This window comes from Vidua macroura, chromosome 5, assembly GCF_024509145.1.
Source record: "Vidua macroura isolate BioBank_ID:100142 chromosome 5, ASM2450914v1, whole genome shotgun sequence".
NCBI lineage: Eukaryota > Metazoa > Chordata > Aves > Passeriformes > Viduidae > Vidua > Vidua macroura.
The window spans coordinates 62,869,894-62,941,982 of record NC_071575.1 but is presented as its reverse complement, the minus strand read 5'-3'; the positions used below and the strand labels follow the sequence as shown (position 1 = coordinate 62,941,982).

The window sequence follows — 72,089 nt, the reverse complement described above, 5'->3', positions numbered from 1 at the left end:
GCTGCTCAGGGGACACTGAAAGGATCAAGGTGTTGATGGTTTTTTCCTATCTGATTCACCAGGCACGGCTTCACCTTATATCTAAGCAGCTTTCTGTATGTTCACTGACAGCCTGTGTGTCTGTTTAGAGAAGCCAGGATAGCCTGGGTTACCATGAGTGTGAGCACTGACTGTCCATGTATAGCACTTCACAGTTCCTTCATCATTTTGAACCACTCCAACTCTGGCACTGTGGATATAGGAGAATCAGTGCCGCTCAGCCTCAGCATTCCTCACTTGGTTATTGTAGCTTTTTATTCTCCTGCATCAACAGAGTCCTAGAATTAGGTGAATGGCATTTTTTAGGATGCTTGCAATGTCTAAATAGTGGTTAAAGGTACCCAAAGTATCTCTAGCTTAGCTAAATTTATCTCCCTCTTTGCTCTTTGAAGAAAGTCAGGAGAAACAATTCAGATCTTTGAAAATTAGTCCTCTTCTGCTTTCTATATATTCCAGTGGGAAGCTGAACTGACTACCCTCCTAATCTCACTGAATCTACTAAATAACTGGATTTGTTCCCCAAATCCTCCTGGGTGCAATTTTCTAGCTCACGCTAGCACTGAGGATAAATGTATATGTAGCTATAACAAGCAGAGTGACTGGGACCAGAGCAAAGATTGAGTGCTCTGTGTGTAGGTAAGGATGAGATATTGTAACTGCTGGCAGTGAGGCCAGGGCTCTTACTCTGTACCTTCACTGAGGTGAAAAGCCACTGGGATCTTCTTGTGGGGGCCTCATCATAATACTTCTTTTTAGAATCTTCAATTTCATTTATTTCAATGCTGAAACCATCTCTTTCCCTTCACAGAGCTGGAACACAAGATCCTCTTTTTTCTCTTAAAGCATGCATGACCTAAATGGTTCTTGCAACATATAATAATAATAGTTAAAAACAAAAAAAAAATAAAAAGCACTGTAATCCTTCTAATTAAAAATAAGTACTTACTATAATTATTCCTTAAGAACAAACCCTTAAATGTTCCCAGTTTGCACTAATGTTGGTTGCACCATGTTTGCACAAAATATTCTTTAATTAGCACAATGCTCCCTAATCCAGAATTGCAGGGTGTGGACCAAAAATTCCACACTGCCCAGGCTGCACGTTCTGGATCTTCACCACCTTCAAAGCACCATCTTGGCAAATCTTGGCAAATGGTGCAGAATCTGCAATCCTGATTCAGCTCTTTGGAGGATTGTGATGAATATCTACACTGCTTTGTTGAGGGTTTTTGGTTTTGTTTCAATTTCTGAGATTTTTTCTTTGCATGTTTTATAAACTGCACCAATGCCTACAGCTAAAGACACAAATGGCAACGTTGCAGCCTGGTACTTTTTAAGGCAATGCTTAAGCCTTGGAAGTCTTGGAAGAACACAGTAATCACCCTTGTCATGATTTCCAAGGAGGTGGCATCCTTAAGACCTCTTGTATGGAATGACTTTTTTACGAAGCTTCATTAATTTTGTCATTCTAACACAGAGTTTTAAAACAGAAAGTTACATAAACTAAGGTCCACTATTTAACTACTGAGGCTGAAAATCTTCTACCTCCAGCAAAAGTGCCAATTATTCTAATTTGTCTTGACTTTTGAGAGTCAAAAGTATTTCTGCCTAAATTTGACTGATACTTATGATTGACCATCATATTTTCAGGAGGGTCAGAAAAGTTCACTAGCTTGACATAGACACTATGTAAATTGTTTTGTTTCATAATTAGTTATCTGTTATTACCCATATACATAAACTATAATATTTGTGATCCCCCAAAATACTTCAAATCATAACCAATATAAATTATTTTGCTCTGCCTGTTTTAAAATATACTTTGAGCGGATCATCCCAGAGTTTCTGCTAGATTAAACAGATAAAACATTAAAACCCTTGCACTGCTGACATGACTGTTTCACCTGTGCTGTTAGCAAATATGGGACTTAAGTTCCAAAGCTAAAAAATAGTAATTCCAATATTGAGAGCACAGCAAGCATACAGCATGGCTTAAGCTTAAGCTACATTCAAATCCTGTTTTCAGGACACATGGACTTTCTCCTAAGTCACCACAACAGCTTGTGAATTTCCAAATTTGATTTAAAATATCACAAAGACTTGACGCACAGGAGAGAAGCTGTACCAACCACATAATGGGGATCCTCACGAGACAGATTTGAGGTTAGTCTTTAGAAGCACATATAAGGAAAACTGGTCCAATTAAACAGTCTTAGTGTAAACGAACAAAGAACTATTTGCAAGAGGAAGTATCAGAAAAGACACAAAAATAGCTTGTGCATTATGAGTAGGAGTAATGACAGGAAAGCCACAAGTGTAGAGTCACATGAAAAATCTACTTACATAAAAGTCAAGGAAATCCTTCTCCCAGAGATGATAATTTAGATGTCCTGGCTTAACCACTGAAAGAATATAAGCTTAAACGAAGCAAAAATTGCTTTTAGGAGTCAAGATATACCTAGTGTTGGCTTTCAGTCAGATGGGCCATGGCAGAAAGTACCCAAATGGCCACAGTGGTGGTTTAGTTGTATATCACATTTCTAGAACCAGGAAAGAGCAAACCCCCTCTGGTACTTGTGCATGACAGCTAATTAAACCAAAGAAAAGTCTTCTTACTTCAGGAGTCCTTTAAGTGTTAGCAGGACCAGAAATCTTGTTCTACAGTACATTCCTGACAGCAGAGAAGGTCAAATTTTTCTAAACTCCTAAATTCACATTTGTAGATCACATTGCAGCCAGCATCTTCTCATGAGGAACTTGTTCTCTGTATATTGTTAGACTCACTCAAAATTCACTTGATGGAAGAACCACCCTAAACAGGATTATAATTTTTGACTTTGCATAATTCTACAGCTTTGTGTATTGCACAGTTCTACAGCTATCTGTACTAAAAGAGCAAGACTCTGGCCTACAGAGAAAGACTTGAATGCATCTTTCCAATTCTTTATCTAGTTTTCTGAAAAGTTATGGTCAACAGCTACACTATGTTTACTGAACTCATCCAACTAAATTAATTTCTATTGATATGAGCACCAAATGGTTAAGATCATTGAGTCTGGTTGAACTCCAAAACTGTAGTCAGCCAAAATTTGTTGCTGGACCCTAGGCAACGGGTTGATTCTAAAAACTTGATATTTTTTATTTAAAAAAACATAGATCTTCCCTCAGTCACAGTGATGTTCTAAGGATAAATTTCTTAAAAGCTCTTGTAACCTTCTGTGAGATCTTTAGAAAAGGCATGCTTAATTAATTGCTGTTATCATCACATATTGTCCCGAAGGCTCAGTGGAGAATTTGTGCTTTTCAAATCAACCAGTTTCTTTGAAGGGAATAAAATAAGAATGTTAACTTCTAAATATGAAGTCTGAGGGCTGATAGATGTAAAGAGGCCACAGCACAAAGTATTAGTCTAAGCAGCGAGTGGTAATATGTATTACATAATTGTGTGTTACAAGCATTTAGATGGTGATGGTCACACATTTTTTAATTAAGTGGTGAGACAATTTACATCAGATGGTCAGCTTGGACACCATTCCTGCCTGATGAGAGTGTCCCTTCAGCAGATGTACAGCTTACTGACTGCTACAAGTCAGAACTGAAAAATGAGCTCCTGGGAAGGAAAGGCTTTCTGCACAGGAAGGAGAACCTTGAGCTGCCTCTTTTGTAACAGAAGATGTCCTAGAAAAGCAGTTCAGCCCTACAAAAGACTTGAACATTCATTTCTTCTTTTGCTGTGTTATTTTAAGCATACCTCATCAAACACCAGGTTGTTGACCTCAGCCCTTGATCTGTCCTTCTTCTTGATCATTACAACCAAGCCCCTTTTTATTCCTTGATTACTTTCCAGCTGGATATGTTCCCTAATACAGCAAACCTGAAGCAATACAAACAGAGGGATTAAATAGAATGGTAAAAGTGTAGGAGTTGCCTAATTATTTTAAATGCATATTTATGCCAAATATCTAAACATGGCATGTGGCAGCTGGAGGGCATAACCCCCTCCTCATAGTTAACATAATCCAAACAATAGTGGGGCTTCTTTAGCATCAAACAGAATCAATAAGGAGTTCGTAGAAATCTGGAAGGAAACCCATGTTCTAAAAATGCATGTTTAATGACTTCATCACTCACTGTTGATTAAATTATAGTTTTTATCACAGCTCGAATAAAGGTCAGCATTTTATTGCTGTGCTAGGGAACAGATCTAGAAAGAGATTTGAATCCAAAGTATCCCACCCAGGGAACAAAAACCCAAACAAAACAAACAATCAAACAAACAATTCATACCTGTATATGTTGTAGATGGTTGTCTGAAGGATCATTTTCACAAGGCCAAACTCCTGCTCATGGTGCCATGGTTAATCTCCCAGCTCAAATTTCTCAGTCCAAGTATGCCGGAATTGAGGATTCAACTAACTCAGCAATAATTAGTCAGGTGAAATACAGCTGCATAATGGAGACAAAGTTTGATTTAGTAAAAATGAGAGTCCCCAAGACTCTTAAAACTTTTACCTGAAAGTAAGAGCATTCATATGAAAAAAAAAAAAAAAAAAAAAAAGAAAGAAAAAAAGAAACCCCCAAACCTAAAGTGAAATAAGTAAAAATATATAAAAAAGCAATTCATACTGATGCACTTAGTTTCTTCTACACAAGCATTAGGCATGTGAAACTGTCTTAGGTTTGAACAGGGAGAGGTTGCCACTGTGAATTTGTAGTACCTTCTCACTACAGTTGGAGCCTTACATGTGCATGTACAAGTGCAAGTATGTTCTTGGGTCACATTGCAAAGTGTGTAAAACAGTGGCAAGCTGAAGTCAGACACAAGTCATAGGACAATCTCATAATACTTGAAATGAATTCCTGCTCCTTTTCTTTAGTGTAACATCTTTAGATAAACCAAGTAAATAGACATTCATTTGAACTTGAGCTGAATGAATTTCTACTAGAGAAACTATTCACGGAAGGGTCAGCTGAAAATGGTATGTACAGAGGTCTCAGATCCAACTTCCTGCTTAAACCAAGTTTCACCAGCTGCAGCTCTCATTAGCTATACTTTTAAAGTATCAAAGGACAGATTCTCCATAGTCTTCCAATGCTGCATTATCCTGCACCCACTAAATAAAGAAGCTTTTTCTATTGTTCAAAACTGTTTAGCCTCTGGCTCTCTTCTCATAGATCTGCCACTATTGAGATGATTTTGGTTTTCACTTTACAGTTTCCCCTCAAGTAGTTTTAGATTGCAGTTACATTTCCTCTTAGTCTCTAAAAACACACTTACCAGCAATTTTTTGTAGTCAGAAAGTCAAAGCTAATACAATTTCATACTATCAAGGAAGTTCATGCAATTTTATAGTATAAAAACTAATTGATTCTACGTTTAGGGAATGAGATTTTCTTTACATAGACTTGTCTGGATTCTTTAATTTTTCAAAGAAAACAGTGCACTGGAACTAGAACATTTTGACCAACAGAATCTAAAGATTTTTTAGATTGTGTGCACAAACTAACTTCTCCTCCTACTAAAAACCTCCTACGGGAGCATGAGATTGTGATCGGGATTTCTGCAATAATTTTGATGCTGTTTGCCCACATTTCATTGAAGCTTATGGGCCTCTCAACTTAGGAGCATCTAATTCTGTCAGAATTATGTTAGAAAGGGCATAGATCATACAGACAGACTAAAAACTTTCAGGTTGGTGTTGTCTCAACAGAAGTTCTTGCTAGGGAGCACCCAGCATACCAAGACTGTCAACTGTACAACTGTGCTATGACAGTGAGTGCAGGGGAGCCATGAAAACCAGTCAGAGCTTTATGGAACCAGATCTGTTTCTAACTCTCTCCCTTTCTTGTAGGGTTTTGAGAAAAATTCCTTTGTCTTACAGCGTGTTTGCCACTTTGTGGGTAGTGAAGTGTGACTACACATTTGTTTCAGTTCACATGAGTGGCACATAGCTGCTGGCTAAATTTGTCTCCCTGTGTTGTCATAATCTCATCACCCTTCATTCCTTTCTGTTTCATGTATCACTTCAGCCCTCTGCTGTGAATTTCTCCTATCTTAGAGCAACTCTGCAAAAAGTGATTATCCTTCACTGGTGCCCTTGCACTTCAAAACTGGCATCTAGCCAAGACCATCTCACCTCCAAATGCCACTGGACTTTCACTTCTGTGCTAATCCAGCAGCCCACATTTGAAGATGCATTTTAATGAAAACCAAGTATGTTTTAGTGAAGCCCAAATTATTGTTCTGTCCCCGAGAATAGTCACATTGAATTCTGCATCTTGCAGTGTGCTGAGGGTCAGGTGGTTGGTTAGTTAATCACAGCCCAGCCTCACCGGGGTGTTCACAGCTCCAACCAGGATTTCCTAGTCCAGAGGCCAAACTTCTGGTGCCAGAACTGACAGCAAATCTCCAAACTCCCTCCCTTTGTTGCGTGACCAGTGGTCCCCCACCTTTTCAAGTGGGATGACACTAAACATGAAGAAAAAGTAGGTATTGTTAAATTTTACAGAGGCGCAGAGAACATGCTGTCTGTTCCTTTCTTTTATCTCAGGTCAGAAGAAACTAACCTAGCAAGGAGAATCTAAAATAAATATTTATTAATATTTAACTAAGATTATCAAGAATAGTGGATCTGGTAAGCAATAAGGTGCACATCTAATATTGCCTGTTTTTATTACATAATTCCTATTACTTGGTCATATAAATGGTAAAGATAAATGGAAAATATAAAGCTATACATAAATATAAAATATATTTTGATTATATAAAATAAAAATAAACACATTAAAGTTGTATATAAATGTAAAACATATTTTTATTACATAAATATAATATAAAAATCAATATTAAATATAAGTAAAAATAATAAAAATCTAATTGGAATATGCAAGTGAGAGCATTTATGAGGAAAAAAGCTATTTGCATTCCACTATTGCATATTTTCTAAAAATCTCATTTTATATGTATTCGCCGTGTAAGGAGTGTGAATTCTGGTTCATGTTCATCAAAAACCAAAATAGAAAGATAATTGTTTCTTATTCTTGGTCAATAACTGCACATGTGGCAGGGAATTCTGAGATTTTTTTGACAGGCTACTATAAGAAATGTGTATGCACAACTTTTGGTCAAAATCATGTGTTTACAAATACTTATAATATATTTTTCATTATTGAAATGAATTATTAAATATATATAGAATTCAATTTTATATATATAATTCAACTATCTATATAGTAAAATTCTGAAAAATTTCATATGGCAAAAAAGAGCACAAAGTGCTGCCAGAAAAAGTCAGGCTGAGAGCAGGACACCATCAGGATGAGCAGCCTGGAGCTGTTCTCCTACTTGACAGCAAACTGGAGAGCTTTTCATTTTTTAGCATCAGCACTTTCCCAGTTTTCTGCTATAGCAGAAAATTATCAGCTGCTCTAACAGGTCCTTTAAATTATTAATCCAGTGTACTGTTTTCTTTGCAAAGTGACACAGTTAGAGTACACAAAGGTTTGATTTTAGATATCTTGTTTGCCATAGTGGAACATGAAAAGATCCCTTTGCATTAGGGAGGGCAGAGATGATTATGTTCTGCTACATATGCTGAAATACTCTAAACCAAAGTTTAAGTGAATTATTTAATATCAAATACATGAGGCAAAGGAACTCAATTCTTCAGTTCCCCAAGCATGATGAATTTCCTTCTGCTCATTGGCGAAGGTTTTTCACCGATCCAGAGATATGTCCATGAATTTTTCAGTGGCTGTGGAGGGTCACTGCAGTAAGCATTCTTTGCAGGGAACTGAGGGGGATGTAACACGAGTTTACTGCCGAGTCAGACATTTTGAAATGTGTAACACAGCAATTGCACAAGTAGTCTTTATTCTAAAATTAGGTTTTTTTAAAGGAACGCTGACTGAAATTCTCAACAAAATGGAACTGCAGTTATTAGTTTCAAGAAAACATGATAGATGACTGCAGTGACCTTTAAAGCAGCAGGCTGTCTGTGAAGTTCTTGGTGGAAACAGGTTTACTAAGTCTCTAGCTGTGCCTCTGGCAGTGGCACAGAACTGCCAGTGACCAGCTGCATTTTGTTTAGTGCTGCTGAGAACAACATGTCAATACTTGTACAAACAGTTTGTCCTTGTTTTACTGAGGGGAAAAAAAAATGTGCCATTTCCAGCTGTGTCTAAATTTGAGCCTTCCTGCATCTTGAAGAGTAATCACATTTTTGAGTTAAGTAAGCAGGAAGCGGCTTCTAATCACTGAGCGATCAGGGGAAGGACCTGTGCTCTAGTAATGTGCCTCGGGTTTGTTGAACCATAGCTGTGGGAAATGCAGGGATATCAGGATAACTGCTCCTCTGAAGCACTATCTATGAGACTATGTGATAGCAAGAATTAACTACAAAGAACTTAAACCCCCTTATATCCAACTATAATGTAATAAATTTATCAGATTCGTTGTTGCATTTAGTTACAGAGAATGAGGGAGAAAACAGAAACAATCGAGTGTTCTGTGGCTATGTATGTTCTGTTCATTACATACACATGAGCATGTTAAGTATAATTAAATACCTTCTGCTACTCTTGCAGTTCCATCATGGAAGCAACCCCACTGATATTCTTGCTCCTTAACAGTTAACGGGCATAGAAGGTTATTCCACACTGATACAGAACAGATTTGGAAGAAATTCCCTGGAGTGAGTAGAATAATATTGTGTGGCAGGCTCCCATTTTTTTATTTTAGAAAAGTGCTGATATGTTTTCCTTTTGTATCTTTTCAGACTTCACTTTTCTGACTTGGATTTTTTTGTTTTTGTTACAGGTCACAGGAATTCTTTTTTTTTTGTTTGTTTTGTTTTGTTGTTTTTTTGGCTTTTTTTTTTGGTTTTTTTGGGGTTTTTTTGTATTAGACTTTGAAAGATCACAATGAAATGATGAAGCATAAGAACCACAGCAGCCTCTGTCTCAGTCTTGAGAAAGCATCTAAAAAACCCAAAACAATAATATATCCCCTTCCCCAAGCTTTGTATTCCCATGGAAAAGTTCCATATTCCCTCCTTTTACAGAGAAAACCAAATTTTTTAATGTCTTTTTGATCCATTTGGTTTGGGTCTTCAGTAGGGAATGTTGTGCAAATGACAAAAAAACAGTGAGAACAGAGAAGCTGCTGGTTATGCTGGACAGAAGACTGTGGAGAGCAAAAGGCTGAGTCAGAGGAACTGAGTGTAAGGAGGCATAACCACATGCATCTTGTCACATTTACAGAGAGCAGCAGCTCCACTAAGCAGCATTCTGCAAACTGAAAGGTCAACATCCCATACAGGTACCAGCAAACCAAAACTGGGAAGTCCCTTTACAGCTAGAAATGGGTTGAGGGGTTTGTTGTTTTGAAGTGGATTTTTTGGGGCTTTCTTTCTTTTTTCACCAAATCATAGCATCTACATTGCTGATACAATGCAGCAGAAGAAAAATTCACAGGCACAGTAATGAAAAGTCATTCAATTTAAATTGGTAACTTAAAGGAGTAAAAAAGTATAACCTTACACTCTCCAATATCTGTTACTCCTAAAGAAGGTTTCAAAACTTCAGTCCTGTGAGAATTAAAAGACTAAATACAGGAATTGTTACCTGAAATATGAAAATTAAAATGTTCCTAAACAATCTATTCAAAAGAAGACAGTTTAACAAGCCTGCCTGTCAATAGCTACAATATCATCCAAGTTACAGAATTATTTTGAAGATAAACACAAATATACATTTTTCATTCAAAAAAGCATATTGATAAGAAATTGAATTCTCACAGAAAGTATCTATGTTTTCCAGGATCTTCTCATTACTTCACTGGTTTTCATGGTACAAATCTATGCAAATAAATCAGAAGTGAGCTGATACTAAGTATTTGTCTGTATTAGTTAAAATCTAGTTTCTATACAACTAGAACATTAAAGCTTGCTAGAAATTATATATATACATCATTTAAACAGAGTTCATTAATTTCTTTTGTCATTTTTATGGTGTTTGTAGTAACATAATACAGCAGTTCCTCAAAATAAAAACATCAGGGCAACTGTGTTTCTCTAAAAGCCATGTAGCCTCTCTTAAAAATACTTAAAGACCTAAACATGAAATTATATTGTTAGCAGAAGCTGTAGCCACTGCTTAGGTGAAGCAGTAGTATGAAAAATTAAGACAAGTAGCATTTGAAATTATGACTTTCACAAAGCATCTCAGGAAGTAGATAAAAATATTCACTATGTCAACTAGAAAATATTAGTAAGAAAAAATAGCCAGAGATACTGTTTAGTCTATTAAAGGAAATTCCCCCAGTACATTCCTTTTTAGAGAGCAATCTCTAACAGTTGTGCAAAATGGGTAAAATAATTTTATAAGCAGCATTCACTGATAAAGAGAATCACTACCAAGGCAGCAGATAATCATCTGTGGGAAGTAGAAGTTCTTGTCTTTATTTACAGCCTCCAAGAATCAAGGTCAGTATGTATATATGTATTATAAAGACTTGTAAACATTTCTGAAAATGTGAGTGGATGCCAGCCATGAAAGAATGGCTATGGGCACCAGCCATGTCTGTGACTACATTACTCAGACTTACTAAAATCCACTTAAGTTTTAAAAGAGTGGGGTGGAGGTGTATCCTGACTGAAAAATATGCAGTGGTGTTTTATTTCAGTGACAGCAATGAACCATCAACACAGGACATAAATTTGTCTATGAAATAGGGCCCTTCTGACCATTCCTGGGTACCAACTTCTGCAGTCAGAGGCAGAGGCATGTGCCTGTGCTCAAGGGCAAACACCAATAAACTTTTTATCTTATCTCTGTTAATCTTTGCACCCCTTTCTTATAACATAAACAAATCTCAGACTCAGGTACTGGACCTGAAGGTCCAATAAGACAAAAAGAGTAAAAAAAAAAAAAAAAAAAAAAAAAAAAAAAAAAAAAATAGGAGAAAAATGGGAAAAATGAAAAAAAATATAATTTGCACAGCCAAGAAAGGAGAAGGTGTCTTAACACTTTGGGAGACAGTTGCTAAGAGGTATAGCAGGGACAAGTTCTAGGCAGGATTTCCACAGTACAAAATGTTCCAAATGGAACAAGACAATGGCTTGCAGTTTTTATAAAAATACCTGATAAGTTTCCCAAAAGGAAACTCTCAAAAGATTGGACTATTACCAATAAACTTTGACATAAAGAAGGCTAAATGAGCTCAAATATAGACTTGTCTTGCCAGAAATATATTTTACTGGAGATAAATCGATGATAGTTTGAGAGGCTGCCCACAGCCATTTCTGTCAATGTTGTTCTGAGAAACCAGATTGCCTTGTTCTACTCTCTAACAGGCAGTCAGGAATCACACTTCAGCTGTACAGGATATTAACTCGCTCCTATTGGTGATTGATTTGCCCATGGGAAATGTGGGCATCTGCTTAGAAAAGCAGACAGAGGAAAAAAAAACCCAAACATCTGTACTTCTCCCCTGCCATGGTTTCTGACAACTGCAGCTTTACAAAGGTGTTTTGTCTCTCTCTGGTGAGTGGGCTGGTGCATAGTGCTGGGGAGAGGGGGAAGAGCAGCTCCCTCCAGCACCAGGCATCAGACACCATCCTTTATTTCTCTGTCTCCTGGGAGTGGGTGGCAGCAGCAAGTCCAGCTTGACACATTTTCCCACCACCTTCCTCTTCCCTCCTTGTAGGGGGAGATGTTCAGCACCAGCCAACCTCTCCTCCCAGTTCTATTTCTCGGAGTAGCAAAATTCAGTATTAGTTCCAAGGCTTGCTCTGTCTGGTACATATGTTCAAGGGAGGAGGAATTGCTGCGCCAGGTAAGGCTAGAGTCTAGGAATACATTGAGAGAAACCATGAAGGAAAATTGTGACTCCAGAACAAATAAAGATTAATCTTATGATCCCATTTCATTTCCTATGAAATGCTTTATAGAACATACAAAAGGGAAGACGCAGCACAGCATGAGATGAGGACAGTGTAATCTTATTTTCTCTGAAATCTCCTCTAGAGGATTGCAGTACACTTACCTGTCTAATGGTAGCTTCCGACTTTTCATTTAATTTCAGGTTTCCATTAGAGGACATTACTCTTTTCTTCTTTGGAATACTACTTCGAAAATTCACTCTAACATAAAACTTTGTTTATAAAGGTATTTATTATAGAAGTGTTTTTGTATGTCTTTTTCAGTACTTTCCCAGAGTGAAAAAACTTGGAGATTTCTCTAGTTCCTTCCCAGTCTGCATACAGAATTTACTTTCTATCCATCTCTTTCTATCTTTTTATGAATGGTGTGTTTTTATTTTAGCAGTATTTTTATTTTAGAGCTTCAGTCATATATGTTATAAAGTCCAGTAAAATTCTGAATTCAGCTTTAAAAAATACTAATAAACACCTTTTTCAGTTTTGCTTCAAATCTCACATCTAAGGCAAAAAACCCTAAGAGGCAAAATGGGGAAAGAAAAAGGGTTTGTAGGAGAAAGGGAAAGAGACAAACTTGATCAGTTTAGGGATGGGGTCTGTAATGGTGGGCTGTGGCTTGAGGTGTGGTCGTATATTCACGTCATATTATTCAAACATAAACCCTGGGAGTCCTTAAGAGGACCTGAATGATGTATTCTGACAAGAATTTAGCCACCTTTGTCCTCATCATTGTCCCTGACTGGGAGGGGCCCACACTGATTACATCTGAACAAACCATTAGGGAGGATGTGGAAAATCCAGAACCAGAATGATCATATAATCCCAAATTCTGCTGCTGCTGCTGCATTGGAGCTCTCTAGTGGAATACATGTTGCAGAGCTGGCTTCTCCTGTTTTGGCTGCCTAACAAACCTCACCGAAATATTGGACTTGATTGTTATTCTGAGGTCCGTGAAGTGGTGTACAAAAAAAAAGAAGTTAAGAAATTTCCTAGTATTCTTTTTTTCCAATACCTAGTATGATTCTAAACTCCATGAATTCCTCAACAGCATCATCGGGCAGAGGAGTAATTCTTCTGTGATTGAAGGTAGGGTTTCTAGACTGCCAGCACATCATGTAATTTGACTTACATTTTTAGAATTGTCTCTGAACACTGATAAACATCAAAACCACAAGATCAGACTGAGCTTGATTCTCTGTTAACCACATATTTTTGCTGGTTGAATGTTCAGATAATTTGAATGGGTATGAGTAATTGTCCAGCAGAAGTGGGATGGGACTGCTGTGATTTGAGTAACTGAGATAAACAGGGGGTGGCCAGCACTCTCTGTTATCCATCCATGGGCACTGTAATCTAAAACTCTTATCTTTCCTTGTGCTTCTTCTTCTTAAGGGAAACTCGCGTAAGTGGGGCTGCTGAGGGAGTCCTAGCGTGCAGAGGGTGGACTGACCCATTATCTTATGTCATTTTTACACTGCTCTTCAGCCTCATGTTGTCTGGATGCTCATAAGCACCAGGTCCCCCATTTCAGAGCCAGTATCAGTACAGGGCTCCAGGAAGCCCGTGTCCTGCTTTATCTTTGGATCCCTCCACTTCCTGGTGTAACACCATGAAATTGAAGGAGAGAAGCTGAGGAAAATGTATAGAAAAGGAAGTAATGCATACAAAATTAGAACTAAGCAGTGTGTGCATTCCTACTACATCTAGGCACCCATGAAGAAAAAATACAGCAAAAGGTTCTGGTTGGTGGAAGCAGCATGTGGGGCTGAATAGAAAAAATGTACGGAGATACACTTTATAAACACTGCCAGAGGAATTAATGAAAGCTTTTATAGAAGGAAGGCATGCATTTGTGCTTATAAACGTCTTGCTGATCAGTTAGTTGCCATCAGTGTAAGGAACCAGCTCTTACATTCCCTGAGTTATTAGGAGCCCTGGCATACATCACTAAGCATGCTTTTACACCTGGTGTTACCATAGCATTTAAATGCACCAAGTGGGTACTGGGCCTCTTTCTATGTAGAGCTCAACAGCAATGCAGCACAAGCCAGTCCAAAACTAGAAAATCTAATTTTGAACTATTATTAAAATTTCTGATTGGATAACACAAGACGTAGGACTTCCCTGAAATCATTTGAACAGCTCCACTCTTGCTAAACTCCCTTGGCAGGTTCTTTGTAATTATCAATCAGTGAAACAATAAGAGATGGAAGGGAAGGAAGATCAGGAACAATAAAATGGGCACATCTCCTTAAATATGAGGAGGTTTCAGCCCAAGACCTGTGTTTTCTGTCACCACCTAAGCAATGTTCTAGCTTTTATTAAATGCTCAACAAAAGAAGGAAACAGGTAGTAGTTAAAGTAGCGCAAAGTAGTTAAACGATTTCCTTACCTTAATAGCTGTTTTCAAGTCTTAACAAAAAACTGGAAAAAACCCCAAAATATTCTAGGAATTTCTGAAGTAAAGATCCATTCATATCTCCTAAAGTAATAAGGCTCACACAAATTTATATGCTCCTATTGTGAAAAACACACAGGATAAATTTCAGATCACCTACTTTGGTGCCAATGAGAAACCTGAAGAAAATTAAGAATCTTGGGATGAATTAAGAGAATCCCAGTATTCACTGTCTGGCATGATATAATCCTGAATGTACTCAGGTTCAGATTTATATTTTTTGCCATAAAGTCCTTCAAATAAAGTCCTTAAAATAATCTTGATCAGAACAGCCATGGATATTTCCACCTGACTTTCATCCCCAGTCAGACTTTAAAAGGCGAGTTTAACTGTCTAAAAAGAGGGGACAACATCCTTATTGTGGTTTTACTTGTACTTGTTAAGTACAAGATATGAAGAAAAATATGTACATTCTTGAATGCCTATCCACTACAGAGAGCTGAACCACTAACCTACCAGAACCACTACCCACTACCAGAGCAATCTCAATTTATGATCTCCTTCTTAGCATTTTCTGTTGTTGGTCTAAACTAAATTTCACACTCGACACCTCTTTGGAGAGTTCAGGCACTGTCCTGGAGGTGACAGGCTCCTACCACTGATTGCACCAGGAACCTTGCTGCCCAGCTTGAGCACTTTGACTCACCTCACAGGTCCAGGTCAGCCCTACTGCATGCTGGGGTGGCTAATTCAGATGGTCAGAGTAATTCTGAATGGTCATTTTGAATCTGTGTGAAATCAGCAACTGTGTACTGAGGTAACTAGGAACTCCTCAGTTAATCTGGACTAATTTAATGAACAGCTTTTTCATCTTTCTTTTTAAATACTGTTTTGTTTACTCTGGACTCCCCTTTGAGACCTGGAATCCTGTTAAAAGCAATGAATGGCCATATATTTGGAGGCTCTAAAAAAAAATCCTCAGCCTGGTAATGTGAATGCACACAACATTTTTATCTAGAATGCACCTGACACTTTTAATAAAAAAATGTGTAACAAGGAGAAAAGATTTTGCCTCCATTATGAGCTTCTGCACTTGGCTCTAAGAGGCTTCTCTAAGAATATGATGAAACCAAGCACCTTCCCTTGTATTATGAAACTCCTCTTGTATTCCAGCCATGTAATGTTATTTATAGAGAGAACTCTCCTTGACGGCGTTGACTTGGATATTATCAGCTATAATTCCTTTCAGGTATGCCTGTTATGACAGATCTGTGACTCTAAGGCAGTCATCATATTCAGAAGATGTCTGTATATCCACTTTCTTCTTGCCCTTAGTATATATGAAGAAATGACGCTTTCAACGTTTTCCTCGTCCTAAAGCCTTGTCTCTTTTTTTCCCCATATGATTTCCATGTATACTCAAACAGGCTCAAAACAATTCAGAACTCGGCCTGTAGTAAAACAGAGATTTTTCTATAGTGGATCATAATTCAGTATGATCAGATACACGGTAACCAACTTTTTTTGCTTGTGCAGTTCATTTATATTTCTTTTTCTGCTAGAGAAAACTGTTCTGCTTTATTTCTGTCGGTCTGGCTTTTTGGGTTTGGGTTTGTTCTGTTTGTTTTTCATTCTGAAAGATGTGAGTTCTGAATAAATGTTTATTATTTTGACTGCAAGATAAAGAAGTGGGTAGAATTTATCCCAGAGATGGATTCCATTCCTGGTTACAAATTAGATATAACATCTGACGTAAAACTGTCCTTGTAAAAGTGACATCTAGATGAATGGTTGAACTACACAAATTATCTGGTAACGGGAAATTAAATGTGTTATCTTGCATGAAGAATAGGGAAAAAAACCCAACCATTCTACACGCAAAGAATCTCTTGTAAACCCAAAAATGAATGGATGAATGTAGTTGTCAACACAGGGACATTCCCTGTCTCCCACTGCCCTTGATCACCATTTCAGTTTGTGTTCATAGATCAACCACTGGACTATTTTAACAAAATAACTGATTTTATCAATAAAATTACTACATCTTTTCATTTCTATTACAACATGTAGAAAATTATCACTGGCTTTGGCCATTGTACAACTTCTTCTCAATTTTCCAAACTTTTTGAAGTGCTCATGAATTTCATGTGGACATTTTGCCCAGAAGGTCTTGGAGTTTATCAGGATGTCTCTGGCGTGGCTGCCACCAACCACTGCAGGCAGCCTCCAGTAATCTCTGCAGGCAGCTGCCAATAACAAGTCAGACGTGTTCATGCACTGAAGTCTGGAAAAGCTCCTAACTTCAAGGTCTTTACACAGTGTTTTTCTAAAATGGGAAGCTGACCTTTGTCTCTTGGAGTCCTTCTGGACATTTCTGACATTTTCAGTTGTCCAACAACTTTGAGAAAATCAGTTCATCCATAGCTTCTGCAGCAGCTCCATGCATGGGGGAAGGACACTATTAAAATTCTCCCTGGAGAGCTGCTGAATTTGGAACAGTGAGAAAAAAAACAGGAGGGTTCTGAAGCAAAGGATTTTCTTCTGGTGAGAAACACATTCAGAAGAACTTTTGTGACAATATAAGTGAGACAAAAAGATTTTAGTATTCTTGCTGAAGGTTTTTGGCAACAAAAGATGAGACCTCTGCACTGCATACTTCAAGTATGAGAGGAAACAGAACTGTGGAAGTGTCTATTATTTTTTATTGCTATAAAAATGATTGAAGGTGACTTGTCCAGATGTAGGCTTGTACACTGTAGGCATCTGCAGACAGTTGCAACTCATGTCAAAATATACATTTCAAGATTGTAACAGCAGTGACAAAAAAAAAATTATTAACCATTCATGACTTTAATTAGATATGAATAAAGAGTATACATAATATAAAAGTGAACAATTAATTGTTACATATCCACAAAACCTGCAAAACCTCTCAGTTTATCAGTAAGTTACACATTTGGCATGGAAATTGGTATGTTAGCCCCTGGCCTACTGCATAACACAACAGCATGTTTTGGATAAAGGGGTAGGGTGAAAGACAAGGGAGAAAGGAAGGATGAATTAAAGAGAGAGGGAGAGAGAGAGAAAATTTACATTCTGTTATTGAATAATTTATGTCAATCTCATATATGTGTGTATTTGCCATGTAAGGGGTTTGAATTCTATTTAATGTTCATCAAGAACCAAAACAATAATTGGTTTATTATTGTTTGTCAATAAGTACACATATGGTAGAGATTCATTTGACAGGATACTGTGTGTGCAATATTTTTGTTCAAATACATGTATTTAGAAACACAATACACTTTTCATTATTGAAGTGAATGAGTAAACATATATAGATTTCAAATTTATATACACCTTTTCTGAGGTGAGATGATTTACAGTTTATATGACACACATATATACCTCCCACAGTGCAGCTTGAGGCCATTTTCTCTTGTTCTGACACTTTTTACCTGGGAGAAGAGACTGCTGTTTACAGCTTCCTTTCAGGCAGTTGTAGAGAGTGATATGTCCCCCCTGAGCCTCCCTTTTTCCAGCTCCATCAGCTGCTCCTCAGTAGACTTGTGCCCCAGACCCTTCCCCAGCTCCATTGCCCTTCTTTAGCAAGACAATTTCACAATTTACCCTTACTGTGTAGGAGCATATTTCCCAAGATAATGATACAGGGAGGATGCTGAGCAGGTGGCTGATCAGAGCCTTGAGCAAAAAATGTTGGTTCTGGATACAGACTACAGGCCAATAGTTTCAACAGATTAGCAGGAAGCACATCATTGCCTGTTCTCTTCTGAACACAGGACTTTCCAGCTGTTAACCTTGAGGAGTCTCCACATGACAGAGAAGAATAATAAACGGGTGGGGAAAATGGGAAAATAGGCTGCTGATCTTTTCTCTTGGTAGTACTTAGAGTTTCATCAGCAGTGGAAGGGAGTTGCCAGATGCCCACAGAACACTGAAGGAACACTTTGCTGAATAGGTTTTGTGTTCTTGAGTCACACGAGTATTGCCTTCACGCACGTGGATTGGGATAGATGGTAGTGCAAAATAAGGAGGCTGCGGCAGCCATCTGAACAGAGGTGCCATGTCAACTCCAGAATGTGTCTCACACCTACAGGAACTGAGAACAATTATCACAGTCCAGCTCAAATCTATTAATAAACTGCTACTCTTCAAACCAAACAGGTTGTAAGCAATCTGCCTTTAGCTGTGCCAATTTTGTCTAGCCAAGTGTATGAACTGTTCAGGGAATGTCATGAACATATCAAATTCTTTATTGGGGCTGTCCTAAGACATTTAAGCACAGAGAATCGAGTTCCAGGAAAATTGCCAGGCATTCTTGAATTTACTAATATAGCTGATGCCTATAAATTCAACATATAACTGAGGGTAGAGGGCAAATACTGAGTAAGAAGACATGTTTCTTTCTGTCACATGCCACCAGATAATCCATGAGAGCAGGTCATGTAGAAAAGCAGCATGCACTGCTGAACCTTACATGTCTGTAAGGAACGGTTTAATTGCAAAGTGGGAATCTGAACAGAGTGTGGGATTGAATTCTTACATATGAGAATTTGAACACAAACACAGGAGTCCAGCCCTGAGGCATCTGTGCTTCAGAGAGATTTAAAAGCTGAGCAGGTACAAATGAAATGTAAGACCCAAGCAGAGCAGCACACTGAAGCATGAGTCCTGCTAAACCAGCAGGACTGTGGCAGGTATGTGAGCTGGAATCACACAAGGCAATGCCTGGCATCTGACCAGCAACTCAACCCAGAGGTGACTTTTCATCAGGGTGACTCTGGAGCAGCAGAGGGCACGCAGATAAACAGCCTGACAGAGTTGTGTGAGATATCAGTAACACAGCTTGCCAACTGCACAGCACGTTAAAATAAGAGACAGGCACTGCAGTGACTTCTGAAGAAATGTCATCCTGCATCCCATGAAGGTGCTACCACAACAGATTTAGTAATAAATACAAAAGCACAACATCAATTGCCAGAACAAACAAAACATTTCAGACACTGAACACTACAACATGGGGTAACTCAAGTTATCCTACAGTGTCTTAAATACCTGCAGCCTTACCTTGCAGAATCTCTAAAGAGAAAATTACTCAAACAAGAAAATATGAAAACAGCCAATGTACAAAGAACTGGCAGATTCTGCTCTGCACTTCAGTTAGAAGAAGACTCAGATAAAGCTAACTTTGAGACATGAAAGATGCTAGAAAGGGAAGAAATTAGAGACATTTTCACAAAACATCTGTAGCTGCCAAGAAAACAAGATTTCAAAAGACTAGAAAGTTAGTCCACCTAAATTTGTAACTTTGAGAATATAACAGGAGCAATATTTAATTCTAGAAAAGATTGTCTGATTTTGAGGAGCAAAAAGCATCATCCCTGAAGGCACAGACTAATATGATATCTGAAGATATGGTGGTGTTCCCCATCTCAACATGTCATTTTATAATTATCCAATTACATTTCTTTTTATCCTTTGTTGAAGGCATAGACCCACTCCTGTCAGTGATTTCTTAAGGAACAACACTTAGACACTACTGGCATTCATGAAATGTCTGTCTAGTCTTGTAGGCTCTTCCCTTTCCTTTGTACCTAAGTGCTGAGCTCACTTCTTATGAGAGCTGAGGTTTCAGAGGTTTATGTTTTCCCCATCAACTTGTTGAATGTGGGTGGAGTTCTCAACATAAGTGCTTAGGATCTCCCTTTCCAAATACCCAGGGAGATATACTGGCGCTCAATCCACGCCAGAGAGTAATAAAAACATTTTGTTTTTGTTTTTCCTTGCCTATCTAAGAATGCAACATTTTGGGGTGGAGGTCAGCCCAGCTCAGGAGGAAATACTCAGCTGTTTAAAATTTCTGTGAGGGGAGTGGGAGCTGAGAAGAATGAGATAATTTCCCTTTTCCCTTGAATTCTTCCCAGGACAATGCATAATTTTTTAGGGAAAGTGTCAGCTAGAGTTGTATTAATTAGAACACTGTTTCATAATTAGAATGGAAGAATACTAAAAACATCATTAATCCTTAAAATTCCCAAAGAGTTAAAATTCCCAATATTACCTCCATATGCTGCATGGTTTGGGATGAGGTTTGTAGAGTCACCATCTCACAGTATTGCAGGATACCATCAAGACAGAAAACACTTTAGGTATTTAGTTAAAGACCTTAAAAGTTAGGGAGATCTGACCATGTAGAAAGACAATGTATAGGACTAAATCAGAGGCTAAAATGGTTACAAAACACAAAGATAATAAGAGACAACTTGGCTTCTCTGGAGAAATAACTTTGCTTTCAGAAGTTACACTGAACAAGATAGAAGAGTTTTCCCAGAATAATTTCAAATTTCAGTATTATGGATTCCTAGGAAATCTCTCTCTTCTGCCTTACCACATTTACATGTCATACTTTATCCTTTTAAATATTTAAGTTTAACATAGGGTTACAATGAAATGAATCTTTTAAAAATGTAGGAATTTTTAAAATTAGTTTAAAAATCCTCTCTAAAAACCTATCAAAATAAGGATCTTATTTAGTTATTATGCTCTGGAGTGTGAATGAAAGAACAAAGATAATGCAGCAGATGTCAGCCAGCTTCCAAAAGTATGTAATATAAGAATCCATGCAGAAAAAAAACAGATCTCTTCAGATGAAGTGCATTAGTTCAGCAGTAGAACAAACTCTTCTACATTCATTTCTATAGGTATTGTTGCAATATGGCAACAGCTCTTAGGGAAATTTTGTGGACACCCTCCATGCAGAATAGTTAAATTCAGTTGACATCCTGGAAGTCACTCCAAGCTCTGAAACTACACACTTACATCCTTGTCGGCATTCAGAAATCAGATTTTATCCAGGCACTACAGAGCTGTGTCAGTGCAGAGCTGCATGCATTCTGATGAGGGCACCACAATCACAAGTTTTCTTAGCTGGAAAAGTCTGCCAAATAAAAGAGAAGGAATGTTAGTGTTCTGGTAAAAAATGTCTTTATTTTTTTCCATAACTTGTGTTGCATGTTTGTTGCATGACACTAAGAGAAAAGGTTAAAACATCTGTTATTAAAAGGGTTCTGTAAGTCAAATCAGATTTGTGTTTGCTTTTACTCTTCATTAATTTCTGACTATCAAGGAACAATGGGACTTGATGAGTCAATATATATAGCTCTAGTGGGAATTGAAATTGTTCAGAGTGGGATGTTGACAAAATATTTCCCCATTGTTTTAAGCCCTTTTTTTTTTTAATGTACTGTGTTGATTGTTCACCTTGTACTAGAAACTTAATCCTTTCTTCAGAGATAGCAAGCATCACCCATTTTCCCATTAAGATTCCCTTTTTTTTTTTTTTCCCTTTTTCTCCCCCTGCAAAAAATACCAGGTGCAGCTCTTACAGGAGTCAGCAGCAGAGAGTCTCAGACAATCCAGTGGGAAATACATGAGTTCAAAGACCTCAAACCATTTTATAATGCACTAACTCCGGACTGTTCTTTTCCATTTTCTTGTGTGAATCAGCAATAAGCCACAAGAAAAACTAAACTTATCATAGCAGAGAGATCATTTGTTAAACTTTGTAGAAAGACCAGAGCCTGAAATATTTGCTGTTCTTACGTGAGAAGTCAGGGGATATTGCCAAGCTCATTGCAGCTCTGTCAAACACATCCCAGGCACTCCTGGAATAGGAGTGTTGGTTCAAGAGACACTGAAGGGTTTGGGCTTTTATAGCTTTGCACTGGATGCTGCGTTTTTTTTTTTGTTTTGGTTTGGTTTTTTTTTTGTTTGTTTGGTTTTTTTTTTGTTTTTTTGGTTTTTTTTTTGGGGGGGGGTGGGGTTGTTTGTTTGTTTGTTTGTTTGTTTTTTTCCACTGGTCAGCCAAATACATATATCAAATTTCAGACTGTTGGAATGACCAGTTATTTATCTGAACACAGCAGCTCAGCCACACATCTACTGTCAAAAATTGGCATAGGTTCCCTGATAACACAGACAATGTTTCAGGTGAAGTACTGGCAAACTTGAAAAACAGAACTCAGTGGGTCTTACCTGACCAATACTCAGCCAGTGAGTCCCCCCTAGTGCTCGATAATCTTTTCTCACACAATGTCACATTCCATTGAATCAACATGAGCTGAAATCACAGAAGGAAGGATAATGAATGTCCTGAAGCCAGAACAGCTCACCAATGCCATAGTGGGACTAAGATTTTCACAAAAAAAAAAAGGAAAAGTATTGCTGCTTATATCAATACTTGAGGAAAAAATTCTTGACAGGATTGAAAATGCAGGAACTCTTTATTGTTTTTTGAAATATTTTCAATGACCTGTAATAGTGTTTCTATCCTTCTTCCTTTTTTTTTTCACCTCTGTAAGCAATAAAAATGAATGATCACATAATTATTTTTACCTTTCTTACAGAACTACAGGGCTTCGCAAATATTACAATATCATCACTGTACTAATATAGAGCTAAGGGCCAGGATTTCCTTTTTTCTTCTGATATTTGGTAAAGTTTCCTAGAGAGAAGATGACAAACTGGGGAGTGTGAGGCTGAAATGACAAAAACATCTTAGATTTCACTTAGATTTTCACATTTATATTCTGTTTAGAAAGGAGAAACAGAAAGCTTAGGAAGATACAGAGCAAATAAAAAGACAATAATTCAAGCTTTATATTTTTGTTAATATTGAGGGTAAAAAAAGAAGCAAAACTAAGGCCTTAGTGGCTTATAGACAAGCTTTATAAATTAAAGCTAAGATAAAAGTAGTTGAAATTTCTCTAACAAAACAATAGAACTATTTTTTTGTTAGGAGGGACCTCCTGTGGTCTCTAGTCCAGCCTCATCTCTTAGTAGAAATAAGTTCAAACTTAAAGTTTCCCAGGGTTTTTCATTGCTGAATTAGGAAGCTCCTTCTGGGTCCATCTTACATTCCTGTGCAAAGCTCCCAGGAGGACCAACATCCACGTGGCCCTTGGCTTGCAGCAGTCAGGCAGTGCCAGTGCCCTGCCCTGTGCAGGTGACAATCCAGCCTGGACAGGTCACACAGCAGCACTGCCCTGTGTGGGGACACTGCCTCAGCTCCACAAACACTGACCCCGTGACTGTAGCCTGGTGCCAGAGATAAAGCTCTGAACAGGTCTCAAAAGCTGAAACATTGAGTAGGTATCTTTGCACAACAGTACTTACCAAAGTCTTGGATGGGTTTGTCAATATTTCAGTGGGTCTTTTTCCCGCTGAAATGTTGCCAGTGTGTAACACTGCAAGACAAATTGCAAGGAATTCATTAGCCAAACAAAAGAGATGAACGGTTTCCTCTGATTGTAAAAGGCATTGTACTGAGGATTTTTCAAGCTTCCTTTATTTAGAGGCATACTGAAGGATTTGTATAAAAAGTTTCTAAATTTAGAGAAATCTATTCTTTCTAAAACTTCCTCCTTTTTTATCCATCTCATTCTGCTAAATTTTATCAGGGAAAAGGCAAAACATTCCTTTTAGTGAAAAAGTGGAAAAGGTTACCAAATTCCAATCTGAACAAATTGTAAATGCAAAGACCAAGAGAGAAAGCAAGAGACAAAACTTAAAAGGTATGGATTTCCTAAGTTATTCCTCTTTCTTTGACTGGGACATGATTAGTACTTTCAGAAGAAACTGAAAATTAAAATAAAAACCTAAGAACTTGAGAATCCTATTACCAGGACAATCTATATTATTTGCCAAAAAAATCCCACACCAGTACAACTTTAATATAAAATAAAAATTTGCAACTGGAATCCGAAATGGCCCATCCATGAATTCTGAAGAGATCACTTGAAGCAGTCTCTCAGACAGTCTGAGCTTTTACAGCTGCAGAATGCTTTAGTGAGCACTCTATGTTATCAGCACCATCTAGAGTAAATCACCAGAAACAACTCCAGCCCCAAAACTAATATTCTTTAAAAAAACATAACTTCATTTCAAAGGAGCATTTTCCAGACTTACCTTCAAAGACTTCCATTCAAATGGAAGGTGGTTGAAACAATAGAAGGTGGCTGAAACACTAGAAGAGAAGCAAGGTAAGACCATAATTTTATTATTGCACCTAGAAGAGGTCAAGAAAACATATCAAAAAGCATTTTGGAATCAACTGAACTCTGCAAGGCATTGTCTATTAGTTCTGGCTTAATCATCAGCAGAAATATTTTCAATCAAAACGTTGGTGATGATGAGGAGGAAGAGGAGGAGGATGTCTAAAGCAAAACAGAATCCTGTTTACTCATTAAAGAAATAGATTATTGTGGGCTCTTTTATCAGTAAACTATTAAGAGTTTGAAGGTAGAACTGAGTAAATAAAATGGATAATATGGACACTTCATGTTTATGAAATAGTTTGTTTTATCTTTATTTATGCACATTCTCTTAACAGTCTGCTTGATTTAGACACCTACATTTTTAAAGCCAATTCCTGTACAGAGTCATAATAACAGAGAATGTTAGGAAACTTCTGTTATGGGATGCACATTGATTTTCCATTATTTTCCACCTAGGAAAAAATTATGTAAAGAAGGATTCACACCCATCCAGTAAACTGAATGGTTTACCCTTATCCTCTTCCAGTTTGATACCACAAAAATTAAATGCAAAATTAATAGAATTGTACTAGTAAATGTGTAGAACAACTCAGTAGTGAAGTGGGTCTGTAATTAGGAGATTATTTTCATCTCCATGATTTGTGATATCTGTTAATGTTTAGTTCTGTGAGTTTTCAGAAATACTTACTTTTCAACTTCCCTGAAATCCATAAGAACACTGTACTTGCCTACAGTTCTGATAAACAGACACCTGGCACTGATATCACACTTCCAAAGTTACTTATTTTCATTTTTTAAACAAATCAGTTACTACTATGGCTGTGTAAAGACCTTATGGTGTCCTATTTTAAACAATAAACAAAGCAGTAATATAAGCTTAACAAAACAGAATTTTCTTGCATTGCATATATGCAAAAATTCAGCCATTAACAAGCACTGATTGTTCATTTCAGGCAACTCAATGCAAGGAGATTGAAAACTACATGGTTTTGTGTGCTGCTGAAAAAGAAGAAAATACTGACAAAAAATATAAAATAAGAAGAATATACTGACAAAATATACAAGAAGAATAATACACTGACAAACCACAACTTTGTGTCTTTACTGCAGCTTGTGGTCTGAACATTAAGCCTGAGAAGCCAGTCAGTGCTGAACGGGATGAGCACAGCAAAGCACCTGTTTTTTTTTTCAGAAGACAGCTCTCCCCAGCACTAATAGGTCAGAATTCAGAGCGCACTGATGGTATTTATTCTGCTCACTCTCATCTTCCCCACCCAGTAGCGGTTGCCTTCCTGTTGCATCTGGGGGCCACACACCTCTGCTGTGGGGAAGTTTCTTTTCTCTAGGAAGGGATGAGTTTGCCTCTGACTCTCTTCCTCATCTATCTTCTGACCTACAAATACTTCTAATATAAATCAAAACAACCTGCATGCTTATTTTGCCCTTAAACATTATTTTCATGCTGAACCTTATATATTTACATACTGTGAAGCTAGAACATTATTAACTAGTATTAGTGAATAAATGGGGAATTGTAATTCATTTCACATTTGTGCTTTTTATATAACCAAAATACATTGTAAAGTGACTAAGTATAAGTCTGGAATTAATTATAGTCTTTCATATTGGTGAGATTTATTTAACTTAAATCCTTAATCTGAAGAGAAAGGGCAAAAAAATGTATCTTTTGTCTTTTAGTTCTGACAGTAATTTTACTCTTTTTCACTGCTACATGATTACAGTAGATATATTTTCTCAATATACTGCTGACACCACATGCCAAGTAATATTTCCATCATATCCCATAAAACATTTCTACAGTACTACTGCACTATGAAGAAACTAAGATAAAAGTATTGTATCTGTGAGGAGAATCTGACCCGTGTACTTTCTTACATAAGAAAAGGTGTAGTGCTTTCAGCCAAAACTGATAACTGCTAATAAAATAAGTTTAACAATGGCAAAGACTCTGACATTACTCAAGGAACGTCTTCACAAAATTATTACAAAGGTATTACAAATTACTGTAAGGTGTCCTTTACCATTCCAAGAAAACAAATGTACTTGCCATAATATGAAAATGCAGCAAACATTCCACGTGCTAGTTAATAAATCAAAAATAATAAATCAAAATAATAAATAAAAAATATCTCTACTATGTAAATTCAAATTCTATCATTTGAAAATATAGGATACATATATTTAGAGTTATGAACACTGAGAAAGATGAAAACCAAAAAATGTAAATGCAGGGGTTTTTTTTTGCTTCAGGGCATGCATACTGCTTCACAAGCCAAAAATTTTACTCTATAGTTATTTCCAATCCTGTTTCAAGACATTTCGCACATTTTTTGGAGTATGTGAAACAAAACCTCCCTGAACAAGAAGGGAGATCTATGCATACTTTGATTTGATCTGGAATGGATAGCTTTAATTCTATGACATCATAACACTTCCTTTTTGTGTTCCTATGTAAATGCTTGACTACAGCATCTCCAGGTCATGTGGCAGGTGAAAAAGGACCATTTGATTTGAAGGCTGATCATAGAGACCCAATGGGATTTTAAAATTTTCTTTGAGCCCTGATGGTTGTCCATCTGAATTAAAGCAACTGGTCTGATAAGAAGTAAATCAGCTGCAAAGAGGATTTTTAACATCTCAAGATGGGCAGTGGAGCCAGTTCGGAGAGCAAGGACTCAGCCAGGAGATCCAGAGAACTGGAAAAGAAACTCCAGGAAGATGCAGAGAGGGAAGCCAGGACAGTCAAACTACTACTGTTGGGTAAATAGAATAAAAATTGTTCATAATGCTTTTCCATTGAGGGGTTGTTTTTCTCTGGAATTACATTTCAGTACAGTGAATTTATCACCTCTCACTATTTTATTTGAAGAAGACAATTCTGTAATATATGTTTAAAATATTTTCTGGTTGTGACCACTCATGAAATCACAAGGAATAGGCTGGAAGTGGCCATATCATTGTAATTTTAAATGTTATAAATCCTTGACTTTGAATATGTTTGAGAAATGAGAACTTGCTGATAAAATACATGTTATGATACAAATTTACAAAGAACACAGCACACTTATCTCTTTTTTTCATGGATCTGTATGCATTCATTTGCAGGAGGATTAAGTTAGATAAGTGGTTACATAAAAATCCACATGTCACAAGATATTGATATTGTTTATCTTCCGAAGTGCTTCATTCCATTTTTAAAAGAAGCAGAAAGTGATTTAGAATGGCTTTTTTTGATATATAATGGAGAGTGGAATGAAAAGTACTCAGATGAATACAGATAAATATTCTCACAAACTACTCCTTCTAATCCGCACTATAATCAATTTATTAGCAGAAAGAGGCTGTAATGGCAAAAGAAAATACATTTGTTTTCATGATACAGCTTTATTTTTGGTTGTTTTTTTTGTTTGTTTGTTTGTTTTTTTTCCCGTGGTTCTGTGCAGCTTACAAGAAATATCCACTGTCTTGATGTTTTTCTTCTAACAGCCTCCTGTAAAAGTTAATAGCGATTTCTCCCAATGAATAGAAAACCAGTCTTTGATCATTGGATTGTGTCTCTTTTTGCCTTTCTTGTAACTAAAGTTGGTTTTAAATGGTGTTGCAAATGGTTTTAAACTGGCATTTATTCAGACAAAACTAGATTAAATAAAGTAAATCAACTCTGTTGTTTTGTATCTTGTGAAAAAGGTCTATTTATACCTGTTAAAAATCAAAGAACTATTATTCAGAAATAAATAAGAGAAGAACATGCAGGTTCCTCAAATAAGAACAGGAAAGCAGAAGTTTGATACTTTATATGTAATATCAGTATTTGGATTGTGGCATACAAAGCTTTTCAGTCCAGTTAAGAATACTAAGAGTTTCTGTGCCACGGTAATATAAAATATTGCTCCTAATGAGGAAATCTTAAGTCAGTCCAAAAATCCGAGAACAATATTTTCGTTTAAAATTCAACAAATTTAAAGCAATTAAAATGCATTGTTGCAAAAAGACATTTGGATACTGAGGTAGAACCAGGATCCAGCTAATTCTGCATTTGATCTTATCCAACTTTATCCATAAGCAAAAAGTAAGAAATCCTTTAAGAGGAATGTATGGGATAAAGAGGAATTTTCCAGATAAAGAGGAATTTATAATTTAGGCAGTTTTATCTTCAAGCTTTTATGCCCTTACAGAATTACTGAAGGCTGTTTTACAGCAGGACACCAAGTAAATTACCCGCCCACCCCCCACCACTGAACATATGTATATATTTAGTATTAAGGACTTTAGTTTTAAATGCTTCCTAATGTATATAATCAGTCTTCTTCTGACACTATTAATAGAAACCTTGAGATGCTTTTAGTAAAATACTTTGAAATTCAATGCAAGCTACATGAAAAAAACTTCTATTATGTTCATTTCCAACCTGAACATATTTCAGTTTCATTAGGTACCACAAGAACTCTTTTCATGAGACAAGATGATCATTTGGATCTGAAATAGTCCTTTATAAAATTTTATAATATCTTCCTTTACTCACATCACACATGATAAAAATTCAAATTTATCAGTGGGTAATGTTTTGGAAGGCTTTTTTTCTCCTGAACAACAGATCAGAAAGTCTTCATAATAAATATGCTGAAGAGATTAAAAAAAAATATAAAATGCTTCATAACTTAAATTTTCTTCTTCTTAAAAAAATGTGAAGAAACTGTGTATCAGGAGCCTGTTGCACCACTAGAGTGTGAAATGGCCAGATAGGAAAGAATTAAATCTACTGTGTTCAGATCTGTACCTGTTATCTTTCCACACCTCTGAGGTGATATCAGAAATGATACAAATTTTAGACTTCATAAATAAGGGCAGCTCTGTTCAAGACAGCCTAGTCCTACCTAGTCCTAGCTTTCTGTTCAGCCAGACTTTATGTTACCTTTATACTTCAGACCAGATGTCATATTTTGTTTTTGCAGTTGGCAGGTTGGTAGAAAATACTCAAAAAAAAAAATTTGAAATATATATCATAAGCTTTTCAGTGAAATCACTTTTTTCCTTACACCTAAAATGTAAAAAAACCCAGGGTATTCTGACTTTTTTCTGAGAGTATTATTTAAAATCTAGTGTGGTGTCTCTACAGCCTCCAGTAGGTCCCTTTACAAAACATAGAAAATATATTCAGAAAATAAGGCATTATGTTTGTTTATGTCAAGTTCTATGACCCAGACAAACACACTAACTGGGCTGAGATGATTTACAGTTTACATGGTATGCACATGTAAACTGGGGGAGGAGGGAAATTATGTCAAATTGTGACGTTCCTCACAAGCTGGCCAGGAGCCAAGAGAATTAAACTTCTGTGCTAGGTGCTCCCATGCTGCCAAAGCCATCCCATCCCCCAACATGTCCACAAATATGGTCTCTACATATTTATACTTCAAAAAGATCAGGTTGTTTTATGAGTCTGGAGCAAACTCCATGGTGAAAGTTTAATTTCTTTGTATCAGTGCAGTATCTGGCCTGCCACATCATCTGTAGTTTGTATGAGTTGCAGGATGCAAGCTTTCAATTTATAGGTGTGCAAAGTACAGTGCACATTCCAAACACAGCCAAAATAGCTGATGCTCACAGTGATGTTTCACAGAAAAAAGAATTATAAGTTCTATTTCACAGATATAAGAACACAGTTTAAACAATCATTAACATTTTAACTTATTTATTTTCAAAGTATTACTCCATGTCTCATTGTCTACAGTTTTCAGTGTCAGGATGAAAGCCAACCTCAACAGAACTGGTCATCCTCACTTCACCTTCTGGGGCACAACTCACACAATTTAATTTAAACATCTGTTTCAGGGGAACAGAAATTGAAGCTGTTTAGTTTAGATTTCATAGCAAATATTTCTCTCCACTGACTATAAGAGACTCTGGTAAGTAGTCTGAATGTAGAAATTTATAGTATAGATACTTAACACCAGTTAAATGAAACAGTTACTGTATTGCTGAAGTTTAACTTCCTGCTATTAACACCTAGCCTGAAAACATCGGGTTTGGGCACAAAGATATCCCAACAATCCCACTGATGGGAATATACTGATTTTTTTTTTTTTGGAGAGTAGGGCAGTATTTAAGGATGTTATTCTCTCAGGAAGGTTAGACTTTAGATTTTTTTTTTTTTCTTGAGTTTCATTCTCTCATACACTAAGTTTGTTGAGTCTCATAAGAGGACCAAGAAGATGAATGATTTCCATTCTAGTTCATAATATCCAGACTTCTGAATGGCACAGGCAAAGATCAGGCAGGGGTGTGAAACATTTTCTGATTTTATTTGAAAGTTTTCTCTTCCTGCTTTTGGCTGACTTATGTCATTGGCAGCGGGTTTTCTGACAGGTTTTAAACAAAATATTCAGCAGGAGTTTTTTAGTTCCCTGTGTTTAATTCTGGAAAATTTTCTAAACTAAACCTTTCCTTCCACAGGAATAACAACTGTAAAAAGATAATAATTCTTTATCAGAGCACCTTAATATATAAGAACCTTGCTCAATGCCTCAGCAGATGCTAATCTTGAAAGCTTTGCTCTCCACAGATACTCAAACAAATTTTGCTTAGAAAAACAAAAATGTCAAATCACAGCCGAAAGCCTGGGTTCTGTTTTCCCTTGAATTTGTGAGATTCTGACTGGGTTTCAGGACACCTTCATTTTTTTCTCTATTTCTGCTCTGTCCACATGCCATAGTGACCTGCAGGGAAGAGGCTGAGGACTCTCAGAGCAGGAGGGGGATTTGTGTCAAGCTGCTGGGGGACAGCTCCTTTGCAGCCTTGCTGCATGACTATTCTTCCTGAGCCTGCTCCTCAGTCCCAGGATGCCCAGAACTATGGAAGGCTTGGGACATGGTGGGATGCAGTTCTGGAGTACCCAAAGTAAGAGATGCAGGTTACAGCCAGCAAAACTTCAGCACCTCAAAGTGGCATGCCCTGGGGCATGGTGGAGGTGATCTCTAGGAAGTGTAGATGTTAGCAGACGTTAGCTGACAGAGCTTCTCAAAACTCTGATTAAGTTCTTTCTGAGCTTCAGGACAAGACTGTTTGTCCTAAGTTCTTGTCTATGATTCAGAAAATCTGGGCTTGAAGAAGATGCCTTCAGCTCCCTGGTAATCACTCTAGGTCTTTTGTGATGTACTTCTGCCACTATTTCTGCAAGTAGAAATCCACAGCAGCAAGTGGAAATGCAGCCCTACCCCTGGTTTTCCATACCAGGGACTGGCCAAAGAAGGAGGCTACATGGTGAAGGGAAGGAATTAAAAAAGCAGGTGCAAATAAAATTATTCCTGACCCACTTCCTGGGGTGAAACTGCTGCTACAACTAAGATGATACTCCATGGTGAAGCCAAAGTCTAAAAGTCACATGTTGTTTGGATAAAAGCATTATTGGATCATAAATTAAAGATGATCAGAGCTAGAAAATTGCATCCAAAATATATAAAATACATCTCTCGCTCTATTTTAATAGATGAAATGTCTTTCAGATCTGGAAGAGAAGTTAATGTCTATATTATGTTTCCTGGCATCTTTCCATGAGGTGAATGTATGAATTCTCAGTACAGCCTCCTCTCTTCCCTACAAAAAGTGTAGCAAACACTACCTTGCTGACAGGGCTTTACCAAGCTCTTGAGAAGGTGACTGAAAAAATAATAAATGATCTACAACAAATTTGCATTTTTTCCAAACTGTGGCAGATGGCAGCATCAGCCCATTTTGCATGGTCTTGTTTTTCTCTTGCACTTTCTACCATTCACATCATGGGTTTCAGAAAATGCTTTGATTATGGTTTGCTGTCTCTTGTGATTCATTTGTGTAAATTAATCCCTGTCATTTGAATACTGTTACCTTTACAGAATGTGTTTGAGAAGTCTGTAATCAGTTTGTTCTATTTACTGAGAAGTCCTTGGTTAAAAACTCAGGCCTCAGATTTTGGTTTTGTCAGAAGTATTTGACACCATACCATGAGGAAAAGCTAATCTACTATGAGAAAAGCTGTGATGAATATTTTTGTACTTCAGCAGAGCTTTTGATACTTTCTCTCAAAAAAGATAAAACGTCCAGCTCACAGCTGGATAACCGAGTTACACGATGGGAGCGCAGCTGGCTCCCGGGCCAGGCACAAAGGTTACAGTGAATGGGGGGACATCAGCCTGGGGACCTGTCACTGCCAGGGTCCCACTGGGCTCCATCCTCAGCCTGGTTCTCTTCAGCATCATCTTAAATGCAGGACTTGAAGGAATACTAAAGAAGTTTCTCAACAAAACTAAATTTGGATGAGCTGTCAATTCCCTCCCAGGCAGAAAGGCCCTGCACGGAGATCTCAACAAATTAGAGGTGCCACCGTGCCCACCCTGAAGCCCCCTGGCTTCGCCTGCCCGGCAGAGGCACGGTCAGCTGTGGGGGACACTCCCCTCTGTCTCGAGGAGAGTCGGGGAGTGGCTAAGACAGAGCACTTCGCTGTCTGCCTTGTATGGAGGAGAGGCGACATCCGAGGAGGCAATAAAGGAGCCAACTCAAGGCTGGGGAATCAGTCTCAGGTTTAATCCGAGCTCCGAGGAGCTCCAAAGGCCAGAGTCTAACAGTCGAAAGCACCTCCGAGGCTTTTGCAACAGATCAAATACCGGGGTGGTAACAAGGGGGAAGGGACGCCCATTCACCAATGGGGGCATTTGGGGGAGTGGAAGGCAGAAGGACAGACAGACACACAAACCAATTGGGGAAGTTCAAGGGAAGGACCCCTGGCCCTCGTCCACTCACTCAACGCCCAAGGTGGAAGATTCTGGGAGAGTGGGATAGGGAGCCGAGTGATGGACAGGGTACCAGGGAGGGGACAGGGGAGTGACTGAGCATTTTCAGGGAGATTGGCACTGAGGGAAAAGCAGGAAAGCTCGGGGTGGTACCATTGGCAGAAAATGGGGGGTGGAGGGGCAAACTGTTACAGAACTGTTACAGAAATATAAAAACACAATACAACATAGAGGGATGGGCAATCACCAACCACATAAAGTTCAGCCAGGGAAAGTGCTGGATTCTGCACCTGGGATGGGGATGCACCTGGATGTACAGACAGACTGGGGAATGAGAGGCTGGAAAGCATTGCTGGGGAAAGAGACCTGGGGGTCCTGGTCAGTGGCAAGTTGAACATGAGCCAGCAGTGCCCTGGCAGCCAGGAGGGCCAACTCTGTCCTGGGAGATTCAGGCACAGCATCAGCAGCCAGGAAAGAGAACACAAATTCTGGTAATGAATAGATCAGTTTCTTAAAAATCTGAAGAATATTTGTCACCTTGAGCCCTGCATCCAGTTTTGGGCAGCACAATATAAAAAGTCATTAAGTTATTAAGAGAACATCCAAAGGAGGGCCATGAGGATGGATGGTGAAGGGTCAGGAGAGGAATCATTATGAGAAGCAGTTGAGATCTGTTCAGCCTGGAGAAAAGGAGACTGAGGGGAGATCTCACTGCAGTCTTCAACATCCTCATGAGGGGAAATGGATGGTCAAGTACTGATCACTTCAAGATCAGTGGCAGGACTCAAAGAAAGAGCATGAGATTGTGTCAGGGGAGGTTTAGGTCTGATATCTTCACCCACACAGTGGTCAGGCACTGGAACAGGCTCCCCAGGGCAGTGGTCACAGCACCAGCCTGCAGAGTTCAGGAAGTGTTTGGACAGTGCTCTCAGGCACATGGTGTGATTCTTGAGGGGTCTTGTGAGGACCAGCATATTCTCTGATTCTATGAATCCTGTCCTATGGATTCCCAAAGTTAAATCCTCTCTTCAGGTGTTTTCAAAATCCATCTCTTTTTTTGGCAGCTCTTGCCAACCCTTATCACTCTCATTGACCGAAGATGATAATCCGTTACTTGTGTTGATTTGCAATGGAGGCACTTTGCATTGTGATTACTCACTTTCCATGAGATAAAAGGGCAAATTAGCAGTCCATAATCTGACCAAACCTATGCCCTAGTTCTTGAACTGGCTGTGTAAGCAAATGCCTGCACCTCCTCAGCAGCTGTGGGGTTTTCCTGCAGAATCATTCCCAAGGTGGAAGTGGCGGACTGCTCTGCAGGTTTCCTACTTCCAGCCATGGCAGAAGACCACGTGGCAGAGGAACTGACAAAAAAACAGTGTCAACACTTTTGCTCATGTGCTGCCTCTGCATCATGAGCTAGACCACATATAAATCTTTACACTCTGATTTTCCAGTTGCTCACAGAAGCTGGCTAAAGGGCATGGATGTGCCTCACTTGGCTTACAAATGGTCATTATACAAATTAAAAGAGCAGCTACAAATCAGGTAATAATGGCACACTAAAAGAGGCTGTACTTTGTTTATGTTTTCCTGCCCATCTGCCAGAGATGAAATCAAAATGTTATCCATATTTTATTTACTTATTAACTAAAAATTCTGTAACATTCTTTAATTGACTGAATATTCACTTCTTTTCAAGTGTCCCTTTCCTTTTCAGTATTAATACTTTAACCCAAACTTTGTTCTTTTTAAATCCAAATGGACATTAGGGAGGGTTTATACTTAGTACAACGAGAAACTAACACATCTGTACTTCTCTTCATAGATAGGAAATTCTGTGTTCCAGAGAGTTATTTTTAATACTTGCTTCTTATTCATCTATCAATCATATCTTCTCAACATTCCCCTTCTGCAGGTGCTGGAGAGTCAGGAAAGAGCACTATTGTAAAGCAAATGAAGTAAGTATCTGAATATGCATATCAGCTGTTGAATTTGGTATTTGTAGTATAAGCTGTCTAGCTAAAATCTTATTACAATATTTATGCTTATTTGAATAAAATGCAAAGAAACATCATTCAAATCAAGCTTCCATTCAAATATACTATAAAGAAAATTACCAAGTGATTGAGACACACAGGTGGATTGGTAGTCAAATCTGAATGACCAAATCATTCACTGGGTCCATGCATGGAGACCAGGAAATCTGCTTCCTTGGCTTTGGTGGGAGTTACTGTAGGGGGAATATGACTGTAAGAGGCAAGCAGTCATGGCTGAACCACCTGGCAGACCCTGTCTCCAGCAGATGCCAGTGAAGGATGTTTGCAAATCATCAGAGCAGCCAAGCCAACACACTTGTGCTGGGTAGCCTGGCAGTATCTGATGATCTGTGGCTTGGAAAGCATCCTGAACTGGAGACAGCACCACTCTGCCTCTATAGCAGCCCTCATGTCTGCTCCTGAATCTTTTGTTGAACCAATGTAAACTAAAAACATCCACAGCATTCTACAGTAAGTAGTTCCACAGTTTAACTATACTTGGTGTGAATCATCTCTCTTATCAATTTCATTTGATTTCACTGTATTTCAAGAGTAAATATCAAAATATTCACATTATACCATAGAACAGAGAGGGGTTTCTTCCTGAGGTTTTTTTTTTTTTTTGGGGGGAGGGGGGAGGTTATATTTTTTTGTGGGGGGGTTGGGTTTTTTCGGGGAGTTTTTTGTGAGGGTTTTTGTTTGTTTGTTTGTTTGTATTTGTTTTGTTTTGTTTTGTTTCATTGGTTAAAAAGGTCTCCCACAGGCCAGGGGAGAATACATTTAGCCACCAGCCTGCAGAGTGAGCAGCTGCTACCCATGATACCATGGGTAGGGAATGATGTAAGAACTGCTTTTAATAAGAAAATTATCAACACAAAAAGTTTTCATACAAAACGTTTTCATAATCAATCTGGAAAAAAAAAAAGGCTGTACAAGCTCATGTGCAGAAATCCCTGTTCGAATTTGGACTGACTATCTGGTTACAGAGATATTGTAAGTGCATCATAAATCTACTGCAAGAATACTTCTAGTTGTTTGTTCAAAGTGCACAAGGTCCCTCAGAGATTGAAGTCAGGAACTTCACTTTCCTTGGCTTCAGAGGAAAGCTGAATCCCTCTACATGTGTGTGCTAATTTACAATTTAGTTTGACAATATTTTCACCTATAGTAAAACAGGTTACAAATAAATTCATAGATGTTTTTCTTTTAAGTGCAGCCAAAATGCTAATTATGTATCTGGTCTGAATTAATAATCCACCAAAGTTCAAGGCACTGTACTTACACTGATGGCAAATCCTCCTTTACTGCACAACCTGATAAAATATTGCTGTTGTGTCTAGTCTTATTTTCATAGAGATGTCCAGGTCTGATTCCTAAACCTGTCCAAATAGAGAAAAAAATGACTCAGGGATTGCAGCTGTTTAGATTTGATCCCACTTTGTAAGCACCAATCTCTTCCTGTGTAAAAATCAAGCCACCTTTTTATAAAATCAGTAATACTATTCTGAACTTAAGCTCCCCTACCTATTTATTATCTTCACCATTGCAGAGTTATCTGCACCATTTAAAGAGTTAAGTAAAAAATATTATATCATAAGAACAGATTTGTACTGTTTAAGTAACTAATTTTGTAGTAAAACAGATTCAGAACCATCCACCAAATACTTTGCTAACTTTTTTTTTCCAGTGAAATAGTAGATAAATTTATTTCTGGTTTGCATTCCATGCAGGAGACCCTCCCTATTCAGCAAACCATTGAGGTGTGTTGTGCTCAAAGCTTCCCCAAGCAGGAGCAGATTAAAAATGTTCCTCTGAACTGAGTCCTTTAAGAAGGCTGGTAAGCTTTAACAGCATGGAGGAAGGGGAGAACACTGCAAAGCTGAGAGTTATATATAAAGACTTGTGCATTCATGACCTGTCAAATTGATCACAAATATTAATTATTTTACAGGAAAACTGTTCACAAAAATTGTATTTTTTCATATAAAATACCATACTTCTGTCACAACCAAGGACTTTCTAAGGGATTTTTTTCAGTTAAAACCCCCAATATTAATTATTTTTTTTCAATGAAGCATAACAGTTTCTAAAGAACACTAATAAATGTTTACAAAAGAAATCATCCAGTAAAATCATAGTAATTTTATAACTAATAACATAATTTTCTAAATAATAAAATCACATTTTTTTCAGTCTTAATCAAAGTTATATCCACCTGCTAAACTTTAAAAAATATCTTCTGATACTCAAAATACAGATATGCTGCAAGGCTCTTGCAGCATAAAAAGATGAGGATGGTTATGAGAGCTACTAAAAAGAAAAAAAAATCTCTGGAGCTCTGTGCTTCTAACTGCATAATTTCCAGTGTGCAATCTAACTTTTTAAAACCAAGATGCATATCTCTGTGCTGTGCTCTTATTTAGCAGTATGAAGCTTCTACAAATATTTCAGTGAATGAAAAGCAGGAAGCAAAATATTTGGTAACTCATCATGCCTGTTGAGACTGAATCAAAGTCACCTATCTGATGAGAAGCCCTGCTTTTGTGAATAAAAGCCTCAGAAGACTGCATCCATAAAATGGAGGAGGTGGTCTCTGCTCCATGAGCTCCTCTTTTTTCTTTCTCCCAAGTTCAATAGAACTCCTTTGAATCTTGCAGAATTCATTTGAATTCATGATGAAAACAGCATTCAAAAAAAAAAAAAAAAAAGCAAGGCTTCAAAAGAGAGTTCACAGAGTCGCCTGATCAAGAAGTATTTGGGAAAACATTTTACAGAATTTTTTTTCCTAAAAATGCTATTCCTACAGGCACAGGAATACAACTTTTGAGTTTTCTGCCATCCATAAATCAGAGAGATGTTAAGACACATCAGTTGTCAACTGGGTTTTGTGTGTGTGTATGAGTGAATTGTTTTCTGACCGGGCTGACTTGGCTAGTTAGGTAGCTCTCTCCAGAGTATGTCTTGGGCACAATGGGGTAAAATACCCAACCCCAAAGCAGAAATACTGTATTTAATACAGAAATACTGTATTTAATAGCCTTCATCTCTGTCCAGATGAGGTGAGGAAGAATAGAGCCTTGGTTCCAACAGCCAAAGCAGTTCCAAGTCTGTTCATTGAGAGCACACCCAGCCAAAGTGGGTGAAGATTTCATCCTTTTTCACAACTCATGGAAAAAGATGTCTCTAAGCTGTGATATAATCTGCACACTGATTTTGAGAACTTTAACCACATGCCATTCTGCAGTCAAGGAGGATTATGAAATTCTAATTCCTCTGTCAGAAAGATTACTGAAATTGATTACTAAGGCTCTTTACCCTATAGAGTAAAATGTAAGTCTCCAAAGCCTGGAAATTATAAGACCTTGTTATAACTAGAAACTGTAGCTGGTTCACAAAGAAATATTAAAATTTTTTTCCTTGTTTTCTTGATAAGTGCTTCCCAGTGCTAAAACATTTTTTCCAGTAATTTTTCTATCTAGGTATGATTCTGGATAAAAATCAGAATGGCTGAACAAGCAGTGACAGCCCATGACTAATACTGTAATTTCCAGTAGTAAAACATTTGGGATCTAAGTACCGAAATGTGTCTTGCCCTATATCTCCAGGGTTGGGCCTGGCTCTTGTTCTAGACTCATACTTTGCTTTAGATTAACCCCCAGCATCTATTCACTCAGATTGGGTGCAGACAACTAACCTCACAAAGACAGAAACTGCTGTTTTCCTGTTCTAGCAGAATAGGCAGATCAACCATCGAAAAATGCTTCTCCAAGGGCCAGATGGATTCAATTCTTTCTCACATTGACTACAAAAGTGTCTGATCTAACTTTTCAGTACTTTTTTTTTTTTTTTTAATGTATCCCATAAGCCTTTTGTTGTTTTTTTTTCACCAGGATCATCCATAAAGATGGTTTCACCTACGAGGAACGCATGGAGTTCAGACCTATCATTTACAGTAACACTGTGCAGTCTATCCTGGCCATTGTGAAAGCAATGACTAAGTTAGGAATCAATTATGAAAACCCTGGTAGAATTGTAAGTATGACACCCTTTCTCTTGAAATAGGTATTGGGACCTCTGTTTTTGTAATATAATAATAGAAACTAGTAGAACAAAGAAGATCCAGTATTTTCTTTATGACAGTGGAAACTGAGTACCATTTGAATTACATGTGACAAAATGTCCTCACTTATTTTCTCAAAACTGATGCCTAACTTTTGCATAAAATCCCATTTTGATTGCCACAAAAGAAATGTTCAAGTTGCAAAGACATTTAAAAAAAAAACAGAGAAAAAAAAAACATAACCTTTTCTTAGCTGCATAGTCACTTATGTATTGCTATAGAGAAATGTAAAAAATATTTCCATTTTATGACCAAACCTTGGGGTTCAGCCATGTAAGGAAAGGTCATGTAGACATGTTGGGAGCATTTCAGTCTGTCATTGCTCCTGGAACAGAGACCTCTCTGTTGTGTGGATGCAGTATTGGCGCACACCACAGGGAAGTGGTATACAACATTCCTGACACAGTCAAAAATCCTCTGCACAGGCAGATAAAGGCAAAGACACAAGAAGAAGACCTGTTGTCTTTTGTCAATCATGCTGAATTTTCAGGCACAGAAATAAAGGAAAAACTTTTCTTCTCTGTGCAATGATTTAGTCTTTTAGTCTGTAATTCACATCTTGCTGAGGATTTCTCAAATGCCTGTGAGAATATCAGTTGATTCCAGTTTTGGCAAATTCTGCTTAATCCCTAGAGGTTTATCTTGAAGGGAATAACATCTGCTTATCTGAAAGAGCTTTACTTGTTCCAGAAGTCTACATTTCATTATAATGACATGTGGTACTTTGCCCTAAAAAAAAATGATAAACAAAATCTTCAGGGGTTACTAAATCTCATACTGGCATTTGACAAAACAGAAATTAAATATTCCACGAATGCAAGTCATTCAAACAAATGTAACAAGGCCCAAAAGCAGCACACAGAAAACAGGGCAATGTTAATATGCTGTACTGCATAAGGAGCCATCAAGCACCCTGCATGGCCCAAGCCATGGCTACAGCTGGACCTTGCAGCACTGGCCACAAGTCCTGCCTGGCTCAGCTCATGGTCTCCACTACATGGTGCAGACCCTGCCACCTGTTACTGAGATATGTTCTCCCTGTGCCCCTGTATTTCAGACTCTTTTCTCAACCCTGACAAATTTTCTGAGATATCTGTACAGGCTCCCTGTATGCCAGTTTCGTAGATACCCTTTTCAAGGGACTTCACAGCACAATAGCCCAGTCCATTTCTTAGCATTATATATAACCAAATGCAGAAAACACAGCTTTTGTAAGTTTATCATTTACAGCACAGTCAGCTCACTCTTGCTGTCATTGTAGAATAGCTTCTAGGAACACAAGTGAATACAGCTGTATAGAATGTTTGCAGTGCCTGTCTTCTTCTCTCCCAGAATAACAGAAGAGCAACCTGCATGTGATTTTTAGAGAAAATAGAAATTTTGGTCATATTTATTTGAATTGCCACTCAACATTGCCTTTTCTTCCAAAAACCTCCAAAAACTTAGCTTACGTTTCCCATAAAATCATAAGCAATTGATAAGCTTGAGTTGTTTTGATACAAGCTTTGATTTCAGCTGGACTTTGTTCTTGCTGTGTGTTCTGGTCCAGATTTAGCTGCTCAAAGTCATCTAGTTGAGGACTGGGATTATCTTGGTCCCAAAAGCAATATGCTTATCCATGTTCCAGGACTGCCTGCAAATACATCTTACTGGTACAGAAAAGGCCTTAACACTTAATTTAAAGAACATCTGTTCTAGGGAGTGAGGTAATTTTTTCTCTCTAAAACATCATTGCAATCTATTTTAGCATTAAAATCATCTGAAGTCTTTGTAAATGCCAGTGAGAAACAAAAAATTGTACAAATCAGGGTGATAATGTGATAAGTTCAATCTGCTGCTATCTTCCTTTATTATTGTCCTGGTTTGGGTCAAACTGGGGAGACAATCTCTAAAGGGGTTCCTCCAGAAAGCAAATTCAAGCATCCCCTCCCCCAAGCGGTTCAGGAAAATATTTCCTTGAGAAAAGTGAAAGAAACTGTTTATTTTATTTTACAGGCAAAGCATTCACCAGCACAAAAAAATGAACAATATTAAACAATAAGAGATGACAAACTCAGAACGACCCCTTGGTGGGCTGTAGCTCGGCTTGCTCAGTCTCTTATCAGTCTACCCAGCACTGGAAATCCTGTGGCCCAGACCACATGTGCGAGCTGCCGGAACTCTTCTGGGTGTTCAGTCCAGAGCAGGTTTGAACAGTTCCAAGAAAAAGAAAAGCCACAGTCCAGGGAACTTCTCAGCCTCAGCTAGCTAAAACCTAACTAAAAGCAAAGGAGAGCTCTGTCCCGCTGTCTGTCCGTGCAGACAGCACAGTCCAGGAGAGGATGCAGGGGACCAAGTGCAGTTTCTGATAACAAACTCCACGCTTCTTCTCTTCCCCCCTTTGCTCTCAGAACCAATCTCAAAGGTGCAAAACTTATTTCTGGGCTAAACAAATGAATGGGGATACAAGCATCATAAAGTCACCCAGGACATTCCACCTGTACTTATTATTCTTATTACCCAGGACAATTATGTAAGCACGAAAATCCACGCTTGCCCCCTTTTGCATAATAATCAATGAACATTTACCCTCTACACCTAGAGACTCTGAGCTAAAGGCTTCTTATTGTAGGTGATTCAACCTACAAATCCAGCCTAGTAGGTGGATAGCTGTAATCATTCCGTGATATGTCATATCTTGAAGCAGAGAGCATTCCAACTCTTATCCTTTTGCTGAACAAGTGTGCACCCTGGAGACAAATGCGGCGCACACACGAGAGAGTGACTCGCTTCTGCTGATCCCAGCACTGCAGGAGGGGATGGGGGTGTAAATGGAGCTGGTGCTGTTTGATGTAGAAGGGCAATTATCCTGCTGTCCTCCTCCCTCGTTCCAGTGAAGGCAATTTTCTAGTGGTTATTTCCTCCGTTTTGGGGTTTTTTTCCTCCGTGCCTACTCAATTTCTCTTTTTTTTTTTTTTTTTCTGCCTACTCAATTTCTCTTTCTTAAAAAAATGCAGTGTTTAATTTTTGATCCGTCTCTGACTTTTATAAATTTTCCATAAACTGCAACTCCTCTTGAGACATAAAGATATAGCATATTCCTAAAATAAATTTGTTAAAAATTTTTGTGAAGATGCTTCCCAGTTTTGAATAAAACATACTCCCTGCCAAAATAGTGTCTATCAGTATCCATTTATAATTTTGCAACTATTGACTGCAAGTCACTTGAGTTGTCTTCTTCTATGACTAGAAAGGAGCTATATTTTATAATTATCCCTTGTTGTGGCAGTGTATCAAATGACTATTTTAATCTTGCTCTTTATTTACAGTAAATTCCTAAGCTGTTAACTACTGAAAATAAATATATTTAATGAAATAGATTATTTAAAATATTTTTATTTTATTAAGGAATTTTATTTAAAAGGAAGACATTACAGAATAATATGTTTAAAGTATTTGGGATTTTATTCTGTAAAGGTTTCTTCTTCCCCACATATGGGAAATGCATTCACTAGTTATATTCACTTTTTCACATTTCTTACTGGGGTCTAAAGCTAGAAATTTATCTTGCAAACACATTCAAAACTGCCTTTAGATATAGATTTCTGTATTGATATAGTTATAAGGCATTTTAAAGTTAAATGTCCTTTTTAATTTAATTTTTGATACCCTATATATATAAAATATAAAAGCCTTCCATTCAAGTTGGACTATTTTTGAGTGCCTCTGGTAAAATGAAACTGAGCCTTCATATCAAAACAAAACAATAAAAGATGAAAACTCTGTGTATCACAATTTAAATTTTTTCCTAACCTTGGCACTACCTAAAGGGAAGTGAACCTGTGAAAAGATGTTCACATGCACAGGCGAGTACAGCAACCTGGAAAAACCAGTGAAAATGAGAAATTTTGCCCTTTCAACTCATTATAAACCAAGCTCATCTTCAAGGAGGTGAAGGGGCACAGCGTACTTACACAATATTTACTGAAATTTCTCTTTAGGAAGATGAAAGGAAGCTGTGTGCCATGGCAACCACTCTGGAGGATGGCAGCATGTCTTCTGAGCTGGTTGAGCTCATCAAGCAGCTGTGGCGTGACGGCGGCACCCAGGCCTGCTTCGCGAGGGCGGCGGAGTACCAGCTCAGCGACTCGGCGGCCTAGTAGGTGACACCAGCTGCTCAACAGCTGGCTTCTGCCTCAACATACCTGTTCCCCTTGCAGAACGGCCTGTGGAAATCATTGCTCGTTAACCTGAGAAAATGAGGGGGTTGCTAAGGTTTATAATATATCAGAAATGTTTAACTGGAGGGAACAAGTGAAAACAGGGTTTCAGAAACTATTTGTTTCTGTGGGCTTGTTTGAATGGTTAAAAAAAAAAAAAAAGTGTATTCTCCCTCTGAGTATTTCTAAGATTGACAAAATGAGGGAAAGGTGACTTGAAACAGTTTAGGTTTTACCTAGAGTGATACTTTTTGAATGTTGCAAGATGCTAAATATTAGTCAGGAGGAAACTATGAAAACTTTCCTCTAAACTAACCAGGCTGCATGGAGGGTGCTCCCTGGGTCATTACCACCTCAGCCTAACCAGTGGTGCTGCAGCTGCTCTCCAGCCTGACAGCCCCCGGTCCCTTTCTGAGCCCTGGAGGAACCAGACACATCAACAGGGGGCTGAGCAGGGCTGCTCAACCCCACCCCCACGAAGGATCACCATCCAACTGGGGCACATCTCTTACCTCAGGTGTATCAGTGACTTCAGACTTTTCAGGAGTCCCTGGCTTGGCTGCTTTTCCTGCTTGGCTCCAGTCCTGCTCGGCTGCCTTCTCACCCAGCTCATACACGAAGGGAGGTGTCACTGGGTCAGTCTTTCTAGAGCGTTCAAGTCTGACTCCAGACCTGGGGCAGAGGTTTGTTCCAGCTGAGGTTCTGAGCTTCTGAGACCTGGAGGTGGAGGTTTCCCCACTCCTGGAGCTCCTCCTACAGGTTGAGAGCACCTGCAGGGTGAAGCCTTCCAAGGTGTCGGGTGTCCCTTCTACAAGGCAGGAAAAGAAAGGCATGGCTGCATGTTCAGCTTCAGGAGGCAACTTGAAGTCATCCATAGTTCAATAATTGTAGATATAGTGCAGGGAATATGCAGAGAAAATATTAAAAATTCTTCCTCTCTTTATATCTTCCAAACAAGAATGAAGATCTTTTGCAAGAGTACTAAACAAAGAAAATATTGCCTATGTTGATTTGTGCCTGCTTTGACAGTATTTTATAGCAGTGTTGTATTTTTATAAGGATGGTACAGAGCAATTTTTTTCTACCATGCCCTTTCTGACAGGTTCCATTGCCATTCCCACTAAAAGCCCATAACAAACTAGTCATAATAAGTAAAAGGAAAATTACCTCTTAAATTTAAAAATAATTTTAAACCCTGTTTACCAGCTAACACTCTTCTGTGTACCCTCCGCCAGACAAATAAGGTTTTATTGCCTACAAAGAAGACAGAAGAACCTAAATTAATTCCCTTTCAGTGTTATTGTTTGTGTTCTGTTTTAACTTGAAATAGGTCTCAGTATTTAAGGAGCTTAATATAGATTGTGTCTGTAGTTATTATTCATTTCTAGACTTACATTAAAAACAGCTACAGTGATATGTTTTTCATCTGCTTGAACATTTCTGCTAATTTCTTAAAAATCCTGCTTCTCTGTCTTCATCTTTTGGTTCCTGATGCTTCTAAAATTTTAGCCTTTGGCTCTGAATCATTAAAATCAACTTAATGTTTGTCCTTACCACTGGGCTTTTAATGATCAGTTCAAAGTCAGCTACAGTCAATCAACCATCTAATGCTGCAGTTCAATTTCTTCTAAACCCCAAACCTTGTTTCTCAGTGCCTGTGAATCAGCTCCTACATAGAATCTTGATTAATACTGAGTAAACTCTGACTTTCTGAGATTATGTTCTCTGAGATTTTTCATTATTAATTCATGCTAATGAAATTTGATCACTGCTTTTCCTTTGTGTGTTTTAATTGAAAAAAAAAATTACTTCTTCTGAATAATAGAAAAATGCCCTCTTTGTCAAATTTGGCTGGAATTTCTCCCTTAGACTCGCCTGGAACTAATTCTGTTTCAAAATGGAATGGTGGGTATGGAAGGGGTAAGATTGGAATTATAAATTGTGATTTATTGCACAGCTACCAGTAGTACATGGTGCATCTTGCTAGCTCAGTCATTTTCCTCTCAGTCTAGAAGTCCTGACACCTCATCCAAGCCAAGGAAAGATCAACATTTACTGACCTACCTGCTTCCATCCCCTCCTTGCCCAGTGAAGGGATGGTCTGCAGTCTCCCCTTGGTGCTACCTATGGCTCTAGGAAGAGCCTGAAATTGCCTCCAGCTCCTTTTACTGGATAATTGACTCGGTCTAATTTTTTATGCAATTACAATTGGCTGTCTTGAATTGAATTTAGGCATTTGTGGCTAAGAACTTTCAAAACTTTATTTTATATTCAAGTGTTTATTTTAGTGCTTACATGCTTTATAAATAACAAAACGCCTTTTGTTTCTGCCTTCCACAAAGGTGAGCTAAGATGAGTTTGCCTCAGGCCCTACTCAGAGAAACAGAGCTATATTGCTTTTTTTTTCTTTCCCCAACAGATTGTTTCTTGGCCTCAAATAATAAGAAAACATTGAATTACTCAGATCAGGTTCAACACGCCTTGCAGACTGGATACAGTTTATTCAACTTAAAATACGAAAATCCCATTTCCAAACATTACTTGGAAATATCCAAATAAAATATTCCAGCTTCTTAAATTTTTATTTTATTTAATTTCATTTTATTCTTCTATTCTTTTTAACTTATAGATCTATTAAATATTGCACACAAGGATGATGATCTGCGAGGTTTCTTTTTGAAGATTCTGGTTAAACTGAGCAGCAGAGCTTCCTGCTGGGCTCAGTGTAGAGACTGTAGACTTAGTGTAAAGAGGAAAAAAGAAAGCATGGAGCCTAACATACATCAGTGACACAGTGTTTGTTTGCCAGAGACATGAGGCTACAAATAGGAAGGTGCCAACTGGACACTGAAAATGCTTTAGCTTTTGTGTGGCTTCTTGCTTTTGGCTTTGGTCCTTATTTGACTATTAGTAGCTAAAATGCAGGAAGTTACTCAGGCATCACCTTTTTCTTTTCCTTTTGTCAACTCATAATCCCTCTACATAATTCCCTCTGGGAATCCCTCTGATTCCCAGACCAGCCAGTAGGATTCAGAGGCTCTGCCCAGCCATTTAAAGAAAGCTGTCTACCCCTATAAGAGACAGGGGAAGTGTTGGACAAAAAACATGCTTCAAAGATCTTGTTTGGGTTCTCGCATAATGTAGATTTTATCTCAGTATACCAGAAAATCCATGGTTTTTCAAGGGCTCTTCAGAATATTAACCAAAGGGTCCTCAGTTTCATTGAAGCTTTTGGTTTTGACTGAAAAATATATATTTTTTAAATAATCATGTACCTTCTTGTTGTAAATTGAGAGGTCTACAGGGAAAACAGCCCTTAAAAGTGAATTCCTCCAAAATATTATGCCGTCCCTTTCACTTAGGAAGGAAAATACTGTTGCAACCAGTCTGACAGGCTGAGGTGATTGCTTATGCATCTGCTTCTGCAGGATGCTTGTGGTTCTTGCCCTGAGGTAGCAATTCCCACTTGCTGAGAGAAAACGGCCAAAATCCCTTGTCTGACAACGTGGTTTTCAACGATCCCTAGCGAAAACAAGGATTTTCCTTAGCTGCAAATCTCAGAAGGATGTTTATTATGTGCAATTGAATAACACTTCTAAATACAATGAAAAAAAAAAAGGCTCTGAATTGTGCAACTCAGCTGTATAAAAACCAACAGTACTGTATTTAAATATGTATATTGCATAACATATTTAAAAGGGGTTCAGTGTGGAGTGATTATGTAATGGACATTTCACTTTTTGAATTCACCAGCCACCATTTCTTTCTTACTCTCCCTAGTTACCTCAATGATTTGGACAGGCTGGCAATGCCAGACTATGTCCCTACTGAGCAAGATGTCCTGCACTCCCGAGTGCAGACAACTGGGATTATAGAGACTCAGTTTTCTTTCAAGGATTTAAACTTCAGGTATGAAAGCCATATTTCACAGTCTTCTTGAGTTTTATTTTTCTTAAGAATTTTCTTTCACAGGTATTGACTTATTATAACACAGGTGATATCATTGTGATATCATTGAATCCAGTCTTATTTAACATTTTTATACAGCTGAAAAAACAAGATATTTTATTATCAGTACTCCAACTTTGAGCATATAATGGACCATTACAAACAGGTCACAGAATCCTAGGTTCTAAAAGGGCATTTTTATATATGCCAATGTCTAAAAAACTTTAGTTATATCCTGCCATTTGAATAATTGTGCCATTTATGAAATTTGCCTAGTTAAATGTCCTTAAGAGCACGCAAAAAACATTTGATGTCTACCAATTTGCACGCACTCTCAACCTTTCACTCTTCTTTTGAGAATGGAAATAACTGCTTGTAACACAGGAAAGCTCTACAGTTGGCAAAAAAAAAAAAAAAAAATCTGTCCCATGGGGAATTTCAGTATTATCAAGCATATCTTCATGCTCATTTAAGATGAAAACCAAAATGTTCAGAAAAAAATTTTGAAAATAACGCCTCTGAGAAAATTCACTGAAATGTTTTACACTTTCAGATATTCAAGATCTAGTGAACCAATTAAAAGCATCTAATTGCACATGAAAATGGATTTGAATGAATTATTATAATTTCAGAGTTCTATAATGCTTTTCTCTGTGGATTGAAATCCATTTAATTCTCAATTAAAAAGCTGGGGTGCATATTGAGGAATGCAGTCTAGACAAGAAACTGCCTGTAGAGACAGATTTATAAAGCATGAGGATTATAACTTTTACATTTTTCATTTGGCTTCTTTCTTTCTCCTCATGTGCCAATTAAGCATTCCCCAAACCATCTATGCCACCACACAGATGCTTTAACACAACAGAGATTGCACATACAAAATGAGATCCTGAAGCAGATTTCTTACAAATAAATTATTATCATCTATTGATATTCTGGTCACTCATAAAACTTCATTATTTTCCCACAAATGCTACAGTACTATGTCATGGACATCAGCTTCTTTTTCTCTGAATAATGTATTTCCAGCCTTGTACATTGGAAATTTGAATGCCTTTGGTTACAATCATGGTTCATGTAAGAAATCAATTCAGCATGGAGAAAGAAACCACCAGAGGGAAATCCTCGTTGACATGGATGCTATCAGCCCTGATATGAGAATATCAACATTAGTGTTTGGGTCTAGCTGAAATGAAGCACAACTGGGAATTTAGTTTACAAAATTTAGTCTGGAAATTTTAGTTTACAAAATTTAGTCTGCAAAAAAAGAGGAAGGCTCTTAAAGCCACCACAAACACAAGCTCCACTATTTTTACCCTCTGGTGTGCATCACAGTAGTGTTATGTGAGTAAATTCATTGGTGGTTTCAGGTAGTTGAGTAATATTAGGTAAAATCACTACAAAGGAGTTTGAGGTGTTTGAGCTGCTAAAGGGGTGCAGAACAATTATAAATCCATGTTAACCAGCCAGGTACCACTACTTTGCATTGCCATAGCAATGCAAAACAGCTGGAGGATCCTGATGGCTCTGCACCAAGTTTGATAAGTACCATGGAAACCTCTATAAAGAGAGGAACACTTGCACATTCAGAGTGAGTTTTGGCTGATGGGGCTTCAGGTCATAAGCCATGCACGGATACAAAAAGCCCATGAACAGATGCCTCATTTACTAAACATTTGTTTCTTTACTGAACTGAATGAGACAGAAAACATTTTGTATCTGTGCAGTAAAAGTCTAAATCCCAGTACTGCTCCCAGGAACTGCATTACAGTTGCACAGAAAACATTGATTTTTATTTGCTCCTTGCTTAGTGGTTACTTTGCTGGTTTAGTGCAATTTAGCTTCTATGTGCTCTTCAATTTATTTCACTAATGTTGACTTAAAGCTCAGAACATATTTAAATGTTTTTCAGAGAAGATCTGATCTTCATAGGTCCTCTTCTTTTCTATTGGTGTGCTAGGAAGAGTTTGACTGAAATCAGGCAAGCTTTATTTTAGTCTTCAGACCTCTCTGTGTGTACCACTGAAGGAATAAATAGCTAATTCTGTATCTGCAGCTAAGTTTTTCAAGAGCAGTTCTGGGAAAATATAGAGATTTCTAGACTCACTTTGAATATCTTGGTAAAACAAGATCATCTAATTTTCTACCATTTATGGAGGGACTTTGGTTTTACATGTGAGTGTGTTAAGTTCTGGGCTGAGAAAAGAGAGGCAAACTAAGGTTAGTACAACAAAAACTACCCTTAAGCATTGCCTCTGGCCTTCATCTTGCTCTTTTTAAGTGACTTCTCATGAATATTTAAAAAGCCATATGCTAAAAGCTGACAGGAAGTGAATACTGATTCACATGATTATGTATACTGAAATAAAACTTTCCTGAAGATTAAATTTTGTAGCTTTTATTGTTTGTTTTCCTGCCATAAGCCTGATTTCAGAGTTATACAGCATAAATCAAGAAAGACATGTAATTATAGGTGACTTTTGAGTACCAATCAGAGACAAAAGTCAAGATACTTCATTTGTGCTGACCCTACTCTTCAGTAGACCTTCTGAACTCAGTGAAGATATGCTTGGAAGAATGTCATTACAATTATCAAAATCTTGCTCCACAACAACTTCCTGATTTCCAAAATAATTCATTTTAATTGACACCCAATTTTAAAAAATTATTACTCCTCAGCTGCAGAAACAGTTCATTATAAGCACTGGAAAGGGTTTCATTTTTTCCTAAGAAGGATGAAAAATTATAAAAAATAACATTTTTTAATGTCAACTACACTGCTGATGATGAAGGAAACAAAGGATTAAGATACTGCAAAAACAGTAACAAATTATTCTTGCTCTGTTTACTACTGACATGATTGTTTCTTAACTGAATCCCATTATATTCTTTGCTATAAGAATTGTTTAATTTTCAGATACTGCAGGATCCAGAGATCTAATGCATATTCTTGAAGGAAGGGGTAATCCAACAGGGGATTAGGTTTTACAGTCTTAAATTCAACAACAGGGGGCACAGGAAAAAGTCATCATGCACACTAGGAAACAGAAAACTTAAGAGAAGGATAAATGTGATTTTTATGTTTTCCTTGCTTTCTAATGCACCTGAAAAATCTTCAAGTTTGGTACCTTTTGTTTCAGAAAAAAAAGCAGTGGGAGTTTGGAAGCTAGGGCTAAGGACCCTAAGTCCCAGCTAGGTGTGCCCAGATGGCTTTGGATCCCATAGAGAGTCCATATAAAGCTCATATGACACTACCCAAAGGTAGTAGCAGTTCCTGACAAAGGTGGAAGGAAGTTATTGCAGGGAAGGACAGCCCTGCAATTCCTGCTGTACAAAGGAAGGGATTCCTGCTCCCCAGGAATTGCTGCTTAAGAGCAGCTAATGAGATGGACAGGCAAGAGACCCTGCAAAGTGGGATGCAGGTTATGCAGTGAGCTCAGTGATCACTCCAGGGCAGTGAGCAGATGGCAACAGCTGTTCATGCACAGCCAGGGGACAATGTGTGACTGGCCTTCAGTCCTATGTCTTCTTGGTCAACATGTCAGTTCACTGCAAGCAAAGCCATGAAGTAATAAATGATACTGAATTTGAGGATCTTCTATCCATGTCTCAGACCTCTGCCCTAAATAAATCCTAGTCTGCAAGTCTTAGTCCTGCACTGAGCCTCACTTCTTCAACACTAAGTGCTACATGTAAGTACTGAGTATTAATCCTACATGCAGGTATTTAAGCCTTTTTATTTTATTTTATACCCACTACAAAGCCATGAGTAACAACACACAGCACTCCATGATCTATTGGGGTAGAAATAGACCAATATTTGGAAAAGCTGGGTATTTGTCATTCATCTCCATTTGAACTCTGTGCATTAAAAGCATGGCTACATCCTTATGAGTGCTTCACATTGTACATATGCTATTTTTTCTGCAAAGGATGTTTGATGTGGGTGGACAACGATCAGAGAGAAAAAAGTGGATTCACTGCTTTGAAGGAGTTACTTGCATCATATTCTGTGCTGCACTCAGTGCCTATGACATGGTTTTGGTGGAAGATAAAGAAGTGGTGAGTCAGAACAAACAACCCTTTTTGCTTCTAGGTTTTAATGTACTCTCTGATGGTACATTCCCATTCTCCGATAACCATTTAAAGGCTATTACACTGTATTAGTTCTTTCCAGTAAAGAACATCTCAGTAAAAATGACATATGGGGATGAGATTTTTCAGTCTCATGTTTACCTTTTGCACCTCAACAGAACAGAATGCATGAAAGCCTTCATCTGTTCAACAGCATCTGCAACCATAAGTGCTTTGCAGCCACTTCCATTGTGCTGTTCCTAAACAAAAAAGACCTCTTTCAAGAGAAAATAGCAAAAGTTCACCTGAATATCTGCTTTCCTGAGTATAATGGTAAGTTTTGAGTGTTCAGGAGCAAACATATTCAGATGTTTAGTGTAGGCCATGAATTAAACACTGAGACTTTGACTCATGTCACCTATATATAAGCCTTTAAATAGTAAACCTCTTACCTAAGAACCTTCTCATGAAAGAATGGTATGAGACAGACACAGCCAGAATTCAACTCATCTCACCTACTCACAATGTTTATCCTAGGGTGGGTTCATTTCTCTCCTTGGAGATGCTTATTTCTCTCCACTGGTGGTAGAAGAAGCTGAGAATTCTAAAAGTTTCAGATGGCTGAAGTGTTCTGTGATGGACTCAGCCAATATTTCAGTACAAGTCAGTATCTTGTCACTCACACACACATCACAACTGAATCCAAAATTTTTGTCCCTATTTTAAGAACTCATTCCATAAGGGAAGTCTGTTTCTTTTTGTATGTCACAGTAGTGTCTACTGGAAATTTAAAAAACACCAGATGTTCCCAGCTGATGCAAGAGAATATATAAAGCTGTGTCAGAAATATCCAGAGAAAAATCAGTTTAGATACAAAATTTTCATACCTAATGTATAAAGTTAATTCAAAGAGATAGAAAAGGAAAAAAAGGCAGAAAACATTATTTCTTCTCTTTTTGCAGTTGTGAGGAAGTGCCAGTTGAAATGTGTCTTCCTTTGCTTTTACTTTTCTTTCCACTAGGACAAAACACATATGAAGATGCTGCAAATTACATCAAGAAACAATTTCTAGACTTGAACATAAGGAAACAAGATAAAGAGATATATTGTCACTTGACCTGTGCCACAGACACTCAGAATGTCAAATTTGTTTTTGATGCAGTCACAGACATAATAATCAAAGAAAATCTGAAAGACTGTGGGCTTTTCTAACCATTCATTCTCTTGCTCAGAGCTTCAGTCCACTTTCCTCTCTTCATCTGATGTGCTGACTGAAATAAAAAAAAATTCTCTAGGTAAGAAGCAATATCAGTTAGTCACCCATTAGTATCAGCTGAAACATTGGGTACAGCCTAAGCATTGCAGACCAACACAGACGTTCCAGATATCATAAAGAGATTTAAAAGAATGTTCCTGTTCTAGAAAGGTAACAGCTGCTGATACACCCTGCTGGAATCAAAGTCACATTCCTATTTAAATTAATATCATAGAATCATAGAATTCTTGGTTTGGAAGAGACCTTAAAGATCATCTAGTTCCAACCCCTGTGCCATAGGCAGCAACGTCTTCCACTAGACCAGGCAATCAGCACTTCTCAGGAAACTGGGGACACCTCAGTATCCTGTGTCTTCTAGTGATGGAATAAAAAATAATTTATAATTGAGGCCTAAAGAAAACTATAGCTTTAAACAGTATCAATACATAATTTACATTCTGATTTGTATTCGTGTTGCATAAACAACTGAAAGTGGCATGCCATTTATTCAGCAAAAGCAATCCCCCAGACTTAGATGGCATATGACGAAGAGCAGTGCAAATCTGAATGTTTAATTATACTGTTTTGTTAGAAGAGCCGGGGGACATATGTATAAAACTGCACACATACAAAATTGACAAAATTCCCAGTTTAAGAAAAATTAAACACAGTAAGATGGAGGGAAGTTTTGTGAATCCTTAAGGAGAAAAAAAAATTATAATGACTGTCAATTTCTGCATAAGCCACAAACGTAAGTTGAAACATTTTTGGTTTACAATTAAATATGAGAATTTCTTAAAAAGCAATTAATAATACTGCTACTCAACAGGAATGGCAGCAGTAACATCTACCACTGCAGAGCAGATGTAAACCCACCAGTTCTCATGGCAAAAGCACATCCTTGGGACTTTGGCACAGAGCACCTTTCTCTACACAAAGATCTTGCTAATGCAGAACTGCTCTCCCTTAACTCCTGTTGATTTATTGTGACTAACTACAGGAAATATTTGACTATTTTAAATAGAATGGGACTTTTTTCTGGTTTCAGCTGGGTTAGAGTTAATTTTCTTCCTAGTAGCTGTCACAGTGCTGAGTCTCGCATTTAGTGTAAGAATAATGATAGCACATTGGTGGTTTAGTTGTTGCTCAGTAGTGCTGATCCTACATCAAGGACTTTTCAGCATCTCATGCTCTGCCAGTAAGAGATGGCACAAGATGCATGCATGGCAAGGACAGCTGACCTGAACTGGCCAAAGGGACATTCCATAACACAGAACATCATGCCCAGTAAGGAAACTGGGGGAGATTGGCCAGGAAGGTTTAATCACTGCTCAGGGATGGACTGGGAATGGGTCCCTGGCAGGTAGTAAGCAGCTGCATTGAGCATCCCTTGGTTGTCCTAGATTTTATTTTTCTCTTTTTCATTCTCCTTACTATTATTATTGTTACTATTGTTGCTATTATTATTATATTTTACTTCTTTCAGTTATTAAACTGTTCTAATATCAACCCATGGACTTTGCCTTTTTCTCATTCACTTCCCCATCCCACTGCAGGTTTTGGTGTGTGTGTGAGCAAGCAGCTGTGTGGTACTTATTTGCCAGCTGAAGTTAGAGCATGACAGTTCTAAAAATATTCAACTGAAATTTGAAATTTGGCCTTGAAATAACACTTACTTTTAAAATAGAATCATTGATGAAGGCTTTCTTTCTGCCTTTGTCTTTTTTTTTTTTTTCATGCATTTCAACTTAATGTTCACCATAGAATCCCTGTGTTATGGTTAATCTAATTAGAACAGGGAACTTGGCCACTGAACAGCAGTATCCTTCAAGCTGTCCGCATGAGCAGGGCCACCGGGGTGTGTAGGTCTCCCAAAAGAAGTGGGAAGTGAAGAGCCAAAATACATTTTGCATTGCATGGATTTCTGCTGCTGCCTCAGTTGTAGTGCTTCACTTGATTAATTTCTTGTTTGTGTTGAAAGTAATGGATTTCCACTGGTAAGGATTCTGGATTCATTTCCAGCAATAAATCTAATTTAAAATTAATAATTTGAACTACAATGACATAAACATTAATTCCTGATGCCTTGATGGCATAATAAAAGCCAAGATCTTTAAGAAAAAAATTAATGAAGAAACATATCTCAAACATATTCTTCAAGCAAATGCCTGAGAAGTCAAACAGGCTTGACACCACAGACTCAAAGCTCATACAGGTAAGACTGCTCGGATTGGGTTTCCAGCTCATGTGGAAGAAGTTTGGGAGACCTAAGTGTGCCCAGTGACAGGAGTGAGCTTTCAGCTCGTGATCCTCCAAGAGAAGAAGCTGTAGGCAGTGTCACCAGGGCCCAGGGTGCTGAGGGACAAGCTGGGGGCACAGCACAGGTCAGGGTGCTCGGGGTCTCCTGCAGCCCAGTCGGCAGCTCCATCTCCCGGTGACAGCACAGGGAGCTCGGCTGGGATGGGTGCCTGTACCCAGTGCTGTGTGCAGCAGTGCTGCAGGCATCTAACCCTGTGCCTATATCCCAAATAATCCCATTCCAGGGGCTGCTGATGCCACCCACAATGCCTCTAATTTCTTCCTACAGACACACACAGAGGGAGGCAGGGAAAGGGCCCAAGGGTGACAGCTCTTACTGCATTGAGTGAAATCCTGGTCACCAGCACCTGCTTGGCCTGAGTTACCCCAGAGAGCAAGCAGGACCACTTTCTTCTCAGTCCTGGCTAATCCTTTAAGGTCATTAAGTATTTCTGAATGTACCTTGTGGAGCTGCTGAATTTCTGGCTTCAGACACCCACCCCTGGTCAGCAGTGCCAAACCTGCACTGACACCCAGCCTTGAAGCCTGGCCCTGCATAGCCCTGCAGCAACCTGAACTTGGCCTGAATTCCTTGGAAGGGTGAGGAGAATTATGGTGAACAGGCTGTAGTGGAGGACAGGAAGAAGAGTGAGGACTGTGATATCTGCCATGTGGGTTTAGTACATGGTGACTTTTTATCCTTTTCTCTCTATGTACACACCTTATTGTTGAAAACAGGAATTTTTCGCAAGGAAAAGAAATTTTTGAGATGAGATGGAAACATGACACATGACTTCCAGAGAAAAGATAGCCAGAGGTTTCCATAATTCTTCCCAGGAATGTGTCTGCACTAAAAAATGTACTAAATAATATAAGCCATTCCAATCCCTAACCCTAACTGCAATTTTTGCCTTAGCTAGAAACTAGATTGATCCCATAAGCTGAGAATTATGAAGAAAAGGTGTCTCCAACAGTCTGAAGCCTGCTTTATGCGCACGAGCTGTACTGGGGACAAAATGGCCAGGAAAGCCACTCAAGAAACACCAAAGGTTTATTTTTCCTCACTGAGGATTACAAGATTTTCTACATTGGTGCTAAGAGAAAACTGATGAGGAAAGGTCATGCTCCTTCTCAACTCTGAGTCAGCCACTTGTCCTAGCAGATTGAATTAAAATCTCTGCAGTTCATGCTTTCATCCACTGGGACATATAAATCTGATTAATGTGAATGAAAGTAGCAAGACACTCAGAAAAGTTACCATATCCTTCTTACAATGTGTACCTGTATGATGCATTACATATTCTGAAACCACTTTCTGTAACATCATAAAAAACCTGCCATAAATATAGTCCTTTCTGTAACATTTTAAAAGCATAGGAATGGCACATAAATCACAGGACAGTGAGACTCTGAGGATGAGCATTGTGAAAGCTTCTTATCTCAACCCATTAAAAACAAATCACAAATTCTGAAGTAGCACGTGTGAGGATCCTCTGAGGCCTAAGATCAAAGGGCACTTACATGCTGAACAGGCATTGATCAAACCTTTTAGCTCTGTTTACCCTTGAGTGCAAATCCTGTCCACACAGGAGCAGGAAGCTGTAAAATGAAATTATTCAGCTACAAGAGGCATTCACGTGAGATCTTACTCAAAAGATACTAAACTACAATTTGCTACCTAGCAGGACTGTTCAGTGGGTGGTTTTGTGATAGCAAGATGTGTAGAAAGGAGTGAGATAGACTGATACTCTATTTAGTTTGTGGGGGGAAAGAACATAGCAGATTTGAGGATATTTTTACAAGCTGTGTGTGTTGACTGAAGCTGTGGTAAAGAGCTACAGCTTAAGGGGACATCATATTCATTCCAGTTAGAAATAAAGATTTACAAAAACAAAGCCTTAATGTCTCTTTAAGTGTATTTTCCCCCTGTAAAATAGGCAGTTATTTGGCTTGAGAGCTACACCCACCATATAGATGTCATGATACTGAGTTTTGGTCAGAGCTCACCATGAATTAAATTTTAGTGGGTTGCTCTGCATGACATCAACAACATGATCTACTATAGGTGATACATTTCCTTATGATTACTTTAACTTTATACTTTTTTTTATATATCTTATTGTGCTATTTTTGAAAAGCCAATATAAACTTGTTTAGGAGTTCTGCTTAAAATTGGTGCTCATTGTATGTTGTATTTGCAATAAAACAGCAATTAGTTTTTATGTTGGGTCTTTGTTTATGTATATGTATGTGGAAATGACTAAGTTTATTTTCTTGTCTTGATTTCTTAAGTTTTAGCTTTTATATTTTTTAGATTCTGTACTGCCTTAATGTATGACTCTGAACTTCATATAAAATGTTAGCAAGTTCTCTTCACAGTTTAGTCAGACAAAAAAATCCTTTTCCAGTCTGGGAACCAAGGATACCATTGCAGCTTCAGGCCCAAAAAGTGCAAACAGTGAATTGAGGAGAGCAGTCTGAGAGGATGGGACTTCATAACCCGAAGCTGTAACTGGACAATTAACCCCAATATTTAAATGGACCAAAACTTATAAAGGTGTGAAAACTCGTGACTTGGGGTTCATCTTGGGTCCATCTTGGGCAGAGCCCTGGCTGGGCTCTTGTACTACCAAAGGTGTATCCTTTGACGGCCTTTTAATAAATACCTGCTTTATTCCTTTTACTCTGTCCAGCTTCTGCTCCAGGTAGCCTCTCAAGGCATCGGTAAACAACAAGACACATTATTCAGCAGGGTCATTATTGATCCCATGTAGATTAAACAAGGGAAGAGATTGATGCCTAAAGAGGCTGATCTGGAACAGAGGCTAGACCGTGTTAAAAGAATAAAGTATTTATTGAAAGGCCTTCAAAGGATACACCTTGGGCAGAAAAAGCTCTGCCCAAGGTGGACTCAAGATGAATCCCAAGTTACGAGTTTTCACACTTTTAGAAGTTTTGGTCCATTTACATATTAGGGTTAATTGTCCAGTTACAGCTTCGGGTTATGAAGTCCCATCCTCCCAGATTGCTCTCCTCAATTCACTGTTTATACTTCTTGAGGCTAAAGCTGCAATGGTATCCTTGGTTCTCAGGCTGGAAAAGGATGGTTTTGTCTAATTAAATTGTGAGGAGAACTTGCTAACACTTTATATGAAGTTCAGAGTTATATACTAATGCAGTACACAAAAAGGAAAATATGAAAGCTAAATCTTAAGGCATAATTACTTTAATGTACTTCTATCAGAAAAAAAAAGAAGTCATTAGGTAGAGACAACAAGTAGAACTTTCATGAAAGAAAAATGACATCTAGATGTTTATAACATACATTAGATGTCTTCTTTGTAATAAACAAACTATCATTTGTTTATCAGTGCTCTTTCTCAGCCGCTGTTTTTCATACTACAAGTAATTTGAATTTCTAAATTAATACCCCTCTGAAAAGGCACATGAGGTAGACAAAATATTTGTACAACAGTTTTGGGGCTTCAGAGAATAGTAACTATGGGAAGAAAGTGAAAGTGGCCAGATTCAGAGGAAAGGGGATTAAATGAAGGACAGGTATGTTTTCAGATTAAATAATTTTCTCCCTTTCAAAACAGATTGGGGTTTGTCTTTTGGTTTTGTTTTTAGTTTTTGGTTTTGTTTCTTGGGGTTTTTTTTGGGGGGGTTGGGGGGGTTGTTTGTTTGTTTGTGTTTATGTTCTGTTTTGTTTTATTTTGCATATTATAACAGAAAAGTTTCAAAATTAAGAAATAAAAACCTGGGTTTTTCTGAAATAGAATATTGTAGTAGATCCCAAATACGTCCCTTGTCAGGTATGAAGATATGCCAGCATCTATTAAAATCAGAAAGAGAAATAAAGGCTGAAAATGTCGGAACCTACCCAATGGGGAATGCTCACCCTTTGCACAGCTCTAGGCAGCAGGATTTGTTTTCTCAGAGTTGGTTTGGTTCAGTTCAGCAGTGTTTTCCTAAGTCTGACTCTGCACCAGCAGAGAGCAGTAGTAGCCCCATCATTAAGGGCTCGGCCCTGCCAGATGTGTGGGTTTTGTTTGATTTAGGGACACAGTGGGGTCTGTGGGTGCCAATTGACAAATGGCAATGGAAAACTCTCAGAATATGGTCTGCTTGCCATGCCTCTCCCAGGTCAGGAGGGAGAGGTATTTTGCTGTATTTTGCTTCAGGTAGAGGTATTTTGCTGTTCTCCTAATATTATAAAATATTTTTAAGTTGACAAGAACAGTGAGGAATTATGCCCCAAATATTTACTTGCCATCTCTGAGCTCACAAGTATGAAGGAGCTGCTGCTTTCTCCTTTCAATATTTTATATGCAGTTGTTTTTAACTTCTGCTTACTGAATTTAGGTTTATTAAATTTTCTTCCATCAAACAATTTTTATATACATATACATTCATGTTTATATTATAACAAGATTTCTACTTTTTCTGAAGACTGTTCAAGCAAACACAGACTTTCCAGTTCCATGAGGCCCCAGTAAATGCCTGTTTACATTATTTCTGTGATCTGTAACAACTGAGAACCCAGCCGAGCTCCTACAGATTTACAAGCCCAATGAATCCTTGAGGTTAAGATATCAAACATCCACTTGCTAATGGTGACATTAATCTCACACTGTCTGCTGCTGAGATGTTATTGCTGTACTAGTGCCACATTGCCATTTAAAGTCATTTCATCCTGTAGTGCAAGTCATGTGGTTCTGTCTGCTGGTACAGATCCAACAAATGGATTGAGAAGGAGTAAGAAGTAGAAAGAAAAATGCAAAGAGATTAATTGATTTTAAAGTATGGAATATTCAGGGGTAGCCTTTGCTTTTCCATGTCTTGGTTCTTAAGAACCTAAAATAAGGTGGGGGCTCTCATATCCAGATAGTTCAGGCAGACACTCAGACCTGGGTGCTGGGGAATGCTGCAGTTTACACAGCAAAGAGATTTAGACACAAACAAGCAGCTTTTAAAGCAAAAAACCCTCCCCTGAGTATAGTGGCGAAGTTCCTTACAAAGTGAGAGGGAAGAGTTCAGCAAGTGAGCATGAGCTACCAAGAGTCAGCATGCAGCAGAAGGAGCTCGGGGTAGTGAATAGGAAATCCTGCAGAGAAGGTTTTGTTGCAGAGATTGATTTTTCTAAACATATGTTGGAATCCAGTCACCTCTTTGAAGGAGAATCTGATACCAAATAAGACCTTGCTATGTAGGTCCGCTGTGGAAGGACTCGAGCACTTTGCTGGGAGCATTTAGCACTTGATAGAACTGAAATCTGAAATGTTACTTTCTTCATAAATGGATTCTGCATCAAGAATGGTACATAATAGAATTTGTGAAAATAAGTAAAATTGCCAAAAGTCTGAATGTACCTCAATGTTTCCATTTCCATTAACTGAATACCAAAATCAAATAGCATCTACCAAATGGCAGAGAATAGCAACATATCTTGGATTTTGTATATGCAATCAAAATAAGTATAAAAGCTGAACCCTTAGTGGTCATAAAGACAATATTGAAAAAAAGGTATTACAGAGAACACATTTCTGAGGCAAAAGAATGTGTGGTATCTTTAAAAATTATTGCAAGAATATTTTCATGGCCAACAAAAAAAACAAAAAAGGCTTGCATACATGCTTTAATGCAACTTTTTATGTCAAATTCTGGCAGTCGTGAGGCCAAGAGAGGAAAGTTGGGAAAGCTGCAGCCCATTCTAGGGAAGCAGCTGCTTTCAACTGGAATTGAGTGAGAGTAGTCATGAGTGAAAAGATGTTAGCCAAGAAAAAACTTCAACTAGGCATCTTGTAGAAGGTTCAGCCTGTTCTCTTTCTTCTTCTCCCTGTCTCTGGATAGTTTATTAGCAAGTGGATCTTTCCTGCTCAGGCTGAAGCTGCCACAAGCCAGATTTTTCTAGCTTATAGAGTAAGCTACAAGATTCTTCTTGTTTAGCTTCTACCTCCTCAAGGTTTCAGTGTTATATAGTACTGTACAATACAAAGAATAATTTTAATGTAATCAGTACTGCAAAATGGGATTAATAATGACTGTTCAATCTGGCAGGCTGAAACAGAAGGTTCCTCATAAATAGGACAGATTCTGTATTGCTAACACTGAGTTTTCCTTCCCCAGGTTCATCAGCTTCACTTTCTTCCTCTGAAGAAAGTGATTTGCAGGGAAACCTTTTATACTTTGGCAATTTTGTTTGATGAGAGGAAAAAAACACCATGTACTGAGGGCCAAGCTTGCCTACAGAATTTCCCAGAGAAGCTTGCAGCCTTCAGTGAGACTGATTCACATCTCCAGTTCATTTTTTCCAAAGATCTGTATTAATATTTTCCAGTAACCCTTTTAGTTGTCTGAGGAGAGGGCCAGCTCACCAACACCAGCTGACCACCAACAAAAAGAAGCTCAAGTACAGCACTAGGATAATGTTTCCCCTCACACCTTGTGACAAGCAATCCAAAGGCTTTTGGACCTTCTGGAAAGGATTTCTTTTTTTCCCCATTTTTCACAGGGGCAAGATGACCTGGATAATTTTTCTGACTATAATCATCATATTATAGTTGGCTATACCTAGCACTGATTATAGTCTCTGGAAATTATGTAACTCTAACTTTGACCTTTCAGCAAGGGAGGTGAAGATGTTCAGCCAGGTCTCTCTGGAAAAGAAATGGCAGAAGCAATCTTGGCCCACAAAATGAAGCTCTGTCACTGGCCATAAGTCAGAACAGTGATGTGCCAAAATGTGCATGTGTGCATGTATGCAAGCATCTTTATATGAGCATATGAAAAGTTCAAGGGTTGTTTTTGATATATTCTATTTTACAGAGCTCTCCTGGGAGTAAGAATTCCTAATCTCTCCATCTGTATGCAATATATATTTTCTCCCAAAAAATTCAAGTTCAACATGCCATTTTCTGCAGCTACAAAAAATACAGCACAGTTAGGAGGCTGCTGACCCAGCAGCATATACAACTTGCAGCTTTAAACTCATAATCATCTGAAAGCTTTTCTTAGCTGTAGCAAAGTGTTTCTTGTGCTTCTAATAACCTATAATAAGGATTCAAACTTTATCCCCCAAAATTGTCAAGCGGTCATTTAAAGCAATAAAGCCATCATTTGCTGTAGAATTTTCTATTTAAAAGAAAAACACAGATTCATGTTTATCTTCCAGCTCGCTGAAGACTGGGATTTTGTGTGAACTTGTGCTGTTGGGAGAGGTATTGTTTATGAGTTTGTCTAGCTGCCACTGTAAACACAGGCCTGCCTTTGTGTGCATCAGGTCTTTATGTAACCACTGTGAGGGATGTGAGATTCTCCTCCAGAAAGCTGCACAGGCCAGGGCTTTGTCTGGAAGGGTGGGGAATGGATATGGGTGATCTTTATTCCTGGAAACTGACGGGCTTTTGAGATGTCAAGATGACACTGTTCTCCCTCCTCCCTCCCTTGCAGGCTCTTCAGAAGTTGCCTGCCATTACATCGTCTGCCCACAGCAGCATTCATCACAGTACAGGCTTAGTGGCTGAATCAGAGTATCACAGCATCTGATAAATTCAGCCTCCTTTTGGCTACAAAGAGACAGCTCACAGCACAGGAGCTCAGGGGAATAGTAAAGGTGGTGACTGAAGAAATATCTCCCTTCAAAAGGAAAAGCAAAAACCTAGGAAAGACATTTCTCCTTCCTCCTCTCCTGGCCACTCTCAGGAGGGTCCAGCTTGCAGAGCAGTCCTTCAGCTGATCTTTGCAGCCCAGCACAGGAGGAGGCTTCCACAGAATGACTCCCCTTGGCCTCTGGTTACTAATTTTAAAGGACTGACTCAGTTGTGTTTATTCTGACACACGAAACAAAAGTAGCCACCAAATATCTTCATCAGGGCTTCCTTCAGGTCTAGCACTGGGATAAGGTTAATCATGTTGGAAATTCCTTAGAAAATTAACTTTGACATAAAGGAGACTCCTGAAGGGAGAGAGGCATCTCCTGCTCGCTCTGCCTGTTTCAGTGAAGCACAGCAATTTTACCATTGTTACTTTTAAGAACAGGAGACTCTCTCTATATTCACTAAGGTGTCTTTCCTTTAGCAATTGCTGGCATTAATGCCTCACTCTGACACAGGATTTTATTTTAGACTTGAGGAACTACATAATAGTGATGTCTTGGATAACCTTTGTTCCATCGGTGTGATCCCTTTTCACAGAGCACTGGTCACTACCTGTCCTTATGTTGCAATGCCCACCACTGCTGAAGATGATCTTTTGAATCCAAGCAGAATCAACAATTCACAAGAGGTTTTAGAGGCAGTACAGTTCCTTTCATCTTCCCTGATAGCTGCTTCAGAAAAAAATGCTTTTTTTTTTTTTTTTTTTTTTTTGGTTGAGTCCAGATGAACAGGAATAACAGCAGTACATCAATAGCACCAATCTGTAGCTCCATGGAGCTGAGAAAAAAATATTTTTTACTGCAAAAGATTGGCATATAATTTGTCTAAAGGCAAGATGAAGTAATTATGCACTTTTACTGTATCCTGGGGTATTTAGGATGCAGAGGAACAGATTTTAAAAGTGCACACCAATCCTGCCTGCTCATGGAAGGATGCTGATGCACAGCTTCTCCCAAAAATAGTTTCTCTGGATCTATTTAGAATTCCCTTAACATCAGCCTTAGATGTAGGGAGACACTGAAAATCCAGGTTAGTACACACTCCAGTGCCCAAAAACCCTGGTACAAATTTCAGCAGTTCTGGGATCACAGTATAAACCATAATGGTATGGAAGCTAGCTCTGAAGGACAGACAGACAGAGCTGGAAGTGCTTTTGCCTGATACCAGTAATCAGTGCTATTCCTATCAGTGATTATACCCAGTGCTGCCATTAGCAAAGGCAGCATCTATCAAAAATATTTTTAAATTCCTGATTTAGACTATTGCAGCTGGAAACATTTTAAGCAATCAATGCTTCTCCCTCTACAGATTAAGTCTGAGAATGGAAGTTGTTTTTCAAAAGAATTTCAGGATTTCAGTGTTTGACTTTTTTCTGATAGGAATCAGTGTTACAGATTTTTCCTTGAATATAAGTCTTGAAAGCACAGAAACAAAAAGCTGGAACTATTCTCAGTGTTTACTTTTAGAAAAACTGAAATACTTTCATACTGACTTTTCAAGATATGTTATTTGGGTAGTTAAAAGAAAAAAAAAATGTCTTAGGAACTAAACAGAAATCCAAATATCTTGCTCTGAATCTTTCCAAATAAAATTACATTACTGGGATATTTTCCATTGAAGGAACTCTGGAGAGATCAATCTGATTTTACAAAGTGTTTTAGATCCAGTTGAAAGCATATTCAGATGCAAATTCAGTCCATCAAAATTGCTCTCAGCAGTTCTACTCAGGATACAAAAGTTCATCTAATTGGCATCCACCAGGATGCTTATTTGCTCATTCAAGATGAGAGACCAATTTTCAAAGCAAAATTGCATCCTCTGAGTAGAATAGGAACCCTGACATGACACTCAGCTTTTCAATAACTATTTTCAATGCAAATAAGGTTTCAAAGGACTGTTCTGAGAAAAAAGAAAAACTCACAAACGGAACAAGTTCCTTCCTGTCTTGTTCTTAAAGTATACAGTATGACAGTTTGAATTACTAATATGAACTATAAGCATAAAATACATTGTCTTGGAATTATAAGGACCTTTGCACATTACCTCTCTGCCTCTCTCTCAGTGAAGATGCAAACAAAACATTGTTGGTAGCTTCATTCATTTTGAAATGTGAATGGAGGTGAGAGGGCTCCACCCTGTTACTCTGGCCAGCAGCAGAGCAGGGGCTGACTGAGGTAAAATTGAAATCAAACACTGTCAAGGCAGCATAACTTCTTGTGAATGTTTTTAAAATGAGTTTTACGTCATATAAAATGTGACTAAAGCATCTGTTGCACAAAGACTTGTGATTATTTTGTCACTTCTGGTCAGTGTCTTTCTGTATATGACAGACCTAGTGCTGCAAGCAGTATTGCTCAGTATCTTACATTTAAGTGACATTTGCAATAAAAATAAAGCAGACAATACTTTTCTGGGAGGGGGTACTCAGCTGTCAAAAGCACTTCATGAGTTGCTACATCACACTTAACCTTGATGCTATACTTAAAGAATCATTCCTTATATAAATACCCTATAAATACCACAGACATCAGCTCACTCCCATCGTCACAGAGAGACTCAAAGCAATGCATAAATAGAGCAGAAAGCAGACTGGAGAATGAGGTGTTGTATCCATGATAAATTTCCATGCTCCCCTTCTTGGCACACTGGCATTTTTAGAAGACTTCATACTAGCTGAGATAAAGTTTGTATTTTGTTGATGGGAGAAAAAAGAGTTACTATTTCTTCTTGCTTAGAAGACATTCAGACTCGGTGCTGACAGGCATAATGGAAATGCCCACATAGATTAGAGCAAGAGAAAGAGGGAAAGACTGCAGAGCTCGAGCTCTGCAGATAATCATAACATAATAGGAATATTAGATCACTGCAAATTTTTTCTCTCTGTTACTATTTGCTGGATTCTTTCTTGGAAATTTTTAGGATGTGATCCTGTTTTTCCTCTCCTCCATCTCACACTGTTATCTGAATCATTTGTCAGACAGTCACCCATCATGAGTAGTCACCAGTCATCCTGGGGATCTAGTTTGTGCTACATAAACCACACTGCCTAGGAGGGGTATTGTGGGCATGGTGACAAATGAACAGCTATAAAGTCTGAGTTCATTGCTGATGTCACTTTATAGCCAGACTCGAGAAAGAATGTGAAGCTGACCTTGCATCATAATATTTCAAGTTTATTGATGGTTTTATTTTCATGCAGTTTAGCTGGGAAATTTGCTGCTGCAGTATTTTCCTTAGGGCAGAGGATGCTGTGAGCACAGCCTGCTGCCTTTTCTCATCAGGAGCAGCCCCAGGGATGTGCTGGAGGCACAGATCCATCCCAGGACCTGGCACCCAGCTTACTGCCCACCTTCACTCCTGGATTTTCCCTGAGCTCTTTGCAGCCCTGTGTGGGCTCCTCCTGCCGTGGGCATTGGCAAAGTGCTGCCATTTCCTGAACACTGTGGTCTAAATCCCAGATGATTCCAGTGGATTTGGGAGGTTTATTTTGGATTTGCATTGAATTTGCTGATAGGTTGTTCTTAGCCTTTAGTATAAAAAGAGAGTAAAGGAAATAGATTTCTGAGGAAAGCTGAAACAGGTGACAAACTTTGCATAATATTTACATATTTCCCACTGATTTTCATGGGATGGCACACATGTACAAACATAGATGGACATTCATTTGCAGGCGTAATCTCTGATGTGCTAGAAGCATAGTTAAAATGCTTAACTTTATATTTGCAAGACAGAAAGCAGATGATGTTACCATTTCAAATCAACAAAAACAGGTAAATAATAAAATTGAAAAAATATTTTATATAAATTTATATGAAATCTTTCAAAATATTTTTCTATAGTAAATTAAAAAATATATGATGTCTTAGCAACCAAATGCTTTCCAAACTTCTGCAAATCTCAAAGTTTAACCTCTGTTTTTCCATTTCAGCTGTCAGAGTTTCAGTCATTCTGAAGCTTCAAAGATTTCTATAAGCATCGAGGACTTTCTGTGAATTATTTTTTGCTTTCCTCAAGAACTTTGAAAGTTCTTTTGTGAGTAGAAGGATTTTGTGTATGTTTGTTTTGTCCATTTGAAGCTTGAGAAAATAACAATGGAAACAGAAAAAGTGAACCAACTTTACTTCAGTTTAGGGCACTTAAAAAGAAATAAATCCTCTGTTAGTTGTTTATGGTTATCCTTAACACATAGAAGTGTCATAATTCTGTGTCAGAATTCTTTGAAAGTATTATTTCCAAAATAACTTTTGTATAGAGTGTGATACTGACTACCAATGGAACAGAATGAACTAGAGAAAGTACATCATAATAGAATTTTTTCACATTCGTATTTTCCATGACCTCCAAACTGCACAAGCAAACACATGCACACACAAAAGTACAGGTCACAGACAGCAAAGTGAAAACTGCTGCTCTGGCTGTTTTATAAGAAGGGAAAAAAGAGCGCTTGAGTCCTCAGAAGCACTCTCAAAACTGGCAAAACTTTAATTGAAAATAAACAGTGGAACATTTAAATGATATAAAAAATGTAGGCACACAGGTGTTCCAGAGATCAGAAGTCACACAGACATCCCTGAGGTCGTGTGGGAGGGGCACAAGGGAGAAAGGGGTCAGCTGTATTCTGGACTCTTATGATGAATAGCATTCACCTGCTGAAATTCCCCTCTAGCATGGCTAAATACGTCACACTCTTCAGCAAATTATTTCTATTCACAGAGTTTCCAGATTTGAAATTGGCTTCTGCCTGTTTTATGGGTGGGAGAACTCTGTCAACTGCAACTGCATAGAAGAATATACCTTACAAGTCAAAATATTTCTGTGTTTTTCTGAAAAACAATATCCTTAAGTATGTTTTTTTCTAAATGATTTTTAAAAGATAACCTCAAACAATCAAAGTCTGGGAGAGGATCCAACCTGCTTTGTGATCTGCCTCATTAGGGACAGCTCCAGATATGAAAGACTGGAAGAAAGCATGCCATGGGCTATGTTAGTCCTGCTGTTGTCCTTTATATCTCTTTTTTTACCTTCTCTCAAGGTTAAAATCAGTATAGGAGTCAAGCTTCTAATTTAGAGAGAGGCTGGTCTGACCCAGAGCAGCCATTCTGTTCCCAGTGTGAAGCCTGGTCCAGTCAATGGAACCAGCCTTGCTAAGTTCAGCCCTTCTCAGAACAGATATCCCACAGGAATCATTGACTCTGCTGTCCTTCCTGCAGGCCAAAAATCAGTGAATGAGACTTCAGCTGCTAATTTCAGGTTTTGAACAGTTCCACGCCTGAGGCTCCTTTGCTGTTCCGGTGAAACCTCTGCTGCTCGATGTTGATGCTGATCCCTCGTGCCATTCCCCTGCTCAGTGATACAAGACAAAATGTTTCTGAGCAAGGAATTGATCTAATGGTGAGTCAAGAAAGCACTAGGAGCAAAGTCTAATGCAAATTGAAACCTGCCATATCTGTCTGATGGGTTATGACTATCATGTTTCTCATTAACGTGTGTGTGTATATATATATATACACATATATACATATATATATACATATGAATTAAAATTTTCATTAGTATAAATGTGTATGCATCAAACATTAATTACTATATCTGAGAAAATAGAAATTTTTTTTTTTATGTGTAGGTATCTGCTTGTTGCATGGTTTTATAAGATAAACAATAGTTTTATGGATTTTGTTTTCTGTTGTGGAACACTTCCTAGAATCCAGTGCTCATGAGTGAATTGCAAAGTACATATAATGCAATGCCTTCCTATTCACATTATCCATTGTTTCTAAACAAAGAAAAAAAAGAAAAGAAAAGAGAAAAGAAAAGAGAAAAGAAGAACTTAAGTAGGGCTAATATAAATATTTAACTAAGTTCTAAACAGATTTCTGTTAAAAAAAAAAGTGGAATAACTTTCTCTCTTTTATGACCACTTTCCTTTGGAAAGTTGTATTTTCAGTCTTCACAGGGTGATTAGTAGACTTCAATAGAACACAATACTACTATTGCATATTAAATTCATAAGATATGGCCTTAATTTGAATTTAAATTGGTTTTCTAAAGGTGAATTCACTTTGCAGTCTGATACATTTGGATCTCAAAATACAAGGGCTTGCATACTTCATTTCTCATTACAGGACTGAGATTTTTACTTAGGGTTTTTTTTCCTTTGTAGATGAAAAGAAAAAAATGAAACAAAGCTCACTTCACTAGAATTACTACAATGATGTGAATGATGCCACAGGAGACAGAGATCAGAGATCATAGTTCTAGCAACATTTCACTCAAGTCTTACATCTTTATTATATTCTACTATTGAAAAAAGCCTTTCATGACTGTGACTTCCTACCAGATGAGTTTTACCCAGTGTATTTAACATTTTCTCCTAATAATTGAAGAGCTACTGCCATTAAATAGTTCCTGACATGTTTTTGGCTCTTTGAATATCAATAGCAGGATCTGTGTGACAGTTTTTATCAAAGGTTCATTAATGCATAGTTTTCAGTCACAGCCAAAATTTCAAGCTGTGGCACAGGCACTATTAGGAGCGAGGTATACCAGCATGTAAAGGGCCATCTGAAGAGCTCAATTCCTCATTCAGGGCATGCTTTATCATTCTTTACCAGTTTCAGCTAGGGGAAAAGATGACATAAGATACTGATCATTTCACTTTGCTGCAGTCCAGATGCAAATTGGTTCAGTTGAGGTAAGAATCAGATTCTCACTCTACAATTCCTATTGGTAAGAGCAGAGTTTAAGCTATTTCTTACTTCCCATCTCCCTATAAAAGTATGGAGACCTTTTATTCTTATCAGTAGGCTGAAATCAAAACACCAAGATATACTACAGAGGAAGGTCACAGTCTAAATGTTTTCATTGACTAAGCAAAATCCTCTAGAGAAAAGCACAATTAACTCATCAGATGTCCTGTAACATTTCTTGTGTTGGAAAGATAACTCACTTCAGCACAATTTCTCACTGGAAAAGGAATGTCTTTTCAGACACAGTGGGGTTTTTCACTCTGGCAGGAGATACCAGTGTAGCAAGAGTTGCAAGACAGTCATAATGAAGATTCCTAAAGAACACAAGGTAATGAAGATGGATAGTAAAAGTGTAATATACATCACAGTACTTTCATTCTTTGTGCTAGTGGGAAATATTGCTCAGTCCACAGATGCCTCCTCATTCCATTACATTTCTCAGCAATACCATGTACTCCTTGGACAGAGATGTTGACCTGCAGGTCCCTCTCAAAAATCCCTTACAATGATACATACCAAATTTCTAAAAATTAAAAAAGTTATGTCTTTGGGTGAGTTACACTTTATGTCTTCTTAGGTCTCTGGAGAGAGAGAGTGCGAAAGAGAGAGAGAGAGAGAGAGATGCATCTTAGATTTAAGATAAGCAAGTTAATGAGTTCTCAGTCTCTATGTGCCCATCTCCCCCTGCTAACACAAGGGAAAAGTACAGATTCCTTAGCTTTCATCTGACAACATTCTAGCAGTAATTCTTCAAGAGGGTCCCTGTTTAGTGCAAACCTAAGTGAGCTGTGCTTATTGGGAGGCAGCCCCAATGCCAACATATCAGTGAACTAGACATGGCAATATCACTGAGTCTCTGGTTTGTAAAGCAGAACAGGGTAAAAAGGACAGTATAATCACCCAGCATAAAACCAGGAAGTGAATGGAATATACTCCTTCTAACTTTTGCAACATGGAAGTTAAGAGCTTCTCATAGAAGCCAACAGTGATTTCAGCCACTTTTAATTTACTGCCAAGAAGGAAGCACAGTATAGGCTGGGAATGAATCTCAGCAAATCAGTCATCTTCATGTGGCTTTTTATGCCATCATATGAGGGGGACAATGGTGTAGGATTGCAATGAGGAGATTGGAGGTCGGGGTAGGTGCAGTTAATGTATTTTAGTGGACTCTGACACTTCCACATCCACCCAAGTTAGCTAGTCAAACACTCTTGAAGCTGCTGCAGGAATCTTGCCTACCTACTCTGAAATGCTTTTATTTTGAGTTGGAAGGGATTGGGTCACAGTGTACAGATTATTCATACACTTTCTAGTTGTGTCTGTAGAGGAAGCAACAGTTTTACTGAAGGGGTTTAGTGTTATTGCATGCAGGGAGCAGGCAAGGAAATGGTTAAAGTTGACTGAGAAAACAAGGAGTCTGCAGCTGACGAATTATTGCATGCAGAGAAAGTGAACATATAGTAAATAGCTCTTCCCTTGGAGCAGTTCACAGAGGTAAAGCTGTGTTGCTTTTATTGCCTGCATTATCAAAACAGTGTATCTTCAAAGCTGTACAGAAATAGATGAAACACAGGTCTTACCAATTTTAAAATCCCCTTTGATTTTTACTCCATTTCTTAGTTCTATAGGAGAGCTTGACAGTAGCACAGAGACAAAACAGACTTTTAATGAACCTTTGTTTACAGGCCTGCTAATCAGCAGGACTCATCTACAAATCCATTCCCCCAGCAGTCTCACCCCTTGATGGTTGCCATGCTTCCATTTCAGACCAGCATCCCTTTTAAATGGGAAGGGGTGGTGCTTGATTGCATTTCCCAGTAATGTAATGGCAACAATGGTAAAAATAAGTTTTCTAATCAATCTCCTCTAGCATCACCCTGGACTGCTGCTAGCACTTACTCTTGGCATTTGAGGAGGAATGTGCACACCTGTAGGTCAACACAGACGTGTGCATTTTTAATTCACTGACAACAGGATGTTTCATTTCACAGTGTTCCCATAATCAGCTACCTTTCTTCTTTAGCCAATCCATTATATGCACTTCTTTCTGCATCATGCTAAATGACATTACATATCTGCAGCCATATCTCCCACAAAACTCGATTTGTTTTGGAATATCAGAAAACTGGAGAGAAGTAATATATTTTCCATCAGTAGCTTAAACATATCTTCAATTCTGCTACACACAGTTTGGGAGGAATTTCAGATTCAATCACACAGAGTAGAAAGTATCTATTTAATTCAAATTTCTAATAAGTAGAGGTAAAGCTCCTTCTCTTTTCACTGCATTATATTCAATATAGCAAATAGTGTTAAAGTTTTTAGAAAAGAAATAAAACATGTCATGAAAGCATCTCTTTATAAGACTGGGTTATAGTAAGGGTCATAATTGTTTATATTACAAAACTGTTAATATATCTTAACTGACAAAATACACTATAAAAAGACTGAAAGTCTTTTGCCCTTAGGAGATTACAAGTGAGCCACATGAAGATGACTTTTTCACTTCTGTGT

At 38.1% G+C, this 72,089-nt stretch overlaps 1 protein-coding gene across 1 annotated transcript; it reads left to right on the top strand.

Annotated features, from left to right (window-relative positions):
- The first annotated feature begins 27,115 nt into the window (after positions 1-27,115).
- On the top strand, positions 27,116-52,830 carry GNAT3 (G protein subunit alpha transducin 3). The gene is made up of 8 exons (XM_053977803.1): positions 27,116-27,233; positions 35,157-35,199; positions 39,168-39,309; positions 43,378-43,535; positions 47,377-47,505; positions 51,477-51,606; positions 51,798-51,951; positions 52,640-52,830. Exons 1-8 carry the CDS (start codon positions 27,116-27,118, stop codon positions 52,828-52,830), a joined length of 1,065 nt encoding a protein of 354 aa, XP_053833778.1.
- The last annotated feature ends 19,259 nt before the right edge of the window (positions 52,831-72,089 follow it).

Excerpts from the sequence above, each read along its gene's own strand:
- GNAT3 (XM_053977803.1), top strand. The coding sequence starts at position 27,116 with ATGGGCAGTGGAGCCAGTTCGGAGAGCAAGGACTCAGCCAGGAGATCC. Across the intron at positions 39,310-43,377 it reads ATGAAAACCCTGGTAGAATT|GAAGATGAAAGGAAGCTGTG; the intron begins GTAAGTATGACA and ends ATTTCTCTTTAG. Across the intron at positions 43,536-47,376 it reads CTCAGCGACTCGGCGGCCTA|TTACCTCAATGATTTGGACA; the intron begins GTAGGTGACACC and ends TACTCTCCCTAG.